This window comes from Lupinus angustifolius, unplaced genomic scaffold (genome assembly GCF_001865875.1).
Source record: "Lupinus angustifolius cultivar Tanjil unplaced genomic scaffold, LupAngTanjil_v1.0 Scaffold_26_26, whole genome shotgun sequence".
NCBI lineage: Eukaryota > Viridiplantae > Streptophyta > Magnoliopsida > Fabales > Fabaceae > Lupinus > Lupinus angustifolius.
Genome location: NW_017720393.1, coordinates 464 through 72552, shown reverse-complemented (window position 1 = coordinate 72552; position 72089 = coordinate 464). Strand labels below are relative to the sequence as shown.

General features: G+C 34.2%; 5 protein-coding genes across 15 annotated transcripts in view; 3 read left to right on the top strand and 2 right to left on the bottom strand.

Annotated features, from left to right (window-relative positions):
• The window catches only part of LOC109338461 (serine/threonine-protein kinase 4-like), a 7551-nt gene extending 1643 nt beyond the window's left edge, over positions 1-5908 (top strand). Inside the window, exons 3-19 of one of the 4 annotated variants that reach the window (XM_019575710.1) lie at positions 178-259; positions 342-410; positions 596-766; positions 852-917; positions 1663-1731; positions 1810-1878; positions 1951-2228; positions 3831-3967; positions 4076-4164; positions 4240-4278; positions 4370-4432; positions 4610-4711; positions 4806-4857; positions 4951-5006; positions 5176-5240; positions 5375-5426; positions 5601-5908. In XM_019575710.1, the coding sequence (XP_019431255.1) occupies positions 178-259; positions 342-410; positions 596-766; positions 852-917; positions 1663-1731; positions 1810-1878; positions 1951-2228; positions 3831-3967; positions 4076-4164; positions 4240-4278; positions 4370-4432; positions 4610-4711; positions 4806-4857; positions 4951-5006; positions 5176-5240; positions 5375-5426; positions 5601-5666 (1525 nt within the window). In that variant the 3' untranslated portion in view covers positions 5667-5908. Of the gene's footprint in view, positions 1-177; positions 260-341; positions 411-595; positions 767-851; positions 918-1662; positions 1732-1809; positions 1879-1950; positions 2229-3830; positions 3968-4075; positions 4171-4239; positions 4280-4369; positions 4433-4609; positions 4712-4805; positions 4858-4950; positions 5007-5175; positions 5241-5374; positions 5427-5600 lie in introns of all 4 variants that reach the window. The other 3 variants (XM_019575708.1, XM_019575711.1, XM_019575709.1) reach the window with 3 other exon arrangements.
• Positions 5909-9073: 3165 nt separating this feature from the next.
• On the top strand, positions 9074-10150 carry LOC109338462 (stellacyanin-like). Its single transcript, XM_019575712.1, has 2 exons — positions 9074-9351; positions 9640-10150. Exons 1-2 carry the CDS (start codon positions 9150-9152, stop codon positions 10032-10034), a joined length of 597 nt encoding a protein of 198 aa, XP_019431257.1. The 5' UTR covers positions 9074-9149; the 3' UTR covers positions 10035-10150.
• A 29976-nt stretch (positions 10151-40126) lies between these two features.
• LOC109338465 (peroxidase 15-like) lies at positions 40127-42751 on the top strand. The gene is made up of 5 exons (XM_019575718.1): positions 40127-40391; positions 41028-41228; positions 41652-41817; positions 42079-42619; positions 42652-42751. Exons 1-4 carry the CDS (start codon positions 40170-40172, stop codon positions 42564-42566), a joined length of 1077 nt encoding a protein of 358 aa, XP_019431263.1. The 5' UTR covers positions 40127-40169; the 3' UTR covers positions 42567-42619; positions 42652-42751.
• LOC109338464 (serine/threonine-protein phosphatase 6 regulatory subunit 3-like) lies at positions 42111-55547 on the bottom strand. 6 transcript variants are annotated; one of them, XM_019575716.1, is made up of 21 exons: positions 55509-55547; positions 53949-54052; positions 53354-53440; positions 53191-53266; positions 53035-53109; positions 52666-52719; positions 52267-52326; positions 51719-51835; positions 51019-51113; positions 50685-50887; positions 49300-49397; positions 48993-49096; positions 48751-48916; positions 48476-48598; positions 48271-48353; positions 47755-47896; positions 46369-46398; positions 44925-44995; positions 44238-44841; positions 44104-44139; positions 42111-43552 (listed from the first exon to the last, which is right to left on the bottom strand). In XM_019575716.1, exons 1-20 carry the CDS (start codon positions 55545-55547, stop codon positions 44125-44127), a joined length of 2346 nt encoding a protein of 781 aa, XP_019431261.1. In that variant the 3' UTR covers positions 42111-43552; positions 44104-44124. The 6 variants fall into 6 exon arrangements, 4 of the variants coding, with proteins under 4 accessions (XP_019431261.1, XP_019431259.1, XP_019431258.1 ...); XR_002106559.1 differs by having other exon boundaries at positions 44104-44841; XR_002106558.1 differs by lacking the exon at positions 42111-43552 and adding an exon at positions 43663-43771 and having other exon boundaries at positions 44104-44841.
• Positions 55548-57130: 1583 nt separating this feature from the next.
• On the bottom strand, positions 57131-62635 carry LOC109338466 (beta-glucosidase BoGH3B-like). Of its 3 annotated transcripts, none has more exons than XM_019575720.1 (12): positions 62543-62635; positions 61960-62208; positions 60851-61055; positions 60524-60614; positions 60279-60424; positions 59769-60012; positions 59542-59646; positions 59219-59401; positions 58544-58748; positions 57588-58080; positions 57422-57501; positions 57131-57305 (listed from the first exon to the last, which is right to left on the bottom strand). In XM_019575720.1, exons 2-12 carry the CDS (start codon positions 62189-62191, stop codon positions 57301-57303), a joined length of 1989 nt encoding a protein of 662 aa, XP_019431265.1. In that variant the 5' UTR covers positions 62192-62208; positions 62543-62635; the 3' UTR covers positions 57131-57300. The 3 variants fall into 3 exon arrangements, with proteins under 3 accessions (XP_019431265.1, XP_019431264.1, XP_019431266.1); XM_019575719.1 differs by lacking the exon at positions 62543-62635 and adding an exon at positions 62289-62400; XM_019575721.1 differs by lacking the exon at positions 62543-62635 and adding an exon at positions 62284-62383.
• Positions 62636-72089: the final 9454 nt, after the last annotated feature.

The following is a 72089-nucleotide window of genomic DNA, read 5'->3' as shown; positions in this document are numbered from 1 at the left end:
TGATTGGACCTACTAGTAAAATCTGTGTATATTTCTTGTTTTCACATGACGTCATGGCAAACAAATTAGTTGAGAGGGTCCATTTCCCCATCTGTACACTTTTTTTATGTGTGATTGGTATCATGCCTATAATTCTAATTCGAAATGACGTTTTCTTGTTGCATAAATGTTGGACAGGGCTGATATTTGGTCTTTTGGGATCACGGCACTGGAGTTAGCTCATGGTCACGCCCCCTTTTCAAAATATCCTCCGATGAAGGTTGTTTGCTTCAACAAACATGTCTAGACCAATTCAACTTCCATAATATAGGACAACAACTTACTGTTTGCTTTTTAAACAGGTTCTTTTAATGACCATCCAGAATGCTCCTCCAGGACTTGATTATGATCGTGATAGAAAGTTCTCCAAGGTATAGGCATTCTTTCTGCATAGACAATTACACAAGATACATCGTTATTATAGTTTTGAGTTTATTCGATTCATTGCTCATGATTTGTAACAGTGACTACAGATTTGGATATTGTTGCTATATTGTAACGTTTTCTTGCAGAACTAGTTGTAATATCTATCTGAAGTATTTCCAGTTGTTATCAGTCTTTTAAGGAAATGGTCGCTATGTGTCTGGTTAAAGATCAAACAAAGAGGCCTTCAGTGGACAAGTTACTGAAGCACTCCTTCTTCAAACATGCTAAGCATCCTGAGCTATCTTTGAAGAGGTTATTTGCTGACTTACCACCTCTTTGGAATCGTGTAAAATCCCTTCAGGTTGGATATCTACATGCTTTGGTGCATCTTTATAATTTCTCTTGTCCTCTTACTTTTACTTCACTTGACAAAAAGCTTTCAACAGATTAAAGATGCAGCTCAACTTGCGCTGAAGAGGATGCCTTCTGCTGAACAAGAAGCATTATCTCTGGTAAAACTGACACTATATTTGTTACATAATGTGATTATTTTAGTCAATGATTCCTAGCAGCCTTTCTCTTATATCTGATATAAACCAAGTTCATCATATTTTTTCTGTTTTCCTTCTCTTGAATGGTAATTTCGTGCTATATATGAAAGCCTAATTGTAGAGCTTGTCCAAGTGTGTTTGACTGATCCATTGCATTACTTACTTTAAGATGGTAGCAATATGGTTTATCTTAGCTCAATAAATTGATTGTATATTTTATCTAGAAGGATAAAGCTGATGATTTCTAAGCTTGTTTATAATAATAGCCAAAATTTCTTGACCATTTGTCCTTGTTGTTCTATAAAAAGCTTTATTATAGAAACATTTATGAGGTCAAAGTTACTTTTTCCTGCGTCTACCATGTTTTCTTGTAAAAGCAACAGTTTCGGGTATCTCTAGAAAAGGTTTTTGCTTTTGTTCACACTTAAAACCCTATTATTCTTTGCCCAACAACTCAAATAAATAAATAAAAGTTTTTCTTAATTAAAATACAGCTTTTGTTGTTTTCACATCACAGCCAAGTAGACTCTAATGATGGGAGGATTTTTATGTATTTGGGTCCTATCCTGAAGAAAGTCTAATGAGATAAAGCTTCGGTTAACATAGTTTATAAAGTGTACATTTTTGTTGCAATCTTGCAGAAAACAAAAACACCCCACATTTATAACCATTGCCATCTAATCCGTTTATATATTGTCCTTTCTAGAGTGAATATCAACGAGGAGTTAGTGCGTGGAACTTTGATATTGATGATTTGAAAGCTCAAGCTTCATTGGTATGAATTTTTATATTTTCAAAGTTAACTATTTTTTCTTTTTTATTTGATTTAAGTCATGTGTTCCAATTTTACCAGGTGAGGGAAGATGATGATATTGCAGTGATAGGGGAAGAATTTGAAAGCAAACTCTTCACCTGCTACAAGGTTGGTTCTTATGGTAAAAAAAATTTCCCCCTTAAAATGATCTATATTAATATATATTGTTTATCATGACAGGATACAACCACTGATTCCCAGTTTAGCAAATTCAAAATGAATTCAGATAACTTGCAACAAGATGAGTTCATGTTACAAGTAGGTGGTAATGACATACCGCAGATTGAGAAGAAAAATGGATTGATTGTCGAGACAATACCATCTATCTTAGAGAAGGATATGGGAACAAGCAAGATTAAAAGTCAACCATTGAAAATTGGTAAAACTCGAAGTGGACCGCTGATGCCAAGCATGATTCTTAGTCATTCTTTACCAGAGAGAGGGCATGCATTTGAAAGGTGCATTGTATTTTCATATTATATCTTTGGTTTTTATTCTTATATTATATTACTGTATTGCTAAATGTTTTAGAGAGAGTGAGATAGAATGGAAATGTATAAGATAAAATGGAAAGGGGAGAAAGGGGAAGATAAAGAGTTTTAGTATGAGTGCAAATGATTTCAATATTACCCCTTGTAAAGTTTTTGAACTAACTCAGATAAATGGGACTTGTTCTTAAATACAACAAAAGCTATTCCGATCATAACAAAAAAACCTAAATGGAGAGAATAAAAAATGAGTTCGATTCCTTTACATCTCCTCACCCCAATAAATTTGTGTACAAGGGAAATTATTCCTCCTATGCCCCTCATATTCCATTGTACAATCAAACTGCTAGTTGAGGAAAGGTGTGAAGTCTGGAGTGGTAGGTTTCACTGTGTTAGTGTAGAACATATATTGTTTTGTAGTATATATAGGACTCATGATCTATGAAGTACGGATACAGAAGCAGCTTATGAGGTCACTTTGAAGGAGGCTTATCCTTCACTTTTAATCTATCCATTTGGCAACCAAAAAAGTTTAAGAAAATATCTACTCTATCTAAGGCCTTTTTCCTTTTTTTGAGTTGTTGAAACTTAACATACTTTTAGTTGAAAATTTTCTGAACAGCTGTGTCATTAAAGATGGCTAGCTATTTTTGGATGTCGGCCAAGTGTTTGAGTCATTTTTTTAATTGCACACCCGATGAGAGGTGTCTAACACATATTGCACAGGTATCAGTTCTGAAACGCACTAGAACTTGGACACCTCAATAAATAGAGGTGTCCGAGCTTCCTATTTCACAAAAGAATCTTTAATTAATTTTTTCCTGGGATTTTTCATTTTGCACTGGCTTTCGATACCTGGAACCATATCATGCTTTGCTAATTTGAAAGTTCAGGGATCAGGAGAGTAATGAAACTGCTCAAACTGATTTATCAGGATGGCATCATGAAGGGCAAAATTAGCATTTAGTTGTTGTTATTTTTCAGAATACACTGATACCCTCAATTTGAATGAATATATATTCTGAAGTGAACTCCGACAGAAAATTTAGAAGTGAAATGGTCCAAAAAATATAAATCGTTATTACTAACTTGTCCTCCATTGATAGTACTTTGAGCATGTCCTTTTTTAAGATGCCTCGTGTGGGAGTGTGTAGTGCCTCTTTGTCTGCATGTTAGTGTGTGTGTTCTCCACTCGGGATTGCGGTTGATAGCATGGAACTGAAAAACTATTCATTTATCCTATTATTTATTTTTATGAATAATAATGGTGATTATTGCTATTACTTTAAAAATATATTTAGTGACAAGACCTTTAGTCGATGCAATGAATTATGTTTATTTATTTTTTTATATTGAGTTCAAGCAAGTTTAAAGTCTTTTACTTTTATAATGAGACATATTTTCAATAAAATCCTCCTTTCCTTCCCTTTTATCTTTCTTGAGTTCTGTATAGATATACAATCTAACAAGGGTGATTTGAAGTTTAAATAAATGAATCCAATGTCATGTCTATTTATTTTCAGTTTCTTATTGCATGACAGCTTAAAATAAGTAACGTTTTATTACCTTTAGGTTTGAGAATCAAAATCAGTTGTTAGGTGTGAAAAGTAATTGTGAATTGCAACAAGCTTCTAATCTGAGTGGTCCATTAATGCTTCCCAGCCGTGCTTCGGCAAATAGTTTATCTGCTCCAATAAGATCTTCTGGAGGTATTTATTATCATGTGCACCATAAGGCTTCGCGTGCAAGATCTCATATTTTTTTACCTCAGCTGTCTTTCACTTGGTTTTGATTTTGTTCACCCCCGCTCTTGGTAGGATTCAGAGATTCCTTAGACGATAAGTCAAAGGCTAATCTAGTTCAAGTTAAAGGACGATTCTCAGTGACATTGGAAAATTTAGATCAGGTGAAGGTGGGTTTTTCCTCTTATAATCAACTTGTTTCTGTCTACAACTTTAACTGACATCATATTGTTGCATAGGATCTTCCTGTAAATTCAGGTTCACGCCGAACATCACAGGTTGGTTGATGATCTAACTTATTATGACTGATATATCTATGCTCTTTATTATGCCATGTTTGATATTCTCTTCATATTACATTATATGTAGGTATCATCACCAATGAGGAAATCTGCCAGTGTTGGTGATTGGATGTCGGATCCTAAACAAATGGTTTGTACAATTCTCCTTTGCTCTAAACATACTTATCTTGCTTATCATCATTTTGAAAATATTTGGCTTCTCTGTTCAGTTGAAGAGTATCTAGGATGTTTCATTTATTATTGTATTTTATTTGATATATAAATATATAATGCTTTTCTGTCTCTCATTGTATGTATTTCTCTTCAGCCAAGTGGTCAGCCTTCCACAGATTCTGCCAATACCATTAATTCTGCATCAGTTCTCATAACTCACCTTCAGAATCTTTTCCAGCAGACATCTATTCAACAGGTGAGAGAAACTCGTGCGTGACTGTTTGACGATGGATAATCTAATTTATCTTTACCAAAAAATAGTCTTACTGGAAAGTTTTGTTTCTTTTCAGGATCTTATAATGAATTTGTTGAATAGCTTGCAGCCTGCCGAGGCAATAGATGGTGAGTGAAGGATTTTTCATTGATTATGTTTCAGGATATTATTTTTTTATGTATGGTATTGAATGACATAATGAGCACAATAAATTTTTTCAGCTTCTCAGAATGGAAAAATGCCAACTTTACCTTGCAGTCCAGAGAACAATGGAATTGTGAGTAATTTTTTATTTGATTTATTTCTTCACACATGCTTAACTATGCTGCAATGATAACTTTCTGCTAAGAACTAGTCATTTTTGTTTTTGTAATGAAGTTATTGTGAAGTATATAATAACTTTTCACCAGCTTGACGTTTGCTTCTGACACTTGAGTTACATATAGGTTGATACAGCAGCTTCAGGGAGGGAACAATTTCTGATGGCAAAAATTGCAGAACTTAAGGCTCGGTTAGTTTTACCAGTTTGTAAAATACTTACTGAGTAACCCTTTCTCTATGGTTTGACTTGAAAAAGCTTATCTGGCTCCCTCTCTTCCCCCTCTCACCCTTTACCTTTTCTTTTTCTGTGTGTTGTGTTAACAGGACAATTAGTCTGACTGATGAACTAGCTTCTGAGAAATTAAAATGCAAGCAGGTAAGTTTGTGTAGAAGCTTTTTTATTGTCATTCTTGATTGGTCTTCTTCGCCCATTTTTGGTTCCTGCTTGCCCTACATTTCTATAGCGCCAGTAACCACCCACCCCATAAGTCATATAAGCTATAAATGTTCAACTTAAACTAATCGCCTATTCGGTTATTTCTTTGAATAGTTGCAACAACAGCTAAATGCTGCCTACAGCCAGGAACAAAATGGGGAAAAAGTGGAAGCTGCATGAAAGCTGATAAGTTATGATATTCTTTAGTGAAATATATGTATATCTTGGCAAGTTATAAAGTCATACATGGAAATTCTGGTCCAACCTTCCATGTAGCTCAGCAAGTGTAGATAGGCTAAATGATAATCTATCAAGGTTAACTCATTATTTATATCATTTTAATTAAATTTGGATGTAGATGTTTCTCTGCGGTAGTTATCTTGATAAATAATAAGGTTATGGGGACACCAACCCCTGGGGAATAATAATATATTCCTACATATTTTGAACTGTTATCTTTATTACCATATAGCATTTGAGTTTGTACAGTTTATTGTATTCTACCAACTTTATAGTATGTTGTATACCAAATGAGTCAACTTGGTCAGATATTCATGCAATTTCAATTTAGCTCGTTATTTTATGGCAGCGAACCCAACAACTTAATTATGTTATTCTGTCATGTATTATACACATAGGTAATAATTTCTGTGGGTTTTGCATGGATGCAGTTCCATGATAGGATACTTGGTTATAGCTGTTATGATAAGTTTTTCTTTTTCCGGGCATGGAGGTTGGATTTATGTATTCTTGCAAATTACCCAAGCCACTCCATACTAGTCCACTTGTAGTGATAAAAATATTTGTTGAAAGGAGTCCTAGCAAGGCACCCTCTGTCACAATTCCCGTTAATACCCTCATCCATGTAGAGAACTTTCTGAAGTAACCAACCAGAAAGTAAAAGAGTGATTGGGAATGTTAGCAGCAACATCTCTCACTCTATGTTTTTCAGTTAAAAGCATATACAGCCCTCTGAAATAGTATATACCTAACCTACCATTTGCAGAGAACTTTCATCACTACCATCAAAACCACCACCTCTGAGCTTGTTTCTTATTGTCTGCATTTCCCATTTTCATCCATATTCCCACACATCTCTACCATTTAAATAGAACTCATGGATCCATTTAACGTGTTGTTCTTCTCCCGTAGAAATCCCTTTCTATAGGGTTTAAAATGCTTCATCAGTTATTTGGATTATTAGTTATTACAAGAACAATTGATTGTTTTGGATATTGGTTTTACATTCTTTGTAACCCAATGGATGGATGCATCATGCCAGGTGCTCTGCTTTTCACTTGTTAAACTAGAATTTGAATGGACAAACGTGGACCAATGAATTCTTTGCTAACATTGTTTTGAGAAATTGGAATGGAACATAGTATTGAATTCTGGTTGTAGTTATGTTGCGTTTACTAAAATTATGGTTATGTTGTTTTTACGACAAATGTAATTAAGTTATGTCTCTTTAATTTATGCCGTTTGATTTGTACCAAACTTTGGAAAAGTATAAAACTAACATACCAAAATAGAAGGTCACAAGTACCGAATCCTATGATTGAATCAATTAATTAGAGCCTAAAACGTAAATTTATATGAGAAAAATATGCTTGTACCAATAGGTGAAGAATTTTTTACACATTCAATACATAATTTACTATTGATTTTCAATAATTATTAATTCATAAATAAAATAATACAAATAAATAATATTAATACATTGACTGTATTTAAATTTTTACATGGCATATATACTACATTTATAATTTGCATATTGGAGATTATGTTTTAGGCTTTCACTATGTCTACTTAGTTAAATTGAAGACAGTGTTCACCATTGGAGAGAATTTATAATAATCCGTATATGGCCAATAATAACGGGTACAGTCCAGGAGGCAGAACCTACCATAGTGGAAGTCCACACACGTATTGTTATGCATCAATAAGACAATAACATTTTGAGTAAATCACATTGACACCCCCTGAGTTTAGTGAAATTATACAAACTACCTTTCACTTTTTTACACATATAAAAACATCCCCTAATTTTTATACTTTCCTTAACTAACCACCCCTGTATATGAAATAAGTATATAATTTTAAACAAAAAATGTGATAAACGTAATTAAGTTAAACAAAACATGATATATTGTGTAGACAAGTCTAAATAATATACAAATAAATGTATCTTTATTATTTTTGGTTCGTTACATTATATTATAAGAGCGATTTAAACAATATTTCTTTAGAATTGTCGATGCATTTGCAACCAAAAATAATAAAGATACATTTATTTGTATATTATTTAGACTTGTCTACACAATATATCATGTTTTGTTTAACTTAATTGCATTTATCACATTTTTTGTTTAAAATATTACACTTATTTCTTATATAGGGTGGTCAGTGTAATGAAAATATAAAAACTAGAGGAGGTTTGTGTAGGAGTAGAAAAGTGAGAGATGATTTGTGTAATTTCACTAAAACTCAAGGAATGTCAGTGTAATTTACTCTACCATTTATATCATTCTTGGGGTTGGGCGTTTTCAGTTAATTTGATCTACATTATTTGTATTATCAATGAAATTGATATCATGTTATTAATAGAGTAAAAAACCCTTACAACTTATATTAATTTTATTTTATTGTGCTTGATATCGGCTGCACATAATAATGTATTGTACAATCACAAACTTAAGAAAACAAAAACATGAAAAATTCCGACAGCCAGCTGGCCCATGTGCACATAATTAGCAGATACAATAGCTGTCTATTGCAAGTTTATTTTAAATCTCAACCATCTTGTTTTTTGTTTTTGCTTGGACTTGCTCATTCCAATTAAAAGAAAAGAATGTGAGTGTATTTAGATTGATTAATGAGTTATTATAGCAGGTTTAGGTTCTTAATAACGGGATAAGTGGTAACATGTAATATATGTCGATAGATAGTTAGAAGGGCTGATTTTATCATATTTAGGGAATGAGAATCGGGTCTCTCCATGGCTTAAATAATACTATCATCCAGCATAAACATATTTATCATTTAAAAAGGAATCAAAATTATGCAAAGGAAACTTTTTAAAACACCCTTAGTAAGATGTATAATTTAACCATGAAATTCAAAAATATATAAGGACCTCGAATAATTTGGGTGCCACCTTCTAAAACATTATCACTGGGTTGCAAAATGTTATGTGTAAAACGAGATTATTCATTTACTCAGAGAGTAAGAAAATCCCTTTCATTATACCAAAAAACATATATTAGGATCTTTCTTATGCAATTTTTTTAAAGTTTAAAGAATACATCATAGTGTCAAGTTCAAGAATACTTCTGAATGATGAAGAACAATTTTCATTCAATAACTAAATTAGATGATATTAAATTTAACTTGTGTGTTTTTAGATTTTTCCCATATTATGAACTCAACTCTATCTTAAACACAACTCTTAATAGGTCTTGATTATAGGACCATATATATGAAAGTTTCACTCTTGACATTATATAGGATGAGGTCATGAAGGTAAATTGACTTTTATGTGGACCCTTTTTTCTTATAGATTTAGAATCCTCCAATGTCTGCAATAATAAGTGCACCTCACATGGTCCTAGGCTCCTCCCAAATCTGTGAGGGTGATTGTGAGTACTGAGTAGAACCAAGATCATGGCCAATCTTCTAAACCATAAGTGCTTTTTGTTGTTATTGGTGTCTCTCTTGCTTATATCTGTCCAGAACAAATCCAAGGTGCAGTGCTACCAATACAAAATTGGAGATCTAGATGCTTGGGGTATACCCACCTCAGCAAATCCACTAGTCTATGCCCAATGGTCCAAATATCACAATCTCACCATTGGAGACACTCTTTGTAAGTTTATACTATTACTCTAACATTTCTCTTAGAATCTAGACTAACAAATTACAACAACAACTAAATTTTAATCCAATTAAGTGGAGTCAGATATGTAGATCGAGCGATATTATAATCTTGTCATTTATACATAGTCGGTCCTAAGCTCACATGAAATGTGAAGAAAATTGAAAACTGTGTTAGGTGATCGACAACAAATGCAAAACTTTATCCAATATATGTTATAAGGTTAACAAATTAAAGGCTTCATTTTTATGGTTGTAATTTTTTATAACCATTATGCAGTATTTCTATACCCACCAAGTCAAGATTCAGTGATTCAAGTCACAAAGGGATCTTATAAGAGCTGCAACCTTAAAGACCCTATATTGTACATGAACAACGGTAACTCTTTGTTCAACATTACATCAGAAGGACTTTTGTACTTCACAAGTGGAGAACCTGGTCATTGTCAAAGAAATCAGAAGCTTGTTATATCTGTAGGAAATGTGACTTCAAATATGGATGATGATGTTGCAGCACCTGGTCCTAGTTCATCTTCATATCCTACTGTATTTGGAAACATTCCAGTAGCTCCTTCTGCTTCATTACCCTTAACCTCAAACTCAATTCACATAGCTTCAACTTTTCATATAGTGATCATTGGATTCTTCATGTGTGGGTTGTTCTATATGCCTTAATGTATAGTTAGAAATGTTCATTGGTCTATTGATCCTTTATGTTGATTTCATTATTTTTTATGTAATATATTTAGTCATCTCATGATTTTTGAACTCGGGCTTACCCTATGCTTTTATGGTAATTCTTTCAGTAATGTAATATTGTAATGTAATACATGTGAATGGAGATTTCCATTATAATATGCATCTTCATGTAATAGAGGAACTTGGCACAAATATCGATGAACTTCAACTATAATATGTCATATTTGATTTAGATCCTTATTTGAAATTAATTCTACCCCTTAGAATCGAATTTGCAGAGTTAACTTTTAATTAAAAAATAATTTTATGGTTAATTACTGTAATTCTGTTAAAGAAAAAAATTTACAATCAAAATTCTAAAACAAGTTCAAAAAGGGAGCCTAGTAATTTGTAAAATGATTATAAATTATAGTTATTTTATTCTACAATACTCAACATATTGTAATGAAAACCCAGCTTCTAGAAGAGAATGAGTCAGGAAAGAAAGGCCAGGGTCATGTGAAACCGTTGGACAGAGAGAATAATTATGTTAGAGGTATTCCATAATTTCATGAAGCAAGGCGTGGAGAGAGTGTGTACCTCCAATGTCCGTTTGAAAGATTATGTGAGAAAATGAATATTATTTAGGGAGAGTAGGGAGTGATGAAAATGGTGTGGATTATGAGACTCCTCTTATACTTTTCTCCCAAATTCTTTTGTACTTCTTTTCCTTGTACTCTCTTACATGGTTTCACATAGATGCTGAGTCTTGCTTTTCCTTACAATAATACATTACTCTCTTGTCTTCATCACTTGCAATTTTAGTTCCAGTTCATTGGTGCTTTCATCTCACCATGGTAGAATATACAAGAAGGAAGGAGATGAGCAGTGAGATCAAACGAAATGCAGACGCCATTACATAATTCATGAGGACTTCCAAATACAAATGGAGCATTTGGAAGCCATAATAGATTCCAGATTTGAAAGAACAAAAGCATGACAACAAGGGGCAGATCTCACTTTGCATCAAATCAGTGAAGCTTTGAATCAATTGGTCTAGAAACAACCACAACAATCCTTCTATGGTGTAGGAAACTCAAGTAAGACACGTTCCAGGTCAGAAACATTAAATTGGAATTCCCGAGGTTCGATGGAAAAAATGTGTGTGACTAGATTTTGAAGGTTAAACAATTTTTTGGGTGCTATGATATACCGCATAGTGATAGATTAACAATCACTTCGGTACATTTGGATCAAGAGGTGTTACCTTGGTTTCAAATGATGTAGAGAACTCATCCATTTACCTCGTGGATGGAATTTACTAGAGAGTTGGAGTCGGATTTTGGCCCTTCTATCTATGAATGACTTAGAGTCACCTGTTTAAATTGACTTAGATTGATATTGTTAATGAATATTACGTGCAATTTACATCATTAGCCAATAGAGACTATTGGATTAGTAATGATGCGATGATCTATTGTTCATCAGTGGGTTGAAACCAGAAATACGCTAGGATGTCATGATTTATACACCAATCTCAATTGTCAAAGCAGTTTCATTAGCCAAAATTTATGAAGAAAAAAGAGACCTTGCACACTAAACCAAACAAATACCAAAACCAAATTTTACAAACTCCATATCAAAACAGGAATCCCATAAATTCCAACAAACCATAAATATACCAAAAATATAACTCACCCTTACTCAGCACTCCACCTACAAGACCAATGAATCAATTACAAAAAAACACCATCATCAAAAGAATTTCACCAGCTGAACTACTCCTAGAACACCACACCAAAATCGTGTTGTAGAGAGAAAGAATCAGTCTTTAGAAGAACTGGCTCGTATAATGTTGAATGAAACTAACCTCCCAAAATATTTCTGGGCTGATGCAGTAAGTACTGCATGTTATGTTTCAAATCGAGTTCTTATAAGACCAATTCTTAAGAAAACCCCTTATAAACTTTTCAAAGGTAGAAAATCAAACATTTCTCACTTGCATGTATTTGGTGGTAAATGCTTTGTTTTGAATAATAGTAAGGATAACTTAGGCAAATTCGATATAAAAGCTGATGAAGGCATATTCCTAGGCTACTCTCTGACGAGTAGAGTTTTTAATAAAAGAACTCTAGCCATGGAAGAATCAATTCATATATCTTTTGATGAAACCAATCCTGATATAAAGGATGAGTTAACTCCCGATGAAGAGGAATTTCCAAGTTCATCCTCAAATGAAATTTCTATTATTGAACCTACAACTGATACTGAGCATTTGAAAATGAATGATAACCTATCATCTCAAGAGGAACATATTCATAGAGATTTACCAAAAGAATGGAGAACTCATCGTGATCATCTGATTGACAACATTATTACTGAATTAAATACGGGTATCACTACCCGACGAATGCTTGATAAAGCATGTCTAAACATGGCCTTCGTCTCTCAAATAGAGCCCTCAAAAATTGATGAATCAATCGAGGATGAACACTGGATTCTTGCTATGCAAGAAGAATTAAACCAGTTTGAGTTTGAGAGAAATGAAGTTTGGGAACTTGTTCCTAGACCGAAAAACAGGCATGTTATTGGAACTTAGTGGGTATTTCGAAATAAATCTGATGAAAATAGTATTATTGTTAGAAATAAAGCTAGATTAGTAGCCTAAGGATACAATCGTGAAGAATGTATAGATTTTGATGAAACCTTCGCTTCAGTTGCTAGACTTGAAGCTATTAGGCTATTACTTGCATATGCTTGCTCTTTGAATTTTCAGTTATATAAAATGGATGTAAAGAATGTTTTCCTCAACAGCTACATTCAAGAAGAAGTGTTTGTTGAATAACCTCCTGGTTTTGAAGATTACAAACATCCTTCTTATGTGTACAAATTAAAGGAAGTTCTCTATGGCTTAAAGCAAGCTTCTCGTGCATGGTATGATCGTCTAAATAAATTTCTACTTGAAAAAGGTTTCAACAAAGGAAAGGTCGACACTACACTCTTTATAAAAAGAATAAATCAGCATACTCTACTTGTTCAAATTTATATAGATGATATTATTTTTGGTTATACTAATGAGGTTTTGTGTAGTGAATTTGACAAAATGATGCAATGAGAGTTTGAAATGTCCATGATGGGGAAGTTAAATTACTTCCTTGGACTTCAAATTAAACAACTTGATAATGGCATTTTCGTAAGCCAATCCAAGTATTGCAGAGACTTGCTAAAAAGATTTGACATGAATGGCTGCAAGCCAATAACTACTCCTATGGGATCCGATACTTACATTGATACGGATTGAAATATCAAAGTATCGAGGTATGATTGGATCTCTTTTATATTTAACTGCCAGTAGACTTGATATCATGTTTAGTGTATGTCTGTGTGCATGTTATCAATTTAAACCAAAGGAATCACATTTAATTGCCGTTAAGAGAATCATGAAATATCTTAAGGGTACATCTAACGTTGGGTTGTGGTATCCAAAAAGGAAGTATATGTGATTTGGTTGGGTATTCAGATTCAGATTTTGCTGGGTGCAAAACTGAGAGGAAAAGTACAAGTGGTACTTGCCATATTTTGGGTAATGCTTTAGTCTCTTGGTCTTTCAAGAAACAAGCATGTGTTGTCCTAAGCATTGCTGAAGCTGAATATATAGCAGGAGGTAGTTGTTGTGCCCAAGTATTGTGGCTCAAACAACAATTACGAGATTATGGCTTAGACTTAGGGTGCATTCCTTTAAAATGTGACAATACAAGTGCTATAAACCTCAAAGAATCCTGTCATGCATTCTAGAACCAAACACATTGATATAAGGCGTTACTTCCTTAGGGACCATGTCCAAAAGAAGGATGTGTCTGTAGAATTTGTTGATACTCACAACCAATTAGCAGATATATTCACTAAACCATTGGCAAAAGAACCTTTTTTTATAAAAATAGATGAGAATTAGACATTCTTGATGAAACATACTTATCTTAAATGCTTATATATGATTATATGTGTGTTTCATTATATCTATTTCAGGCCTACTTGAACTTAAATGTGTTTATGTATGTTTAAAATTTTCAATTTTTGGGTTAAAAATCATTTTCATAGCTTAGTTTTGCCTAAAATTAAGTTTTTCTGAGGTTAGTAATCGATTACACTAGAGAGTAACCGATTACAGGGTTGAAGAGCGTGTTTCAGTAACTGATTACTCAAAATGAGTAACCGATTACTCTATGTTGTTGTTTGAAAATTTTAAAAAATTTAATTTGAGTAACCGATTACTTTGTACTGTTACATATGTATTTTTTCTGCATTTTTAAACTTTTTTCAAACTCTTCTTCCTCATTTCAAACCCTTTTCGTGGCCACCTCTATCTCTCTCTAAAAACTTCGTTTTTGATCTGTTTTGAGTGATTTTTGTGTGCTTTCATATCACATTTTCACTTCTAAACACTTCTAAACCATCATTTTCATGTTTAGTGGCCTAAATTAAAAAACCCCAAATCCCCAAAACCCAAAAATCTAACTTTTCAAACACTCATTTCAATGGCTTCCTCATCTAGAACCAAGAAACAACGCATCAATGCTACTCAAAGGAACCAAGGAACTTCATCTTTGGAGTCCAACCCTCTTGACTTAACGCGACTTCTAGCAAATGATGAGCAACGTAAAATCTTTGAGGAGCACTTTCATGGTCGCATCATCTTCACTCCCAAATACGGCAATCTCGGGAACTTTGAGTTCGAAGATTTTCTATTTCCTTATCTCTTGAGACAACAAAAACTTTTCAATTTCTGATGTGAATCAAATGAAATTTATCCTGGACTGATTAGAATATTTTTACTGTAACATGAACTTTAGGAAAAATCGTCTTACATCCTACGTAAAAGGAAAAGACATTACTTTGGATTTGAAAACCATGAGTTCATTGTGCTGTAACATACCATATCAGGGAAGCATTGCAGGCTTTAGCCTTGTATGCGAATGGGAAAATTATGATCGAAAAGATTTTTATTATTCTCTATGTAGAATAACCAAAGAGGAAATAGAAACAATTAAGCAACATGGTTATGGTGAAACTATTAAAAATAGAGATATCCATCCTGTTGGACATCTCAAGCTAGAAGACCGTTTGCTTCATTATTTTCTAAGCTATGTCATCTTACCAAAATTTTCAAATCACTCTCAAATAAGTGACATAGAACTCCAGTTGATGTATGCAATGAAATTTAATATGAAAATCAATTGGACTCTGATGATAATGAGACAAATATGGTCTGTAAGATGAACCCAAAGCCTTTTTCCATATGCAATCTTCATAACAAAAATTCTTGAGTATTTAAGTGTTTCTACTGCTGGAGAAACTAAGGTCCCGTTTAACCCTCGTGAAAGTGATGTTGATGTGGATGTAATCCACAAAATGAGCTTCACATTTGATCTTCATGACCGGACCTACAAGCATAAGAAAGATAGACCTCCTGCTCCTGAACCAGAACCTACCCCTGCTAATCCTTCTGAACCTCAACCTTCTGAATTTTATGCTCAATCTTCCTCATCTTCTGTCATGCCTTCAAACCAGATGATTATGGATGAATTGATTTCTCTTCGAGGCTACATCACTAACCGGATGGATGCCTTTGATACTCAGAATCATCAAATCCATTTTGAACTTCATCGTCTCTCTTCTAAGCTGAGTAGCATGGACATTGATGAAGACAAATCTGAGCCTGAATCTTAGACTTTATCTGTTGATCAGGCTACCATCATATATTAGTGCAACATGAAGATATGCACAAAATAACATTCAGAACACGTCATGGTCGCTATGAGTGGCTAGTAATGCCATTTGAGCTTACTAATGCTCCATCCACTTTCCAAAGCTTAACGAACCAGATTTTTCTACATGCTTTAAGAAAATATGTCTTGGTATTATTTGATGACATTCTTGTCTATAGTGTGAAGAAGATCTTGCTCATGACCTTGACACGGTTTTGATGAAGACACCAACATCACCAAAAAGAAGAAAAGGAAGAATACTTATACAGACAATGAAGATTCAAGCTTCAAGATATTCAAGACTTTTAGCCTAAGTATAAATATGTACTTCTATCCTATACTCTTAATTATACAATAGTAGTAATGCTCAAAATATTTTTTAAGAAAATTGAAACACTTTAAAATACTTAAAACAATTTTCAAAAATAGTGTGTAACAAGTTACTTCATCTAAGTAACATGTTACAAGTGTGAGAAAAGAGTTATCCAACTTAAAACTGATCAGAGTAATCCATTACTGTCTTTGAGTAACAAATTACTAGTGTTATTAAAGTTGAGTAACTGATTACTCAACTTGCTGTAATCGATTACTCTAATTCGAAAATAAATGATCAGTGGACAGAACACTTGAGTAATCGATTACTTAATGTTGTAATCGATTACTGAGAGTTGTTGCATCATATTTTCAAATTCAAAGTGAATGAGTTTCAATCCAAAAGACATGTTTTCATTCCAAATCAATTCCTACCCTTTGAAAGAGACGTTTTGGCTGATTTGAAAGCCTATATAAAGGAATTGAAACTCATAATCGCAACACACAACATATACACAACTCTTATACAAATTTTAAAAGCTCTTATGCATATTCTGAAATTATTTTCTGCACTTTGTGCAACAAGTTCTTAAACTTTCAAAGTTGATTTTTTTGAAGTTGCTTAAAGTGAAATTATTTCAAGTTTACAAACTTATAAAGAGCATTATTACTAAGTATACTAAAGAGTTGTTTGGATTGCAAGTTACATCACTTTCATACTTGTAAAGGCAATTCCGCCATAGTTAAACATTCTTCATTATTATTGCAGAATACTTTCTTTCACGGGGTGTGATAAGAAGGGGGATTAGAATCACTTGGAAAGGTGTTTTCCAAAAGTGAATAAGGATTAAGGAGTGTGTAAGGTATATAAAAATCTCGGGGTGAGATATTGTAATTGCAACTCATAATCTTTAGTGGAAAAATCTCTTGTGTTGCAAGAGTACTGGATGTAGCCTTCGGTGGACAAGAAGGTGAACTAGTTGTTAAGTGCCAAAATGTTAATGAAATGTATATGATTTTTGGGCACTTTATGTTGATTTATGATGCAATTGCATACAATTTCTGATAATCTAGTAATCTTATATTCTTTAGGAATTTAATTATATGTTGTTGTTTGCAGGTTAAGAAATGATGAATAAAGGAGGAAAAAAAGAAAAGAATAAGTTTCTGAACAACACTTGCCTCGCCCAAGCGAGGTAATGATCGCTCAAGCCATAATTTAGAGGAAAATCATCAGAAAACACTGGTACCCCTCGCCCAAGCAAGGGACTATCGCCCAGGCACTATTTCAAGACCAAAAAGCTGATACTCACTGTTTCTCCCTCGTCCAAGCGAGGTGTTCAGGTGTGGAAAGTCATCTTCTCTCGCCCAGGCGAGGTGCTCAGGCATGGAAAGGCATCTTCTCTCGGTCAAGCGAGAATCTCTAGCTTGAGTGAGAGAGTAGCAGTTAGTACCTGATATAGGTAGTTCTGGAACAAAAAGGGAGTGATCGAAACACTTCTAAAGCAATTCTTGGCATGAAAAAGAGGGAGATAAGGATAGAACTCGTGGAAACGATTCTATTTCTCCATGAGCTAATCCACATATTTACTTGTATAATTTCATGATTCGAGTGTTTTAATAGCGAGAATGAGTGATTAGATCTTGCTGAGGGATTCGAAATGTAATCTTCTAACTTTTGTACTCCTGGATTCGATTCTATTGTAATAGTTATTTGATTTTGGGAAGTTCATCCCGTTATTAATGCATGGATTTAATTTGCTACTAAGTTCTTGTTCTTAGGTTCAAGTTTAATTGGGAAATTAAACTTGATAACGAACCTGGATCATCTTCCTTCATACATCATTACTCTAAGAATGGAGAATGATGCATGAATTGCTTTTACATGGAACGTATTGCTAGTTAATTGGTTAAATGTTGAAAGAATTGACATTTGAGCAATTATCTAAAGATTTTACACTCAAGGGATTGATGTGAATAATTTGAATGACATGTGCATCTAGATCAGTAACTTCATAATTCACTTGGAATTGAATCCATGGATGTCATTGGGAAAGAACGATGCATTTCGATCCCAATTTAATTTATTTATTTTTCGTTCAATTTACGATTTTTTACAACTAAACGCAAATCTTATAAAAACATCATTGTAAATATTGCTTAAACTAATTCTTGTAGGAATTAGTGTAAATCCACTCTACTCCCTGAGGACGATATCCCAGTACTTTACCGGATTATATTACTTGAACGATACAATGCGCTTGTCGTTCCATAAATATCTAACGAGTTTTTGGCGCCGTTGCTAGGGAGCAATGTGTGATTTATATTAGTTTCTGAAGACAGTTCATTGAGTAGTTGTAATTATTTTTTTTAAGTAGTTTTCATTTTTTATTACACTCTATGCTAACCCTTGTTGTAGTCTTCTCATTTATGCTCTTGAGAGGAAAGGTTAGTGAAGATCAATTGCAGTTTAACCCTGAGATTGAGCGATCAGCCAAGAGCAACAGAAAGAAAGCAAAAGACAAGAAGAAGCAGGGTACTCAGGAGGCACAGTCTAGTTCTCAACAGACAACAATCTCAGAACCTCAATCTAAAAAAATGGAGAATGCAAATGCTGCAACTGGAAATAATAAGAGACCTAATCCTCCAAGAAGGACATTAGGTGATTATACAATGTATCAAGGTCCGATGCACTACTCAAGCATTGTTATTCCACACACAGAGAGAACAATAGAAATTAAGCCAACATATCTGAATCTGGTTAGTGCACACCAATTCTCTGGGAAGGATTGCGAAGATCCTTATACACATCTAGACAATTTTTATGAATTGGTGGCAACAATGGGTTATACTGATATTAAAAGGGAAGCTGCATACATGATGTTGTTCCCATTCTCTCTGTTGGGCAAAGCTAGGGAATGACTAAAATCAAATCCAACTTAGAGCTTGACTAGTTGGAGTGATAAAATCACATCCAACTTAGAGCTTGACTAGTTTGAGTGACTTGGAGTCAAAGTTTTTGACAAGGTTCTTCCCACCAGCTCGATATGTGCATGCGAAATTTGAGATATCAACTTTCAGGAAAGGTGCAGATGAATCATTTTATGAAGCTTGGGAGCGTTTTCAGATGTTGTTGAGAAAATGCCCCAACCATGGTTTTGAAGATATAGATCAGCTTAACATATTCTGCAATGGATTGAAGCATGAGACCAAGATGATTTTAGATGCAGCAGCAGATGGAACAATGATGGATGTGGATGCTGAACAAGCTACAAGGATCATAGTTGTCTTATCTTCAACAGATAGGAAAGCACAACACAATTAGAGGTCAGTACAAAAGAGAGGAGTGCTTGATTTGAATACATCAGATGCTATCTTAGCACAAAACAAGATTCCGATTCAAAAAATTGAAGCACTTACAAAGCAAATGTCCAAGTTGCCGCAACAACTAAATGTTGTGCATCCCTCCTCGAGTCAACAATAAATGTTTAGGTGTAATTTTTGTGGAGGTGATCATTTAACTAGTCATTGTTCTATGCCAAGTGCTAATGAGGCGGAAGAAGTACAGTATGTCAACAACCAACCTAGTCAATAAAATTTCTCCAACAATCCTTCGTACAATAATCAATTTTCGCAGGGTTGGAGGGGCAATCAGAATCAGAATTATGGTTGGAGACCAGAAGTAGAGCTATCAAATAGACAACCATCATTTCAGCAACCATTCCAACAGGATCAACATCCACCAATGCATGAAAGACTAACCAAATTGGAGAATACTTTGGAAAAATTCATGCAAGTGTCAATCATAAACCAGAAAAATACTGAAGCATCTATCAGGAATCTGGAAACATAGATGGGTCAGTTGGCAAAACAGATGGCAGAGCAGCATTCAGATCACCAACATTTTTCAGCCAACACTCAGACTAATCCCAAGGAGCATTGCAAAGCTATTACTACTAGGAGCGGGAAGGTGATTGATAAGGATGTTGGTGAGAATCTGGTGGTGGAGGAAGATGTGCTGAAAGAAAAAGATATTGAGGGAGAAAAAAGTGAGTCTAGAGAGACACAAGATGATGAGAATGTAAATAGTGAGGAAGTGAATAAACAAAAAGAGGGAGAAAAGAAGAAGAGTGATCTGCCACAATTAAAGAATCTTCCTTATCCAAAGAATCCTTCCAAGAAAGACAAGGAGAGACAATATGCAAGGTTCATGGATATATTCAAGAACCTTCAAATCAATATACCTTTCATGGAGGCCATGGAACTAATGCCTACTTATGCCAAGTTCATGAAGGATCTGTTGACAAGGAAGAGGAAGTTTTATGAGGAGACAATGACACTTGAAGTTGGTTGTAGTGCTATAATTCAAAAGTCTTTACCTGAAAAGGCTAAGGATCCGGGAAGCTTCACAATACCAGTCACTATTAGAGAGTTATCTGTCAGGAAAGCACTACTGGATTTGGGTGCTAGTATTAATCTCATGCCTTTGTCTATGCTGAAGACAATTGGAGATTTAGAGATCAAACCCACGAGGATGACTCTGCAGCTTGCAGATAGGTCAATGAAATTTCCGTATGGGGTTGCAGAAGATGTCCTTGTTAAGGTAGACAAATTGGTATTTCCAGTTGACTTCGTGGTAATGGATATTGAAGAGGATGTAGAAGTTCCTCTGATTTTGGGCAGACCTTTCATAAAGACTGGTAGGGTGAATATTGATGTTGATGAGGGCAAGCTAAAAGTCAAGGGACAATACGATGAAGTGAACTTCAATGTGTTTGAAGCCATGCATCCTCCGAAGGACAAGCAACATTGTTTCATAGTAGATGTTGGTGAAGAACTATACATGAATGGCACACATATACACAAAAGCAGTCTTTTAGAGAAAGCTTTGATGGTTGCACCTGAAGGTATAAATGCAGAAGATGATAATAGTATTGAGACTTGTGTAGTAGAGCTAGGTGTATACCGAGAGGTTTCATCTCAGCAGGTCCAAACTGAGGAGGTAACCAAAAATCAAGAAATTGAAACCCAGAAGTTGGACCTGAAAATGCTACCTTCGCATTTGAAGTATGCATTTTTAGAGGATGGAGGTAATAAATTGGTTGTGATCAGCAACACTTTATCACCTGGGAAAGAACAAATATTGATTGAAGTCCTGAAGACAAATGATGGAGCGATAGAATTGCAAGTGCTGGATAATTAATGGACAAATAGTCAAACTATACTTGGGTGGTGACGTCGAGCAGCCCACCACAATCATCAACTTATCATAAGCTTAATAGAACAGGCGTCAAGCTAATGACGTTAAACAAGCGCTAACTGAAAGGCAATCCAGCTTTATTTTCTGCTTGCATTAGTATACCAAAAAAAAAAAAACAAGAACAAGAGAAAATTTCTGGGCCTCGCCCAGGCGAGGAAGGTGGCCTTTCAGTCCCAAACCCCTCGCCCAGGCGAGACATCCGTTGCTCAAGCACAATTAATTTAGGTTGCTTTCTGTTTCTCCCTCACCCAAGCGAGGGAGCCTCGCCCAAGCGAGAATGACAGACCTTTCAGTTCTGAACCCTCGCCCAAGCGAGAGATTCTCGCCTGAGCGAGAGGTTACAAACTCTTCAGTTATGAAATCTCACCTAAGCGAGAGTTCCTCGTCCAGGCGAGAGAGCACGAGTTTTGTTTTAAAAAGGGGGTTGTGAGGTTCATTCCCTCACACCCCATTGCAAAGAAACCAAAAATCTAAGCTTGTGCCCTCTCCAAAAGTTAGATCCCTTCATCATCTAGTGCACACACACCAGCAAGTACCATGAGGAGAATGTAAGTGCATTTTTCATTTCATCATATTCTCATTTGTGCATTGTATTAAGATTCAATCATTTTAGGCACATTTAGGATGGATTAGTTACTCTCGATGCTATATTGCTATTATTGCGCATTACATTGTATTATGGAACCATGGGTATCATCATAAAAAGAAATAGGGTTTCTGAATGGGAAACCCCAGTTTAGCTCATAACTGTGATATTCATGTGTGATTAAACCGTTCAATGTGTTTTACAGGAAAACAAATCTGTGGCTAACAAGAACCCCATTCCCAAGAAGTTGAGAGGAACTTCAACTTCACAGGCCTCTGAGTATGACCAGACTGTTATCAAGAAAAAAGGGAAACATGAACGATATACCCTACTCCTCAACTGGGTTTTCGTTCCTGAGAGGAGGGTACAATTGGAAACAGATGAATATCCCGCTTTTACAATACCTTTGACTGTGTTGAAATGGTGGGGAGTGGCAACCCCAAATGACAAGTTCGACCCCGATGTCGTTCGTGAATTCTATGCCAATGCTTACCCATTGGAGGGAGAATGAGTTGCATATAAATCTTGGATCCGGGGGAAGACTATCTTGTTTGACAAAGATACTGTCAATGATTTGCTGGACAACCCTTTTGAGGCACGGGAGGGGGAATTGTTCCAGTTTTATGCTGTTGAAGCTGATGGTACGTTCACTGTTAGGGACACTGCTGCGCATCTGTGTGTACATGGAAGGTCATTTAGCACCAATCCTGATGGACAACCCCTCCATATTTACCGGAAGCATATGACCGCCTTGGCCCAAGTCTGGATGATATTCTTGCTGCACAACGTGATTCTAAACAGTCATGTGTCATCATTTCCCCTTTCTGATTGTTGCATCATTTATGCAATCATGAAGGGTATGACGATTGATGTGGCTAAGATAATCGTGACGAAAATATACAAAGTAGTTGTCAAAATAAGCAAGAAGGGATCTTTGGGGTTCCCATCATTGATCACCGAACTCTGTGCTCAACAAGGGGTTCAGGTTAATAGAACTGAGAAGATAAAACCCCCGATCACAATGAAGTACATCCGTCAGAACTACAAAGAGGAGGCTGGAGTACAGCAGGGTGATAGTTCTCATCATCCACAATCACCTCCACAGCCGTCATCCCCACCTCAGCAGCCACAGATGCCTCATTCGACACCTTATAAGGGAACCACTCCGTGCAACTTCACCAACTCACATTGCATATGGAGCATATAGAGCTCCAAAATGACATCATGTGACAAGGGCAGCTGTATCAGCAGCAAGGGCTGTATGCTTTTTTCCAGCATTTGAGTCTAGGGAACCAACTATGGGGTTCCGCGGACACTTTCACCCAACAGTTTCCTTGGCCTAGGGTCATGCCTATCTTTCCAGAGGGAGCAGGACCTTCCAGAACCACTAGATATGAGATTACTGGAGATGGTACATCCGCAGAGGGTGATAATAATGAAGATGATGATATGGAGTTCATACTCTGACGAGCCTTTGGGCTAAAGCTGGTTCCTCTGTACTTGTTTTGTTATTTATGTTGTGTAATTTAGGATGTATGTTTAGGCTGTATGTTTAGGATCAATGTTTAGGATGTATGTTTAGGATCGACGTGTAGGATGTAAGTGTAGGATGCATGTTTATGAGGTAGGTGTAATTTCAGTATGTACTTTGTGTTTGGTTGTTTGCTGTTCAAGTTAAGTAACAAATGTAGTCGATGAAAATGTGTCTGGTTTAAATGTGTTTGCTGATTTCAATTGTGTAGTTGTGCTAGAGACATATGAATTGAAATGCGATATAAGACTCTATGATTGAGATTGATTGAGGTTCTGAGTTTGACTGTTTTCGGGATGTGGATGTTGATTCAGACACTGATCGAATAGGTTGAATAATGAGCAGTTAGTCAAAGGAAAAAAGCTTATAGTCAGGTGAGTGAGTGCACCCCAAACACAGATGAGTGTCTTTGTTGGATCTCACCAATGAACTTTGCCTAATTTTTTATTGCCATTAAGCATGGAATAACATAGAAATGACTAAGGCTTAGTTTAGGATAGTTGAACTACAGCCAGAAAGCCTACCCGGATAAATCATGAACCATTTTTGCTAGCCCCTTTGAGTTGAAATAATATTATTTTTGTGTGTGTAAATTATGCACCTAAGCCACATTGAAATGTATCAATCCCCATACCTTTGGAGAGAGATCATTAATGCATATGAGTCTTGGTGGAAAATGACATCTTGCGACAAGGGCAGGTGTATCAACAGCAAGGGTTGTATGTTGCTACTCCTTCTTCAACCACGAGTTTAAATGGTAAAACATGAAGCAAAGGAAAGAAAGAAACAACTCATAAATAAATCATGCAAGAAAATAGTGACTCAAAAGAAAAGAGTCGGTTGAAGAAGGAGAATTAAATGGTTGATGGAAAAGAGCATGGTACAACAAAATGGGAAAAGGAACACGGGAAGGAAAGGTACGTTTGCACTAGTGGTCTACCTCCCTTTTTGAATCCTAGAAAAACCAATATTTTTTGTAGTCAGGCCTCATTACAACCCTGATGAAGTCCTTAAGCTCCATGATTGAACTTGTGTATATGGCTTGATTGAACTGAAATGCAAAGTCAAATTGTTCTAGGTCCAACAAAGAGATAAGAGAAACACATAACCTGTGAGATTGAGAGAGTCCTTTGATAGAAATGAGTAGTTATTCTTGCTATTATGTTTGAACTTGAACTATATGAGCATTCTGTTATCAGTTGGAACTTGGTCCACTATGATTGATCATGAAACAGGTCTCTGTGAACAAGTAAGTGAATCTAGCCGATGTCATGATTGGGGGAAATTTGTTAAGTGCCAAAATGTTAATGAAATGTATATGAGTTTTGGGCACTTTATGTGGATTTATGATGTAATTGCATACAATTTCCGATAATCTAGTAATCTTGTATTCTTTAGGAATTTAATTATGTGTTGTTGTTTGCAGGTTAAGAAATGATGAATAAAGGAGGAAAAAAGAGAAGAATAAGTTTCTGAACAACACAAGCCTCGCCCAAGCGAGGTAATGGTTGCTAAAGCCATAATTCAGAGGAAAATCATCAGAAAACACAAGTACCCCTCGCCCAAGCGAGGGACTGTCGCCCATGTGCTATTTCAAGACCAAAAAGCTGATACTCAATGTTTCTCCCTCGCCCAAGTGAGGTGTTCAGGTTTGGAAAGTCATCTTCTCTCGCCCAGGTGAGGCGTTCAGGCGTGGAAAGGCATCTTCTCTCGCTCAAGTGAGAATCTCTAGCTTGAGCGAGAGAGTAGTAGTTAGTGCGTGATATAGGCAGTTCTGGAACAAAAAGGGAGTGATCAAAACACTTATGAAGCAATTCTTGGCACGGAAAATAGGGAGATTAGGATAGAACTCGTGGAAACGATTCTATTTCTCCGCGAGTTCTATTTCACATGATACCTTGTATAATTTCATGATTCAAGCAATGTAATAGCGAGAAGGAGTGATTAGTTCTTGTTGAGGGATTCGAAATGTAATCTTCTAACCTTTGTACTCCTGGATTCGATTCCATTGTAATAGTTATTTGATTTTTGGAAGTTCATCCCGTTATTAATGCATGAATTTAATTTGCTACTAATTTCTTGTTCAAGTTTAATTGAGAAATTAAACTTGATACCGAACTTGGATCATCTTCCTTCATACATCATTACTCTAGGAATGGAGAATGATGCATGAATTGCTTTTATATGGAACACAATGCTAGTTAATTGGTTAAATGTTCAAGGAATTGGCATTTGAGCAATTATCTAAGGATTTTACATTCAAGGGATTGATGTAAATGATTTGAATGACATGTACATCTGAATCAGTAACTTCATAATTCACTTGGAATTGAATCCATGGATATCATTGGGGAAAAACGATGCATTTCGATCCCAATTTAATTTATTTATTTTTCGTTCAATTTACGATTTTTCACAACTAAACGCAAATCTTATAAAAATATCATTATAAATACTGCTTAACTAATTTTTGTAGGAATTAGTGTAAATCCACTTTGCTCCTTGAGGACGATATCCCGGTACTTTACCAGATTTTATTACTTGAACGATACGGTGCGCTTGCCGTTCCATAAATATCTAACAAGTTTTTATAGCCTTCGGTGCTACAAGAGTATTGGATGTAGCCTTCGGTGGACAAGAAGGTGAACAAGTATAAAATCCTTATGTATTCTCTTCTCCCTTTAAATATTTAATTATTTACTTGTTATTTTCTGCAAATTATTTCCGCTGCTCTTAACTCTTGATTTTGCAGAAAAAGTGGCCATAATTTTTAACTCAACTAATTCACCCCCCTCTTAGTTGCAATCTCATTCTTACATATAGCACTATTTGGTATGAGCATTTATGTCATTTGGAAGTTGTTTTAAAAACTTTCCAGCAACATGTACTTTTTGCAAAACTGTCTAAATGTTTTTTTGGTGTGGAACAAATAGAATATTTAGGTCACATAGTTTTAGGACAATGAGTAACAATGGATGCCAATAAAATTCAAGCAGTGTTACAATGACCTATACTTGTTAATATGAAGCAACTAAGGGGTTTTCTAGGCTTGACTGATTACTATAGAAGATTCATTAAATCATATGCAAAGATTGTTGCACTATTAATTGATATGTTGCGAAAATATTCTTTTTGCTGGAAAAAAGACAATACATTTGCTTTTGTTAAACTAAAGGAGGCCATGACCTCAGCTCCTGTGTTAGCACTACCAAACTTTACCCAATCCTTCATATTGGAAACAAATGCCTCGGAGATTGATGTGAGGGTAGTGCTACATCAGAATGGGCACCCAATTGCATATTTTTAAAAAAAATAGCACAAAGAAATCAACAGAAATCTGTTTACTTCAGAGAAATGTTGGCCATCTCTGAAGCTATTGCTAAGTTCATACATTATCTGATAGGATATAAATTCATCATTCGTACTGACCAAAAGGGGTTGAGGAGCTTGATGGATCAATACTTGCAGATACCTGAGCAACAACAATGTCTACATAAATTCCTGGGATATGATTTTACAATAGAGTATAAACCAGGGAAGGAAAATTTAGCAGTTGATGCCTTGTCAAGGGTTCTATTGATGACATTACGTGAGAAAATGAATAATATTTAGGAAAAGTAGGGAGTGATAAAAAGGGTGTGGATTATGAGACTCCTCTTATACTTTTCTCCCAAATTCTTCTGTACTTCTTTTCCTTGCACTTTCTTACATGGTTTTATATGGACGTTGAGTCTTGCTTTTCCTTACAATAATCCATTACTCTCTTGTCTTCATCACTTGCATTTTTAGTTCCATTTCACATACGTAAGTTTGAAAGGCAATCATTTGATAATTGTATAAGGATAAACCAAAAACAAAAAGCAAAAGGTGACTATATAAAGAAGAGAAGTAGTTGTCCATTCTTCAAAATTTTAACCATAAGGAAAAATATACAGTTTTTAGGTAGGTGTGATACAATTTAGAGATTAAAATATCATAAGCTTGCTATTTTTATGAACCTTACTTTTCTATAAGCTTCATATAGCATGTTAATGAACCAACAACCACAACAGGCCAGGTTGGTTGATCATTAGAATACTTAATACCGGTTCAAGAGTTTGATTTATGTTGTAAAGGGAAAAACTTTATTAGCATAGATAGAACAGCTTTATAAATTCTGTCTTAAAAGTGATTGCTCATCAACTTTTGACTTAAAGACACCTTTGAATGGCAAGAAAATCTTGCTAATGAGATATGCAAAAAGTAACATATATGTTACTCCCTGTTTTGATTTATTTGTCTTATTTTTTACCAGCAAAAGATATATTTAAGAGGCATAATTTTGGATGTTAACCCATATACAATGGATAAACATTCAAGAGTGCATCAAACAAAATAAAGGAAAAACTATTAAAGATGTCCAAGCAAGTTAACTTAATGCCCAAACAATTAAGTTAATTGATGGGCCATAAAGGCCATCATGGGCCAACAATGACCCATGGTTCAACAAGGGCAAACAAACATGCATCAAGGATAGGCCATGGTAAGCCGAGGCCAAGTTACATGAATGCTGAATATAAGACCAATGATCCGCAATGAAGAAAAATAATAACTATAGGGGATGTAAGACAACCATTTCTTCGAATGATACAATAAATAGAGCAAAATGGATTGCATTTATATTCATGAAAAATATTACAAATAACTAAAAAACTCTACCTAATTAATTTTTTTACTAGAATCTATTCTATAAAATAGACAAACTAACTCATGTGTATAACTATATTTTACGGATTATTTTTAAATCTAGAATGATTGCTACTGAGATTATTTAAGGTAGTTTATCTTAAAGCTGATTCAATATTTTAATTGATATCAAGTCGGATCAAGGATGTGATATCAATTTGTTTTAATTTGACAATTTGCTTGAATCTGAATTTGCTAAGTATATTTCAAAGAATACCAATTTTTTTTATTACCAATAGTATTTCCTTACTGGTATAAAACTAATCATTTTAGTATTGAAATGTGAGACCCAAATTTATTTAATAATTTAAAAAAACTGTATTTAAAATTTGTATTGTTAATTTTTTTTTACTTTCATGTGTCATAATCTCCTCCTCCAGTACTGGACATCCAGGAGAGCATCCAGTTTCAACCTAAGATTGTTATAGTGAGACTATAAAAGCTTAACCACCACATTTCCCCAAAAATATCCCAGGTGTAAAGCAGTGATCTTAGTAGTTGTCTTAATCAAATTTGCTTTTGAGTTATACATGATTGTGTAATAGCACAAAAAAATTAAAATAAATTACTGGATTAAAATTAGAGGAGAGAAAATTCCCTCTTTATGGGTGAGATTTTCATATTTATTATGAGATAAAATATCAGACCTAGGCAAGTTTATCAAACCAATTGATGTGATATTAGTGTGGTTTGTTATTATATTGTTATATTATATATTAGAATATCTTAAATTATTTTATAGAAAATCTTATCACTATTATATTTTATATTTTTAAAATATCTTAAGAGATATATTATGATTAAAATTATGTTATTTTATGATTTGTTTATAATAAGAGTTAGTACTATGTGTTTTATATAAAATAAACACCACATCATAGTAATATCAGTTCACGAATCATAATATTATTAATACAATTTATGGGAAATGACAGTTGTGGAGATGATGATCTTGGAGGCCAGTTATGGCTTCAAAATGTGCTAATTTGTCTGATATATCTGCCATTGATGGAGGAGAAGATGAAATGAAGATCGGAAGAGATGCCATAGCCAGATTGAAGACGGAGGAAAGATTGTCTCTCATAATGAAGCGGTGGTGGAATTTTAAGGGATGGAATGAAAAAGGTGAGTTTTATTTATTTATTCTTATATACTAAAAAGAGAATATTGCTTTTTGTCCCTCCAAGTTAAGTTTTTAATGATATACCTATACATTTGGAGAGAGTCCGTATGTTTTACTAGAATTTTAAAAAACATAGTATAAAGATGCTTATTTAAAAAGAAAGAAAATTTTGAATTGATGTAGGTTGATTTAACTAAATGAAATTATTTATTTAAAATTTTATGGAGTCTAACCTTGATGATGTTTTGAAATTGAGTATCTTGCTAGAATTGTTGTTGTCAGGTTTCCTTAACCTGTGCTAATGATGGGTTTGAAATTGTGCTTAAAATGATTGTGGTTTCAATGCCCAATTTAGTTCATATTTTATAGATAATTTATCAATTTATTTCCTCAATCTGTTTATAAGATCTTTTTGGAATTTTGATTTTCTTCATATTTATGGTATATCATATTTAAAGGTTTTAAAAAACAATTTGTTAAAGAAAGAGAACATATTGTGAAGAATTTCAGAACAGTGCCTTAGTGCCTCTTTTCTTGCATATGATGATGCACCAACTTGCAAAAGAAACAGAATTTTTAGAATTAAAAGAGTTAAACCAAATCCAAGATCTAGTTTGAATTAGATCAATAAGGTTCACATAACTCGGCGCCTTCTCCAAGAAGATCATATCATTTCTCAAAAGCCACACAGACCAGACGACGGCAAACCAAAGCATTCTCCACAATTTTGCACATTTACCACTTCTCAGGGATTCATGATGCTTGAAAGACTCCATAATTGAAGAAGTAGTTACAACATTTGTTTGTAACCAAGAATAAAAGCCCTTCCAAACACTTAAAGCAAAGTCACAAGATATGAATAAGTGATCAATGGATTCAACATGATTATTACATAACTTGCAAACCATGTCATCCATTGTCACAATAACATTCCTTTTAAATAATTCATCCTTTGTTGGGAGCCTTCTTCTCATAAGTTTCCAAACAAAACAAGCAATATTTGAAGGAACACAATTAATCCAACAATTTTTAAGCTCTTTACCTATAGGCGATTGTTGATGATTCAATTGAGCCAAATAAGTAGTTTTAACCACATAGTCACCCGAGCTATCAAGACCCCATCTCCAAGAATCAATGACATCTCTTTTACAGGAATGATGATGAATCAAGTCATGCAGATTTCGAGCCATGGATTCCTCTCTGCCAAAAAGACTTCTCCTCCAAGAGATTTCCCAGTACCAAACATCATCCCTCCAATAGCCGTTATCCCCCACCCAAGCGTGTTGGTTTGAAGCAAGACGAAATAATCTAGGGTAGGCCATCTTAAGATTCTGATTGCCCACCCAAGTATCATGCCAGAAAAGAGTATGAAGACCAGTACCAATCTCCTTCCAAACATTTTCATCAAACCACCCACCTGTGACCCCGTTAGGAGAGCCCACTCTTTCTAAGTCCTTCCACCACGTCGAAGCAAAAGCAATTGTTGGCATAGACCAATCAAACCCATATTTTGAGTTAATAACCTTCACCCAAAAAGCATCCTTGTCTTGAAGCCTACGCCATCTCCATTTCCCCAACAAAGCATGGTTGAAATGGAAGAGGTCTTTAACCCCTAGGCCACCTAAGTCCTTAGGTGTGCAAACCACATCCCAAGCCACCCAAGCAATACATTTACCACCTGTCTTATTCCCCCAAAGAAAGCTACGTTGCAAGCTGACAATTTTCGCTAAGACCTTTTTGGGAGCTTTATAGAGAGACAACATATAAGTAGGAATGTTAGATAAAACAGAATTCAACAAGGTTAATCTACCTCCAAAAGAGATATGTTTGCATTTCCAGGATGCTAGCCGTTTTTTGATAATCTCAGTCATGTGATGCCAAGTAGCAATCCTCCTCGGATTTGCCCCAACAGGAACGCCCAGATAAGTGAAGGGAAAAGAGCCAATCTTACAGAATAAGAAGTTTGAAGCACCTGACATAACTGTTTCTGACACATTTATACCATAAAGAGAGCTCTTATTAGAATTAACCTTCAAACCTGAAGCTAACTCAAAACATCTAAGAATTGTCTTCAAGCAAAGAAGGTTTTTAGGGGAAGGTTTGCACACAATAACAGTATCATCAGCAAACTGAAGATCACAAACTTCTACACCACCTCTACCAATCTTGTAGCCCTCCAGATCACCAATTGACCTCGCCTGTCTAACCAACCCTGCAAAACCCTCTGCCACCATAAGAAATAAGAAAGGTGCCATTGGGTCTCCCTGTCGAAGACCTCTGGAGACAGAAAAGTAGCCTGCTGGACTACCATTAACCAAAACTGACATAGTGGTCGAGGATAGACAAGCAGAGATCCAACTCCTCCACTTTACCGAGAAACCAAAGCGGCTAAGCATGAAGTCAAGGAAAGTCCAATCCACAGAGTCATAAGCTTTTTCAAAATCAACTTTGAACAAAAAACAACCATCCTTATCCTTACTAGCAGAATGAATAACTTCATTAATAACCACAGGAGCATCCAGAATATATCTACCGTGAATAAAAGCCGACTGAGAAGGAGAGATTAAGGAGCCCATAACACCTTTAAGTCTAGATGCCAAAATCTTTGCAAGAATTTTGTACAAAGACCCAACTAAAGAGATCGGCCTGTAGTCCTGTATTTTGTTTGGACAATTTAATTTTGGAATTAAAGCGATGAAAGAAGAATTCAAACCTTTTGGGAGTTTACCATTAACATGGAATTCTTTGATAAAGAGAATAATGTCCTTTTTAACCACCTCCCAAAATTCCTGGAAGAATCTGAAATTAAAACCATCTGGCCCCGGACTCTTATCACCAGCACAACTCCAAACCGCCAATCTAATTTCCTCATCCGAGAAAGCAACATCTAAAGAAGACCGTTGGTTATCATTCAGCATTGGAAATTGAACACCTTCCAATTTCGGCTTCAGCAAGTTTGGAATAGAAAAAAGATTTTTGAAATAATTTGTAATCTCCCTTCTCATTACCAAATCATCCTCATACCACACCTCATTAATCCAGATACCTCTAATTTGGTTCCTCCGCCTCCTATTATTGATACAAGCATGAAAATAACTAGTGTTGGCGTCCCCCTCCTTCAACCATTTACATCTAGATTTTTGCCTCAGCAAGTTGTCCTTCATATTTGCAGTTTCCCACCAATCAGCCGTTAGCTTTTTGAGAGAGGAAAGTTGATGAAGAGACAACCTCGAATTTTCTCCAATTAAATCCAGCTCCTGAATAGCAATAGACAGTCGTCCCAACTTGGTATCTAAGCATCCAAAAGACTCCTTATTCCACGCCTTAATTCCATCCTTCAAAACTTTTAATTTCTCCTTTACAATAAAAGCTTTCCACCCACCGCACAAGACTTCACTCCAAGAATTAGAGACCACATTCGCAAAGCTAAAGAATTAGATACCACATTCGCAAAGCTTAAGCCAATAGTTGTTGAATCGGAAAGGAATCAAACCTTTCTCCACTTTTCTTTGCCTAAGGACGATCGGACAATGATCAGAAAATTCTCGATTCAAAGCCCATTGAGTTGTGTCTGGCCACTTCACAAACCACCCCGGGGATATGAGAAATCTATCAAGCCTGCTCATAGCTCCACTACCCGATTGGTACCAGGTAAAATTTCTCCCAATTAGGGGTATATCTACCAATTCCATCCCCCTAATCCAGTCATTAAACATACGGATATCCTTACTACAACTTCCAGCAACAGTTCCCCTCCTTTCAGACTCACTTCGAATAGAATTAAAGTCACCAAAACAACACCAAATAATATCTCCCAAACTATGCTTCAAATGCAAGAGATCATCCCAAAGCTGAATTTTTTGATTCAAAATACAAGGTGAATAAATATTAATCAAGCAGCAAGTTACCTGACCATCCATCCAAGTTCCCAAAGTAGCCAAAAAACCAGAGCCCACATAAGAGTCAATTTTGTGGAACTTATTTTTGTCCCAAATGCTAAGAATACCACCAGACCTCCCAACTGATGGGATAAAATCCCAGTCACAATCACTATTCCCCCAAATGCTAGCACAAAGATTCACATTGCACTCTTCAAACTTTGTTTCTTGAATACCGATAAAATCCACATCGTTATTTCTAATTAACTCCTTAACACCTCTTTTTTTTAAACTACTCCCCAACCCCCTCACATTTAAAGAGAGGCAATTCATTGATTACCTTCACGATCCCCTTGGTTAGAATTAAAAAAACCAATCCTATCCCGTTCCTCCAAGTCTTCAATTCTTTTGACAATAACCTTGTCCTCCCCTCCAAACGAAACTCCCAAGCGTTTGCCTAATTCCCATATTTTCAAAGCATTATTGTCACCATATTTGAGGTCTTCATCTTCACCCGATAGAGAATTTGGAACAATTTCAGAATCCCCAATAGGAAAATTCGGAATTTTTGAGGAATTTTTTGTCCCAATGCACACACCAAGGCCACATACGTTTTTTTCCTTCCCTTTTGGGAGCTTCCTCTTAGACTTCCTACCACATTTTGGCCTTATGGATGCAAAAAAATGATTATGCATATTTAAATTAGCCTTTGAACACTTCTTTTTTCTACTCCTTCCTTTATCATTTAAATCCAAAGTAGGCAATGGTGCAATAACCTGTCCACCTCCAGCTTCATTTAATTCAATACAAGTTGTAGAGATAGGATCACTAACAATAGGAGATAAAATAGGGAGGCCCAATCCAGAATTATCTTCAATATTTTTCGCACAAAAAAAACTTAAATGAGTGTCTACACCACCTTTACCCACGTGATGCACTAATTGTGAGCTGGCAATTTCACAAGTGTTCACGTGCTCTTCATAATTACTACAAACCTGAGTTGGGCCAAGAGGCTTCAAACAAACAAAAGAATTTTTATTTACCCCCTTAGTGGACCCAGAAGGCAATTTAGGCCCAATATCAGTTAGGTCAATGTGGAAAGAGCCTTTTCCCTTCCTACACCTTTCTCTCTCCCACACGGCTGCCTCTTCTTCTCCATTTTCTCCACTTCCAATCTCCTTTGATACTAAAACGTCACACACTTTCCCATCACCAGAGAGCCTAGTTTCCTGTTTTGTGATAGATTTTTCTTCTTCCACTGAACCCGCCGCACAAGAGTTGACGGTTTGTGGTTTTCTTCCTACCTTCATAGACTCCTTTTTACTTCCCCCAAAAGAAACAGTCTGACCCTTGTACGGATGACCCAGACCTAAAGCCACGTCATCATCATCACCAACCGATGGAGATGTCTCCAAACCACCGTTTTCACAATCCGGCCACCATTCCTCATCCTCCGAATCTGCAGAAGCCGAAGACATGATGTCTTCTATGGCCGTCCTTACTTTATTTCGTGACTGACTCGTGTCAAGGGAAACTTCTTCAAGCATTCTGATCTCCCAATCCAAATCTCCGATAAGAATTCTTTGGGTGACGTCGATGTGTTTCAAGACAGAAGTAGCCAAAAGACATCTAGCAACATCCAATCTTTCCATGTTTTTAGTATCATCGTCAATCCTAATGAGGTCACCCACATTCTGTGTACAGTTTTGAAGAAATCCTCTGACCAAGCATGCATCGGAACCCCCAGACATTTAATCCAAACCAGCCTTTCCAAGGAACGAATGGAGGGATTCCATTTATTGATTTCCTTGAAAATCGGTTTCCACCACTGTTCTTCATCACTAAAGAACTGTCGAACGTCCTCCTTTCCTTCCGATTTGAGAAGGAACAACTTTCCTCCCATATGGATGGTCTTCACAGAGAAGACACCTTCTCTGTTCAAGATTTGTTGTAAGTTGTTAACATCTTCCCACCTTACTAGTTCTCCTACCAACTGGTCATTTACAGAAGTTAAGACTTCATCTGGTACATTGTAGTGTAGAATTTTATCAGTAACTGTTGGTGTCGAATTTGTAGTTGTATTATCTTTAAGAAGAACTTGTTTCCAAGATAAGTGATTCCCATCCTTTGTAATCACTTTAGAATGAAACCCGATAGATTGCGGAATCCTTCTTGGAACAATTCCTTCCCTATAGTTTCGATCTTCCTTTCTTTTAAATCTAGGGCTGTTGATTTTGATTTTGTAATTCCCAATCCACACTTGCTCTAGTGCCTTTAGGAGTTTGTCATCCTTATCTAATTGTTTGAATCTTACAAAACCAAATCGATTCCCTCTCTTGTCTCTTTTTCTGGGGATCATCACATCTCCCACACTTCCCCATTTTGAAAACACAGCCCACATCTCTGAAATTCCATGACTATCTGGGATATTTGTGAAGAAAAAAGTGGTACAATTTGATTGGAGAGCCTTGAAGAAGCCCTTAGGATTGTAACGATTCCCGTCACCTCTGTGATCAATTCGTGAGGAATTGAAAATTTGGTGATCTCCTCTCACTCCACCACCTGCCTCACCCACTCTCACGATTCCTTTTTCTTCATTTTGTTTTATATGAAGATTAGATCCGACAGAATGGTGAGCTTTCTGCTCCATCAACTATACTTTTATATTAAATGTTAACATTACATAAATCTACATGTGAAATAATTATTTTGGACAACATTTCATTACTTCTTTCTATCACTTAATTCTCACAGTGATGATTCTTTAGAAGAGCTTATATTCAAAACCTGTGCATGACACTTTTTGTTTTGTTATAATGGATAACAGTAGCAAATAGATATTAATATGTACTCATTAGTCATTATGAAGAAAATAGCATAACTTTATTCACATTATATGATAATACAAAAATTTCTTCCTCTAGCCAGAATTACCTCTTTCATTCTTCTTATTCTTATAGCTGAGAGAAGCATCAAACTAAGAGAGTTAAAGTAGGTATGATATAAAAAAGAGAAGGCAGATCCTCCATCCCATATTCTTCTTGTCTTTCTGTCATGAATCGATCAGAGTTTGCCAATAAATAAAAAAAGACATTTCATTTTACAAAAGTAATATATAGTATTCACGTATTTAGATTTAAGTGTATACATGAGACATGGAATGATACATGAATTAAGGATAGGGGATATATATTCATCAAAAATTGTTAATTTGACTTGGGAACACAGTCAAAGTAATTTTGTCAAAGGAAATATATGAACTTTGAGGAGGGAGAGTCCTTCACAATAAGCTTGTATTCTTTCCACTTTCTAACATTGAGTTCCACACTGCAAAAAGAAGAAATTTTTTATGTTAACATTGCATACCATAAAAAGAGAGGAATTTTTTATGTTAACATTGATTTAACGTGAAAATTTGTGAGTCACGTAGTATGCATGGTTTTGATGCTTAAAATTTAGGGATATACCTATGCAATATACTTCTGTGATTGCGTGAATTTTCAAGGTCTGGTGCATCTTTGTTATGATTTCTACTCTCGAGTAGTTTTGAATGTGAACTTGCCATAAGTTGCTTATTCTATTTTTAGGACTTAAGCGATGGTTGGATTATGCATTATATTGCTTTGCCTTTATTAAGTTGTGGGTCATACTTAATTATTTTGGATTTTGTTAAACCATTGGTTTGTTGTCTCTTTGTTACGTTATATATATGGATAAGCAAATTCTTAGGTTTGAGGAATAAATAATTTGCTAAATTATGCTATGTGTTTGTTTATTGAATGAATGATTGTTTCTTTTGGTCTAAATTACATGTACTATCCATTAATTAGAGACAATCTTGCTCGAGTTGAATAAAACTACTATAGGCAGCAAAGCTTTTCATACCAAAAAGTAGTTGCATTTTCAAGGATTCAAAAATATTTGGTTAAGCTAGAACAACTTATAGCCAATTGATATCATTGCTTGTTGGTGATTATTAATTATAATTATGATGATTGAATTTTGTCACTAAGTTTAATTAATATTGTTTTTAAATAATTCTTATATATTTTAATTTACTTTATATATTTTTAGAGTTAATCTCATGGTAATTTCTTGTTTATTTTTTCGAAAATGAATAAAAGTGTTGATATGTTGCTTTTCATAATCCCAATCATCTTAATTAAAATTCACAATTTTAATATTTTTGAGTTTAGAATGAAAATTCTACAAAATATCCCTATTACTTTTCTGAAACTATACTAGTAAAAATAATCTTATGCTCACATGTTATGAAAACAAAACATATAACACCCAATTGAAAATATACATAAGTTAAACGAGAAATTTGGAATAAAAAACTCATAAGATCAACTTTAAAAAACATAAAATATTAAATTTTGGAGATGAAAATAATAATAATAATAAGATTGAATATTCACTTTCATCTTCTTTTTTTATATATACTAATTTGATTTTAAAAAGTTAAAAATTTAAATTAGTCCTTAAATATCATTAATATGGGTCAATATAATTCAAAATAGAGACAAAATGTCTCCAAAGTTGGTCATAAAAATACAAAATGACTAATTTAATACATATTTAAAATCCTTAGAGATAAGTCGAACCGAGACTCAACTAGATAAGAATTAGTTAAGGTCAAAATTTGACTCGAGTTTGATATAAATTATTTTTCCACTTAAACTCAACTCAATTGGAGTTTATGAATTATTAAATTTGACTCGTCAGTTTTCATTAGTTTAATTTGTTAAGAGTTCACAAATTATTTAACTCAATTTATTATTTAGCTTGAGTAATAATTGTTTATTTAGTATATTTAAATTTAAATATTATCTGCATGTATATCTATATGTTTAGGAATGTACACAATTGAATTAGCTAATAAACATAACCAATTGAATTATAAACTAATTTGATTGTGTTAAATGGATATAGATGCAGGTAATATCCAAATGTAGGCATATATCCATTTGAATTTAGGCGTATAATATTTAAATTTGTATATATCCAAAATCAAGTTTGTACAAGCCAATACATATTATCCATTCCTTACACAGTACTTTTGAGGTTTGTTTGTTGTGTTTCTCATGGAAATGAAAGAAAAGACATTCATTACAAATTATCTTACAAATGTATTTTATGGTTTTTCATGTATTCATTTTTTATTTATTCTCCTCCAAAATCAAACTTATAGATAGACCTTTAAATTACCATCAATTTCTAAAGAGCAAAAAAAAAAGTTATATACTAATAATATATAAGTTTTATATATTATCTTTGTACCATATACAATTCATAATTAATTATTTTTCTAAAAACTTCACACTCTGCCCATATATCACACTTTAATCTTTAAAACATTTTGTGAATACATAAAACCAATTAATTTATAACCCATATCACTTCTCACTTTTTATTATTGGTTGAAGACAAATAATTTGAGTGAATTTTTTATTAGTGATAATATATTAATAATTTAAAAATAAATAAATTTATTGATAATAATTGACATGTCCTAACTTTAAAGAGAGTGGTGGTTAAAGGTAGGTTATTTAAAACTATAAAGGTGGCAATATTGACTCCATCGTGTTCAGTTTCATGAAAGCTTTTAGTGTTTAAAGGTAGTGACACAATTGAGTGTGCACCAGAAAAGCAAGCAAGTGGAACAAATAATTAAAGAAGACCAATTGTGGTCCATGCTCAAAAATCGAAACGAATATGCAAATTAAGATTAGTTTAATTAATACATGCAACACTTATGCTTTGTTGAATATTATACTGTGAATAAGTTATCTAATTAAGATTAGTTTAATACATGGAACACTTTTGTTTTCTGGAATATTATACTACCCCACCACACTAATGTCCAATAAAGTACTATAGTTTATGATTCTTATCGTAAATCCCAATAAAGTTATGATAATAATAAGAAAAAAATCGTTGTGTCACCCATGAATATACCGAGTGTGTCACCCGTAACATCATATTCTTGATATGCAAATTCTCCGTCTATGAATACACTGAGCGTGTTACCCACTAACTTGAATACCCATGTAGTATTTTATTCCTCACAAAGGGGAGCCTCCCGCGACTCGAACCTATGACCTCAGGGATAAATAGTCATTATTCACATGAGTCGCTATTTATCATTGAGGTCGCGGATTCGGGTCCCCTTGGAAGGAAATAAAACACTACAGGGGTATGTAAGCTTAATGGGTATAGGTGACACGCTCAGTAGAGATCGCATGTCAGAACTGAGGTGTTACATATTCTCATATTATTTTATAATAATATATGAATTTCGTGGACAATTCAGTGTGGCAAATTTGCAGTCAACGATAAATATTAGCGTCTTGATTTTTCACGGGTATAAAATCACGTGATATTTTCATAACCCAGAAAGGATCTATAGTCTCATAGCCCGTCCTGCCAATTTTTAGTTTTATGAAAATAATGTGACATGGGTGGTCGGCATACACAATGCCTATGCTCATGTACGCCCTAATTTTAATGGGCATTGTGTAGACATCGGCAAGGTAGTTTTAATTGCCAATACTAATTAGGATTAAAAACAAAAAGATAATATGTTTTTTTTAAATAAATTATTAGCTTAACAAACATAATGGAATATAAAATAAAACTTATAGTGAAACTTATAAGATTTTTTTAAGTAGTAGAATATATAAAAATAAACTTTGTATAAAGTATAAACGCTGCCAAGCTCATCTTATCTGTCCAAAGATGAAAAGCAAAAATGAACATTTTTTTATGCAAATTTTTTACTATTGGAAATAAATAAAAAGAGAACATGTAAATATGAATATTAATATTAATATCAAGATCTAGTGCAGTCCATGATAATGGCCATTATCATTTGTTTCTCTATAAATAAATGGTCTCTTGCAACATTAACAACACAAAAACACAATTCTTAGAACATCAGAAACAAGAAATGGGTTTCATTCATGTGACAGTAGCAGCTCTATGCTATGTAGTAGTTGTGTTTGTAGGGTTTCCTTTGTTCTCAAATGCAGAACTTGATCCTTCTTTCTACAAAAATACTTGTCCTAATGTATCTTCCATTGTACGTGAAGTTGTAAGAAATGTTTCAAAAAAAGATCCTCGTATGCTTGCAAGTCTCATTAGACTTCACTTTCATGACTGTTTTGTTCTGGTATGTATATATATATACTTGCTTATTCATCATTTTTCAGCTCCTTTTTCTTAGGATAATGTTTTTGTACCACATTTTATTTTAACATCAATGAGATAGCATTGCACTTTTCTTTCTCATGGAAGTTAGAAATAGATATAATTTTATCTGTTATAAGAAAAGTAAATAGTATAACTTTCTTTTTATACTATTTACAATGATTTTTTCTCTTGTTCAAACGCACAAAAGTCATTCTTTTACTTTTCTATTAATCTATACAGTGTTACACTCTTACTAAATTTATTTTCTTAATATACCTTTTTTCTATGTTTGTTAATTTTTTTCGCTACTTACCTAAATCAATAAAGTATGAAATGTTAAATATTCTTGTTCCATTTAAAGTTTTGATGAAATCTTTTTTGGGTTTATAATGGGGGCACTTTGTAAGTAAAGTTATTAAAGGGAAAACATCCATATGTGCTAAATTATAGCAATTGGTCAAAAACATAAAATTTATTGAGTTTTTAATTAAGAATATTTTGTCTAGATTAATTACCACATTTTGGTTTACATCGTATGGTACAAAATGGCAATGGTATTTTTCTATGTGATATTTTGTGAACAAAAACTAAGTTGATTATGTTATGTTTGTTGCAGGGTTGTGATGCATCAGTTTTGTTGAATAACACTGATACTCCTCCTAAGATAGAAAGTGAGCAACAAGCTTTTCCAAATAACAACTCATTAAGAGGTTTGGATGTTGTGAACCAGATCAAGACAGCAGTTGAAAATGCTTGTCCAGGGATAGTTTCTTGTGCTGATATTCTTACCCTTGCAGCTGAAGTATCATCTGTTTTGGTATCTTCATCCTATTCCTATGTATCATATTAACATAACATTCTCTTTCTTTACTAATTGGTTCAGAACAAGGGAAAAATGGAAAACACACATAAATTATCTAGGGAGGATAGATGTACCTCACGGACGAAGAGATTGTTTCTAGAATTTGAAGCATGACCTATAGGTCATAAGACAAACAAACTTACTGTTGTATCGAAACTCTCTCTAAATAAAATGAATTTATGTTAGAGATTGCGTTAAAGTAACTTCAAAGATAACTAAGTTTTTTATAAAGGTAATACAAATATACTTTACCCCATGTTTCATTAAATTTAAATGATATTCTAAGGTGGGTAGTAAGTTAGTCCTTTTAAAGTTGATAGAAAAAATCATTCAGAAATAAAAGTTGTTATTCTAAAAAATACATGTTTATATTGATAGGCTGGTGGTCCTGATTGGAAAGTACCATTGGGAAGAAGAGATGGTTTAACAGCAAATAGAACCCTTGCTAATCAAAACCTACCTGCTCCTTTCTTCACCCTTACTCAACTTAAATCTGCTTTCACTGCTCAAGGCCTCAACACTACTGATCTTGTTGCACTCTCAGGTATGAAATATTTTCCAATTAACATTGTTGTGTACATGTAGCAACAACAACGATGATCATAAATTCATAATGATAATAATAATTACAAATAAATTAATAATGCATATGTTATCTTAGTTGGAAGTTGGTAAAGTCTTACTATTGAGACCAATTCATTCAAAAGTTAAAATCTTCTTAGTTAGAATTGTCAAGAATTTATCTAATAAAATTATAGAACATGTTCAAGAACTACGTGATTAATTATAAATGTTTCATTTTCAGGTGCTCATACAATAGGCAGAGCTCATTGTTCATTTATTAATAGTCGATTGTTTAACTTCAGCAACAGTGGCAAACCTGATCCAACTCTAGACACAACTTACTTGCAAACATTGCGTAATACATGTCCTAACAATGGACCTGCGACTAACCTAGTGAACTTCGACCCAACCACGCCTGACACTTTCGACAAGAATTACTACTCCAATCTTCAGGGCAAGAAAGGGTTGCTACAAAGTGATCAAGAGCTTTTCTCAACATCTGATGCGGATACAATTAGCATTGTCAACACATTTGCTAATAACCAAGATGCTTTCTATGAGAGCTTCAAGGCTTCAATGATAAAAATGGGTAACATTGGAGTTCTAACAGGAAAAAATGGAGAAATCAGAAAACAATGTAACTTCATTAACAAGAAATCTGTTGAGCTTGACCTAGCTAGTGTGGTCCCAAAAGAATCATCAGAAGAGGGTATCGTTAGCTCATTCTAAATGAATTAGGATGGTTACACTGAAAATGTGATTTGGAGGCACTAATAATTAATAAAGAAGCTATAGGCAACTTCATGCGATGTGCCTGCATCTAGGTATTAGTCTATTAGGTAATGTGTTTGAGAAATTGTGAGATCTTCTTGTACTCTGAATCAAGTAGTGTTGTTCTCATAATCAATATCTCTCTTTATGTGTCTAACTTGCTCTTTTTGATCCCTTCTTATCTAAAGTTAAACATGTATACTCAATCTTTTATATCAAGTGTTAACATTACATAAATTTACATGTGAAGTAATTATTTTGGGCTACATTTCATTACTTACTTCTATCACTTAATTCTCAGTGATGATTCCTTAGAGGTCAAAACTAAGAATAGCTTGTGTACACAAACTTTCAATTATAGAAAGGACACTAATAAACTGGTGAACCAGACCTCATACTGGTCCAAAACTACATTCGAAAAATTGATTCAAACTTGAGTAATAGATTAAAACAAGTGGTCAACAGTTCAACCGGTTGTACATGAAACATAAATTGTTAATGTTGAAAATTATATTCCCCCGCTAAAAAGCCTAAAAAACTATAAGACAGCATATAAACATGAAAGCACAAACACTTGCCTTAATGCGAAAAAATGCTGCTTACATTTTGTCAATTGTTTTAGTCATATGTATTTTTTCAAGTTTTTCTATCTTCATCTTGTCCATAACTTAACGAGCGACGTTATATTCTACACGGCTTGTTGAAGTGAATCTTCATGTTGATAGAACGTGGAAGACTTTTAAAGTCGAGCTTTCGCGAGTTTTAATATTCATTAATACTTATAACTTTCATGTCCTTTTTGGTGATATGAAATTAACTACTTTCATGTTGATAGACTTACAAGCGTTTACAACAGCTCATTAATTTATAGCTAGAAGGCTCAAATGGTTAAAATTATGTACCTGAAATTTGGAGAAGAATAAGCTTTAAATCACTGTTTATACCTGAAAAAATCAATACAAGTTCAAGAATCGGAAAGTCAAAGTATATAACTATAACAAACTTTATTCCTCTCAGAACTCAATTACAAAACATCCCCTCCCCTTCATTTTTGTTCTCTCATTTCCAGCATGCTTTCTGAAGTACAAAGCCACATCAACAATGCTAAAAAGATCAATGTAACCTGAGTTTGAGTTCAACAGTTGTGAAATGAACTTCCCTTCCTATAAAAAAAAACCATAGGGTTACAAGTAATCGAACAAGTCAGACAGTGAACTTATTTTCATACCTAAACACCTGGAACCAAAACATGTATTTGTATTGACGGTTGAACACAAGAAGGAAAAAATATGGTAGCACCTAATTGGATACGCTAAATATATGGACAGGTGAAGAATTCAGCAATAGCAACTAACAGCATGAGCTAAAGCCTCTCATTAAACAAGCTTTAGAAGTAGGTGGGAGTAAAAAATCAGTATTTATACATCAAATAAAAAGAGCTGCAGTGAAGTCCTAAATGCTCTACCCAGCCAAACTCCAGAAGGTAACCTCCCACCTGGTTAATATGTTAACATAGCTACAGAGCTACTGAGGCGAATTCACAGGAATTTACATCAGCTGCTCATTTTCGACTTCTTTTTTGGCAACTGTCGTATCCTTGATATGGTCACCTACAACTGAATCCACAGAAGTGGATGTACATGAACTTGGATTTTCATTTCCTGTGTGAGTTGGCTCAGAGGTTTCAATAGTTTTCTCAGTAAGAGATGCTGATGGTTCAGCAGTGCTCTGTTCATCCTTTGCCAATGCAACACTGGATGATGCTAATGGTCCAGCAGCTATATGTTCATCCTTTGTTAATGCAACACTGGGTGATGCTGATGGCTCAGCAGTGATCTGTTCATCCTTTGTTAATGCAGCACTGGATGATGGAGATGACAGTTCATGTGCATTGGTAGCATTATTCCCTGATCCTGTCTCAAGTTCTCCATTGGCAAGAACGCCAGAAGGGCCATTGGCATCTGAAGATTCCCTCCATTCAACCCACTCCACCGGTTTATCAGTTCCACTTTCTTCTAATTTTGGTTCTGCTTCGGGTAAAGATATTGCCGTGTCAGCCAAGTCCTCACCTTCACCAGTAACAAGATCATCATCTCCATTTGCAATGTTCGCACCCTCGTCCTCCTCAGCAATGGGTGATGGAGAAGGGAGGGAGGCAGCTGACTGTTCATTGGCTACTTGGTCTCTGTCCTCCTCAAAAGCAAACCAATTGGAATTTGTGAAAAGAGACCCACTGCAGATGTCAAGCCAAAATATAAGGTACATGAATAGAAAAGTATAAAAAACTTACAGCACACACTAGGCCGTGGCATTTACCTTTCATGGTCATCTCCCAACCGCAAAGAAGATATAACAACTTCTGCAGATTCATCATCAAAATAGACATCCTGCGGAACATGTACATATTAGGTGCTTTATTATGACCATCAGTGATAATGATAAACACGAGAAATCCCCCAAGAAAATGAAAACCATGAGTAAGTGCTGTAAATTCGGACTACTCGGGTGAAAGCACCATCTAGCCACAGGTTGTGGCTCAAGTTAGCAATCTAAGCTTCATGCAGGTAATGTTAGGCAAGGATTCAGCAGAATCCATTTGATCTTATTGGCTATAAATGTATATAATTGATTTCCTATTATTAGTTATATAAATTAGGAGATCATATATTCACATATTCATTGTATTTATTTAGGTTTCCTGATATTCAGACTACGAAATAGGAAATGCAATAATCATGTAATTATTAGTTGTAAATGGGAAAGATTCCCATTAAAGAATGATGTACTATATATATGAGGGAGGAATAAGAGAAAAAGGCATCAAGCCAATTTTGTGATATGGTATCAGAGCATGTTGTGGCCAGAGCCACGCCCTCAGACACAAAAAACTGGGCTAGTGTGAGACCAAAAATATAAAAAATCTATTAATCAATAATCAAAAGAAGGGGTTGCACATAACCCATAAACTATGCTTGGTGATATAACATTCAAGAGAATCAAGCAGACAAATAGTTCCTGTTGCAAAACTTGTACTGAGTACACATCACAGATGAGTTTGATAAAGGCAAAATATCTCTGGGAACCTGGGACAAAATATATTGTCTCCTGCTCCTGTGCTGATGAACAGCAGCTATATACTCAATTTCACTTCACTCCAAATTAAAAGGTTAATTCTATAGTAGTATATCATTCTTTTCCTTAATTTATCATATTCCTTAAACAACAGTTCAATTAGTACTTCTCTTCTTCCTATTCCCTTTCTGATTTAGAATATCCACTTTCATTATGAATATCTCAACAGCTAATTCAAGCAAAATGAGTGAAAACAACAGGAAAATGAATTTCTTAGAAGAAGGTATTCCACCAAAGGAGTTGACTATGGGAATAAGGCTTTAAATTCCCCTAACTCACTTGAGAAAAGGTCTATCAAATGCTAAACAATAATTCAAGAACCGCTCCCAAAAGTTTATAAGCATTAGAAAGGACAGTCGGTCTTAGTTGATGTCACAGGATATGGAGACTGAGATCACAAATCAAAGCCAACGTATTGCAAATATTATGTACCAGTGAGGTGAACCTATCTGATATACAATTGAGACAAATATTGTATGTGTATGTGATCAGATTACCTTTACCATTTCAGTCAAATTTGTATACAGGAAAAAATTTATCCAAGAATGAACTTCCACATTCAATTATAAATTCATCTCATCCAATTCCAAGACTCCACATTGACATTAAAAGGAATATAAAAGTATACCTCGTCATCTCGTTCAAGGGAGCCGTGAACCTGAAACATAAGATATACAGGTCAGAAATTGTGAACCAATGACAAACCGTAAAATGGCAATCTTGGCTAGCTAGAGCAAAACTGGCCGCCTCGGCCATCAGAAATTTATCTTTCTATAATAAAATATGTAAAAGTTATGAAGTGATGAGGAAAATAATAATCAACCAATAAGAACATGGTTCCTAAGCTCCGGTAGTAAAATGTGTAAAAAACAGAATTTGGTTATTCGTTGGTAAAAATTGTATTCTGTATTAAAATACAGAATAGTTATGAAATGATAAGGAACTGAAGATTGTAATACCCAATGAATAAGAAAGTGGTTACCAAACTCCGCAAGTAAAATGTGCAAAAAACCCAAATTGTTTATTTGTTGGACAAACTGTGCATAGCAATTTGACAGAAAAAGTAGCAGCTGAAGTTATTGAGTTCGAGAATTTGTATAGAGGTGTTAAGATAGTCCCATATTGGATGGGAATATGCTTATAAGGTTTAGGCAACCCGCAAACTATGAGTTAGATTTTGGGGTTGAGTTAGGCCTAGCATGCACAATTCTAATAGTAGACAAGCAACATAGTTCCTATAAAGTACCTGAAAGCCAAGCAAAATTAAAAAACCCAGGCATAACTAAATGTTTTCACTCTACACTTATTTGTTTAGCATGGCAAAGATATGACATTTGCAAATCGCTTTCTGGTAGGGTACGTGTCTTTACTACCTAACAAAAAAGACTTGAGATACTACTTTCCTAAGTCTTCTTTAACCCAGAACAGAGCCATCCATTTGAAGTTAAACATTCTGATGCTAGAAACGCCCATACATTTCATTTTTGTCAGTATTTCACATACTTCTTTTGAGTTCATGATATAGGATAAAATGAGAAAGTGCTAGAAAGTTAAGGAAAGTGAGAACAGAAAGCAGAGAGGGGAGAGATTTGGAATTCAGAGAACTAAAAACTCACATAACTGACTGAATCAGAGAATCAGATCTGGTTCAGATATATAAAGCTTTGTCTAGAGCATCTAAGATCATGTATAACCTAGCATACTAATTGACTAGCTATGAGCTGGTGACATCTGTGTGTTGATACATTGACAAACCTGAATAATCTGATGTATTACTGCACTCTAATAGTTTCTGGTCATTTTGAAGAAATCTACCTTAAAAGCCTTACGCGGGCTAACAAGTGAACAACACACATCAAGTGTCAATTACAATTGAGGTTTGATAAAATAAACCTTCAACAAGTCTCAATGGAAACTCCAGATTTCTCTCTTTATGATAAGAGCTATAGAAAACGAGACAATGAAATGCATGTTAACATGCAGAACGACAGGTGCTCCTTAAAAATGAATGTACCTCTTCAATATCTTCATTATTGAAAATGCCATAACGGAAGGCCTGGCTTAAGTTATTTGCTAAGGCTGCAACATCATAGTCCCGATCCTGATAATCATCATCATCACTGTCCCTATTCCTGTCATGCAATGCTGTCGGTCTCCTGCAAAACAATTAATTTAAAGTCATCAGGTGAGTCTCTTAAAGCATACACAATCATATGATGCGACCTATACTGAAGCTGTCCATGAAGACATATAACCCAAATTGAACTAATGAAGCTGCCACAGAATATCATAACCCCAACAATGACAAGATTTTTGCAGCAACAGATCAGGATTATGGTCAAGTTCAAGCCTCAGACACAATGTTGCTGCTTCAAAAATGTATTACATGTGACAAACTGGCAAGCATACAATTCACCCACAAGAACTTTCTAATTCTAAAATGTACAGTTTCATTCAGAAGGAATTGCAAAGTGGTAATTTTTCAGGTCTCACGTGGCAGCGCGAATGCTAGTTAATAAACAAAACATACCCACACGCCCATTCATAGACATTTTCCACAGCATTTCGCTTTGATAGAACATCTGCATACCAATCTGTCCAATCAATGTTTCCCTGTAAATTTAAAAGGTTTAAAAATGAAGAGAAATGATCAATAGATGCCAAACAATAAGCAATAGAAGTTTAACCACTCAAAAAGTCCTACCACAAAAATTGCTAGAGATATAGTGACAGACCTGCAGATGTTCCTGAATCACACTGTTGTTATTCCCTAACTGGCCAAGTTTGTTAGAAATACGGGTTAAGTGCCCTATGTTTCCTATGCGAGGAGGCGACTTTCCCTCAACGGGTATTGTTGGCTGCATAAAAAATTCCAAACACAAGTTGGACAACTAAAATATTCATTCATCCTAAAAAATACTTTGTAACACACTAATATCATCAAAAGTTAAAGACATGAAAAAACAAATAAATTCATGCTGGTATAAATTTAAAAAAAAATATTGTGTACCTTTTTTGCATCAGCTTCCAATGTGAAATGTTTTTCTGCTTGAATGATTTTCCCAACAAAATCACAATCACGGAGAAGATGCTCCACAAGAGAAGAATTCTTGCTCTCCAAAAATGACAATATAATATTTTCTACATGGTGATGGAGAAAGTTATTGTATGGATACCTACAACATTGAAACAGTACATTAGGGCATGGGATGAAATGACTCTAGCACAAGATAACAGAATTGCAAAACTTACTCAAAGAACAAATCTATAATTCTTTGTACTGCTCCAAGATCAATCAATTTCTTCTCAGCAGATTCACTACCAACAGTTACTAACACCAATATAAACTCTATAATCTGAAAGAACATTTGTTACGTTCATGTTAAAGCCAAACTGCAATATTACTTTTAACAGTTTACAAAATCATGAATAATAAATATAATAAATAAAATGGCATTGTCAAGGTGTTATGACAAAAATGTCAAAAACTCTAGTACCAGTTACAGAATTACCAACAGACTGAAATAGATAAATGCAGTAAATACAAATAATTATTTACCTTCAAACGATGTTTTCCCAGAGGTGGTAGTAACTTGCCAAAAGTAGTTAACAACAGATTTTCAGCAGAAGAAACATCTAAAAGCTTCAGTAGATCACCTGCAGAGTAAGAGCATGATGAGTGTTTATTTTCTCCAGTAGAAACAACCACAACAAAATTACAAAACATCAACAAGCATGCATGCCCAAACACACATGAATCAAAATACAACATAACATAAAGGACGAGTCTAGCTAACAGAATTGAACCCACCAGTTCCAAGGTGGAACGGAACTCGCTATTCAGTATAATAAGAATTTACAAGTTAGATGTAAGTGTAAACATTTATTGGCATGGTTTACTGTCTAATTGAAACCAACGAAATTTGTTTTTCTTTTGAAAAAAGATATATGGAACAGAGGAAAGGAGGCAAGAAAAGAACCACCAGCAGAAGAATTTAAAAAGAGATTAAACCAATATAAAAATGCACATGAAGATGCAAGTTAAATTTGCATTTTGTGCATGCACTTACCCTAAAACATGCTGCCAAACCATACAGATATTTATCCATTGATCAGCCATCATCTACATAGTAGAATCAACTATGACCCTAGAAGACATATTATAATAAAATATAGTCTAAGCAGCCATCCGTCATTGACAATACTGCTTTGGCTATTATCTTTTGCACTCTGCTCCACTCTAAGATTTCTTTGAATTTTTTCAAGTGATAAAATTACCAAAAATTTCAAAATAGACCTAAACAGGACTAACTACATCTTAGCCTTTGCCCATTTCAGCTCTGGTAGCACCATATCACCATCCCAACATGACCATTGTGGCCACCTGTTATGCACCCAAGAATAGAACTGAGACATTGAGAAAGAAAAGAGCATACTTTATCAAGTGATTGAATAGAGAGTGAACAGAACAAGGAGAAATCTCCTACAAGGGTTTCCCTTCACAAAGGATTTCCTCATTCACACAAACTACAATCTTTTGAATGCCTTAACTCTACCCCTTGCTGCCTATTTATCTAATCATTCCCCTCTAACTAGGCTAACTTTCCTGTCCCAACTGTATTCTAATAGCAAATCGAACTGCCATGCTACAATTACCCATTTTATGCTACAATTACCCAATCTGCCCTTCCCCTGCTATATCCTAAGTTCCTAACACCACCATGGCGATTGCAGCTAGCATGAGGAAGCTACCACACCATGGCATCAATGGCAGTTTCTAGAAATCTGGCACTACTATCAACCATGATGGCACTACGGCACCTATTTAACATTAAATACAGCTCATATATTATAATACTATTTCTCACAAGTTGGTGAAAGTTTCTATTTAATTTGAGAACCAGCAGTTTTTTTTAAAGTCATGGTCGAAGGAGGAAGTCTTACCCAGGCTTTCAAGCATGCCCTCAACTGTCTCAGGATTTGCAGCTACCGTGGATCCATTAGTCATTTGGCGGTTATATGTATGATAGGCTCCAAAAGTATGTCTCTTAGGGTCTAGTAAAGATATGCATACACATAAAGAATTGACAAGAACAGATTTTGGGCGAGAATCTTCCAGAGCGTGCCGAAATAATCTTCCTACAAAACTGTAAATAGCATATGATATTAGTCAAAGAAGAAAAGGATTCACCAACTTTAGGTCATGAAAAACTAATGAAGGATTGCACACACCCCACTCCCCCAATTCACGCGTGCACAAAGAAAGGGAAAAATCTACCTGGGGCTGGAGATTTTGGCAGAAAGCCCTGCAGGAGCAAATCGTGTAATGGCACACAGAGTTTCTGCTGCATTAGCATGAACTTCTGGTGAATCCTGTAAAAGTCACACCAAAGTAATAAATAGTCAATGTGAATGTATTTGCTGGCCTAATCTTCTTCTCTTAATAAAGAGAATATGGTTATATACATTATCCTTGCACCATTCTTTTATTCATGTTTTCAAAGAGAATATCAAAATTTAAAACTGCCTAAAATGTGTACATTTTCTTTATACGTTTGCGGGCTTTAAAGGAGAAATTTTATTGAAGGAAGTTGGCGGTGGTGGTACAAACTATTCTTAAAATATGAGCATTCCAATCCAACCAAATACATCAATTAGAACACACAACAAAAGGGACTGTCAAAGCCATAAAGATCTAGTCTTTACTACAGTTAAAACCACTGAAACTAATCAATGAGAACATCCCCAAACTTTAAAAACAAACACTCCCAATTCCTATGTCCTCTGTATACGAGGCTTTTTAGACATATCACAATTATGATTTATGATTTCCTTCTGAATGATAGCTTGCTCCCAATATGATTTATGATTTCATTCCTACTAACAAAATATCCTTACATTTAACCAATCAAAATCCATTAATACATTTTTAAATTTACAAATACTACAAAATCTTTGAGTTTCCAAATGATACTTACTGAAGAACTGAACTTGTCCACAATCATTTCAAGCACATCAGTCTCTTCAATCCACTGCATTGCATCCACATGATTTACGTACATATGCTCATCGGGAGCAATCAGGCGTATCAAAACCTGGTTAAGAACAGGAGCAATTAAAAAAGGGCGGCCCAATGCAAGAGCTCCCACCTAGTGAGGTCTAGGAATGGTAGATGTACTCAGCCTTACCCTCGCAAGCGAATAGGCTGTTTCCAAGATTTGAACCCATGACCTCCAGGTCACAAGGCAAGCAACCTTACCGTTGTGCTGAAACTCACCTTCTTCTAGAACATAAGCAGTTTCTACTAAAATTACAAATACACAAACAACATTTAACAGAAATTCTGTCAAAAATGAGACTATATGATTTTAAAGATTTAAAAAATTTCATAGCAAAGCACGTGTATCATCAACAAACTGACAAATACAAATAAAATAAAATATTACAAACATGAGGCAAACAAGAGAGAAAGCCTAACCAATGGGTACACATTTAAAATATGAACTACATTTTGTCAAAAACCAACCTCCATGATAGATGTGATTCCAATCAACTCAACAAGTTTCCTCATAATTTCCTGGTGAGCCTGGACAGAAAAAAATAAGAAAATATCAGCAAATTGATAATTACAACTCAATGGAGGCATAGCACAACATGGAAAGTTAATACCTTAACATTTTAAAAACAATGTCAAATAGTTTGTAGTTTTCATTATATAATAATATGATACATTCATAAAATAGGTCAGTAAGAAAAACTTCTAGTTTTCAGACCCACTAGATAGCACTATTAAATGAAAATGCATCTTGTTCTGAAATAATCATTTGCAGTTTTGCACAGTATAGTTCAATGAAATAACCATATGCCAGCCATGGTAAGAAAGATATTTCTGAAATAATAACTTGAAAAGTACTTGTGGGCTTACTTGAACATATTGCATGAAAGGAACTGTCTTGCGTAACAGCAGGCATATAACTACCTAGCACCATAAGAACTTGGAAGTTAGAAGGGCTGAACATACTTATTAATGGAACTAAAAAATGAATATTATTGCTTAAAAAGAGAAGGAACGAAAATTATACAGAATGCTAAGTTCTTGTTAGTTGTTACAAAGTGTAAGTATTGACAAACTTAATCAGAATTAGTTCAGAAGTCAAATAATTTTGGAGTCAGAAAGCATAAGTAGCTCAAGTCATGGGGTTCATTTCTGGGAAAGCTCAACCCTTCTCAAAACAAAGGCAATTCTACAGCATAACCAAACATCAAGTGAGCTTGAAACTCAATAAATCAGTACCTTGCTAAAGTATCCAGCTAGTAAGTTACTATGGGAATGAGTTGGGTCCAGAAAGGAGAACAACAAATTCATCAACTGCCAAGAAGGAATGCAGTCAGCTCTTATAAAAAAATAGTACAACTAAAAAGGGTTGTGTTAAAAGTTCTGGTGTCTTACTTCCTCATCCTCTACAAGAGTTTTGAGTATGGTATCAACTTCACAGGTAAATACCTCACAAGCTAGAAAAGGAAACCTGTTACAGAATAATAGAACTAACATGTATCACTGTAAACATCCAGCAAAATAGGAACTTAATCAACCCCCAATTTAAGCAACCTACTTGAAAGTTCGCTTCTTTTCAGAATCCTCAGGAGCTTCTTCAACAATGTACCGTATCAATTGTTCAACCTGTGGTCTTCCAGACAAACTGCAACATGCAACATCAAACTCCACTCAATGCCAAATGAATTAAGACAGGTACAGTTATCAAATACCAGGTTGAAAAAATAATAAGGGAAGAATTTATCCCCAACAAAAATAAGCAACTAGTACCCACGCAAAAGAGATATATAATTAAATCTTTGGAGCAAAAAAATATATTCTAGTATTTACTTGATAAAAACAAAATTTCCACAAAGTTTCTACTTCAATCAGGGGGAACTGTCCACTTAAGAATCCATAAAACCCTGCCTGCTATGCTTTGTTTCAAAGCTATACATAGCCGGTCCTAAACTCGGATAGCAAGTTTCTGTTATAAATACTAATTCAAAATTATAGGATCGGTTATAAATTAGTCTGATGAGTATTATTATAATTCATCTCCGTAGGGATAATTTCTACATAACAAAAACAGAACAGGTAAAGCAACTAGAAAATATGGCTTAATAATTTTTTATAAGAAATACATCTTGTTAGTCAAAATGATAGAGCATTACAAGTTTATAAGGCGGCTATTAAGAGCTTTGCACTCTTGAATAATTTCATCGTCATCAAGTAGTTCGTCCAAAGTAAAATTCTCCCTATCCAAAATGGTCTCCACCTGCAACATAATACATCAAATAAACATTAAAATCACTCAAATACGAGGAATCTAAATTTCATTTTAGAAGTTAAATCAAATAAATGTAACACTATTCTAGACCCAAAAGAAACAGTCAATTAATGTATTTCAAATTTACACTCTAGAATTTCAAGCTTTAAAATAAAGGTTCCATGCAATGCACTTGCATATAAAAATACAAATATACTAATTTGGTATCTTATTCTCATACACAACAAAGAAACATAATCCATAATATCCTACAACATGATTTCCAGTCCTTCTCCATTCAGAATAGCCGTAAAACACTAAGGAGATCCCCTTCTCACCCCACCATATGAACACAAGTATTGTTCACATGCATCCATTTGAAATAGTTTGAAACTTGGAACAGTGAGACAGATTATCATATTTCACTTGCATATAGAATTGATTCCACCATCAGTCAATTCATAGAAGTCCTAACTTAGATTCTACTCATACTTCATGTATTCAATTATCCATCTCTGTTTCTACTCTGCATTTTTGACACTGACAACTATAAGAAACTTAGCAAATGATGTCCAAAATAATTATAAATTAAACAATATACATGTCCTACTCTAATGAAACCTAATCTCCCTTCATGAACAAGGATAAAACCTAGCTTCTAGTCCATTGGACCATTACGAGGGAATGCTCACATGTTTATGTAGAAGAGTTGAGCAACGTATTTTTTTATTTTCTTCTTTAATGTGCTGCTCTTTTCTATGGATGAGAAATCCTCCTAACTAGAAATTTAATATTAAAAAATGGAGCCAAGATGACTTTAAAAATAAGCCATAAAAATGAACACAACACCCTTAAAAATGTGGGCATTTATCTACAACCAAATACACAATACAACTGCAGGGACATAGCAATGCCATTTTGAACATAAATTTTTATCCTATTTTTACACCACTAAAAACCATGACGACCAACATGCATCAAATAAAAATTAGTACCACTCATCTACCATCTACCATGACACAAACAAGACAAACAGTGTGGTCTCAACACTACTCCAACTATCATTTCCATACCCGAAGTGCCGAACATTGCCCTTGATGAAGCATTTTTTAAATCATTCAAAACAAATATCAACCAACAACAATCTCATACTATTAGTTCATTAGAATATCAAGGATTTCTAAACTTCTAATTACTAAACATTGACCAGAACATCAAAATCCAATCAGGACCAATTAAAACCATGAGAATCTAGAATAGTATAAAAAATATTATTTATCACAAATGTATCACAAAAATTTCAACAGCTGCAACTTCTTGTAAGTTCCTATAAGTTCAATTCTCAGAATAGTAACAGAAACACAATCCAATAATTTATTCAAAACAATGAACACAAAATGATGACCGAGGAGTGAATTAAAAGGAAAATCAAATCAGAAACAAGAATGATAGTTTGAAAACTCACCGGAGAGACTGTAGACAATCCAGCCATGCGCCAAAACATGATGAATTTCTTGAAGAAGCAGAAAACCGAAGACGAATCTGATAACGCAGAAAACCTAACAGGGTTGGCCACAAATAAAATTGGAAGAATCGCGGGAAATGGAAGAGAAACACTAGAAGAAGAATCGGTGAAGATGAGAGTGAGATCAAATCGAGAGAAAAAGAAGATAGAAATCAGAACCAAAACCACTTTCAAGGTTCATCATTTTATCCCATCTTCACTTATCTAAGACTCTCAATTATTTAAATTAATAAATAGCTTCTGCCATAATTTATTTTCTCATTTTTTACACAAATCCAGATAAAATAAAGATTCTTTTTCAAATCATATGATTATATGTTATGTTGATAATTTATTATTTATTTAAAGCAAAATAAGTAAAAAAAATTGACAGAATTTCAAATTTGTAATGACATGCTACATTGGAATACTCTTATGGCATCACTCTCACGACATTTATTGCTAACAATAAATTGATTGACTTTTATTACTAAAATATACATTATTTAATTAAATATGTTCAAATATCAACCTTTCAAATAAAAATCTATTTTGGAATTTTGACTATTTGGTTGGCTATAACCAAATGTATGTTTGGTATAATTTATTGCTATAAATTTATTGACTTTTTATATTAAATATGTTCAAAATATCAACGTTTCAAATAAATTTCTATTTTGGAACTTTGAACATGTTATTTTATTCAATAAAGTCTTATTGGATCCACATGAGTTTGATTTTTGAAAATGATATTAGTTGAAAGGAGTAATCATGATCTCAAAAGGATTAGTTTTTAGTTTGCCGTATTGAAATTGTTGTTGTTGGGTATTGTTACTGGTATAGTTGAAAAAATTAAATTATAATTGTTTATGTATGAGAATGAGTTAAATATGTTTAAATTGGAGTATGTTTGCAAAAGCATGATTTTAAAAGATGCTTCTAGTTTGACTTGTACAAATAATTGTTTTTTATATTAATAAATTTGGCCTCTAATCATTTTTATATATTAAATAATTAAAATAGGTATAAAGTTGTTTGTATAAATTAATAGTGTTTATTAAATAGATAGATAAATTGAAAGGCCTCTGATGGGAAGAAAAAAATGTAAAATGAAAAAAAATATAGGAAAAAAATAATGGTAAGCTCCAAAAGGAAGCTTGTGAAAAATAATAATAATTAAGTATTTTATAATTTTTATTTAGAAAATTGAAGAAATTATTTTTTGAAAGATATCAAACATATATAAAGTTGGATACGAATTTTGAAATGAAAATAAGTTACTTATGTGAGAAAATAAGTTTTAGTGAACATGCTATATGAACTTTTTTATACACATTCCTTTCGATTTAATGTGTAGGTACACTAGAAAGTGGCTTAATGTATCTAATAAAATTTGTTTGAGGAAAGATAGAGAGACACATTGATGAAGAAAGGTTCTGCATTCATTTTATAAGTTTTTGTTGGGATAAATCTCACATAACATCACTAACTAACTCTGTCTCACCTTAAAAACCAAAAGAAATTAACTGAAAACAGAAAATAAGTTTTAGGGAAAAAAATTATTTCTACTTTCTATAATCTGATTTCCCTTTAAAAAAGTATGGTTAAGAAGCAGAAAAAATGAGCTCAAATAAATAAGTTCCCATTAAAATGTTCTAATACAATGAATCATACTAATAAATAAGACTAAGCTAGGAAGTGTCCCAACTTAATTCTCTAGCCACCAGCTTCCATGAGCTCCAATAAATTGTGCTTAACCTATCAATATGAATAAATAATCATTCATTTGTATTTCTACATAGATATTCTGTTTCTGACACTTGAACAAAATAATCAACTTCATTTTCTCACTAATTTCATGATCACAAACATACCTGTTAAATATAAGCACGCGATTAGCGTCAGCATAATGCTAAATATGCAAGCCCTTACACCAACAGCAGCTGAGGTTGATCTGCATATAAACATTGATAGCTTCATTAGTATGATAGACCGATTCGATTAACACGACAAAACTTCCATAACGTAAACAGAACTTACTTTTCTACAAGGTCCTTGACAGATTCAGTTGTCAGTCCAAAATCAAAAGGATAAAGTGGATCATAGTGAGGATCCCCGACATTCATTGGGAGTTGATCTACCGACTTGAACCATGTCCTCGCAAGCTTACCGGTGAAACCATAGTCACCAAAAAGGACATCTGTCACACCCTGGCCCTCGGTGCCCGGTAACCATGCTGCCACTAATGCATCTATAGAGGAAACATATGGTTCAATCACAATAGGCCTGCCAGAAATGACGATAACCACACACTTGATAGTCCCACAGACGGTATTGATGATATTTGGGCCAGGATCCGCCAATGTAAGTGCTGTGCTGTCACCGGCAGTCTCAGCATAAGGAGGCTCGCCAACAACAACAATGGCATAATCAAATTTATTGGAACTAACATATTCACTGCCAGGGTTGCCTTGAAAGACAATTTGTGTGCTTGGATCAACCGCCGATTTTATGGCACTGAGAATGGTTGTTCCTGTCCATGGAAAAGAAAGCCCATCAATTCATTTCTATAATAGCTTATTCCTTTTCTTGAAGCAGAATCTTACTCTTGTCTTTGTATATGCCTATGATGCACTTTATAAACTTTATATTATTAAAATGTTCTCTTTTTCTTTCGACACTTTGTCCTCAAACAAGTAGAGAAAAGTTTCAAAAACTGAAATATTTACTGCCAATGTGATATGAAAATGTATCGGGTTCAAGTAACTGAGAAATAATCAAAGCAACTTCAAGGATTTAAGCACAGCTGCTTCTGAAATACATGCTAGTATTTATTTGAAAATATACATCAAAAGCATAGTGCATATTATTACAATGACTAGCATCTAGAGACTGCTGGTGTTGCCGATGAATCCTTTGGTACATCTCGAGACCAGAATCTCATGTTGCCATAGGTCAATACCTTCGCTTGCTATGAATGTCTAAAATTCACTTACCACTTGTGTCAGTGTTGCCGGTGAATCCTTGCCATTTGATTGTCCACCCACCACATTGGTAACCCAAATTATCAGCATGAGTACCAGCAACTAGGATTTTTGAGGTTTTCTTTGGAAGAGGCAGAAGTGGAGCACTTCCATTTTTCCCATTCTTAAGCAGCACTAGAGATTTTCTCACAGCTTCCCTCGCTAGGTTCCTGTTTTCCTAGTTAAACAACATAATCTTCTATGACTCTCAATATCTCAATTATGCAATGATATTTTCTAAAATACCGGTAAGAAGGAACGCCACTAAAGTTGCATATGACTTTTGTCCTTAACACACTTGTTACATGCTACAGATATGGTCAACACAGAAAGGTATATATCTTTTTAGTTAATGCAAAAAAAGGGAGGTATTCAGTTCATAGCAATTGGAAATGGTTATCTCATTGGTGGATTTGGCAGCAAGAGAGATGGATTACTCATTCATGGTATGCAATATTGCAATGTGGCTCAGGATCTATCATAATATGCAAAACGACTTCAATTGTCGAGAAAGCATTTCCATCAGATATGTTGTTTTTATCAAATGAAACATAATGTGATAATATGTTATTTTGATTGAACTAAATAGTGAATCAAGTTCTGGACTGAAAATACAATGTTAAGGTTAGGATGGTTTGAATGACTCACCTGGCTTCCAAGCTCGTTGACTAAACTTGAATCTGCTAGAGGATTCTCAAAGAGACCCATGGTGAACTTAACAAACAAAATTCTCTCAACAGCATCATCAATACGATCCATTGGAATAATCTTGTTCTTGACCAAGAGTGTAAGATCCTGAATGAACTCTTTGAATATGAATGGGACCATCACCTGTAATAAGAGTCAACAGAAAGACATTTGTATTATAATCGTACACTTCAGTGAGCATAACATTTTTCCATGAATTAAACTGAGCAGAAATTTATTCACTCCAGTCTTGCTACAAATTTCAGCATAGAGAACAGACTAACCATATCGACACCGGCTTCAATGGAAGCCTGGACAGAGTATGAGTAGTTTGAACCGGGTGGTGCTGTGATTTTGTCAATACCTTGCCAATCTGAGATGACAAATCCCTGACGAAGATCAATGTTAAAAAGCATTTGGTAAGCATCTTTCCATTGCATAGAACAACTGTACTATCAACATTTATTATGCAGTTAAGTATGAATAAGAAGAATAAGAAGTAGCCGATCACCTTAAACTTAAGGGTATTCTTGAGGAAGCCGGTGACTAGATCACGATTTGCATGCATCTTTATTCCATTCCAACTGGAGTACGATACCATGACCGTAGAAACCCCTTTAAGGATGGAATCATAATAGGCAGGCATGTGAATGCCCAACAATCCATGCCAGTCAATCAATGTGTTGTCCTCATTAACTCCCCTGTTTGTACCACCATCTCCAACAAAGTGCTTAGCACAAGCTGCTACCTTTGTCCTACCACAAATTTATAAACCCGATAAAGGATAGGCGGATAAAACGAACTTTCGATACATAGGTAATCAGTAACAACATAAAAAATATAAGTCAATTATGTAATTCAGATTATTTTTTCTTATTCATTTATTGTTGTGATTTAATAATAGCAATTGATATCAATAATAATAATAACATTTATAAAGTGTGTAGATAAAGAACCTCAATTATAGTGATGATAGTAATAATAATCATAAAATGCAGTTCTACTATCATTAAATTCATACTTGTCACCAACATATGGTAACCCCTTCTTGTAATCGGCTGGTACGTCTCCTTGTAGACCAGTTATGATCTCTGTCATTTCTTGAACAATTTTATGATCCTCGCTATAGCTTTCATAACACCGACCCCATCTTGGATCTCTACAAACCTGTAAACAATGTTTGGGGAGTAATCAGTAAAATTCTAAAGAAAAAAAACAGTACACATTTGACTGTCTCAAATTGTGTAACAACTTCATCTTATTTACCGCAATGCATGGAGCAAAAACATAAGGAATCCCAGTAGCTCTGACTTCAAGAGCAGTTGCAGCACCTATCCGTTGTACCAGTTCAGGATCCCTGTTCGTTAAAGGGTAAAGGAAACCAAAAGTACCGATAAAACATCAATAAGATTAACATAATCTGAGTTTTAAACCTACAGAATACTCCATACAACAACTACCTCTCACTCTAGTATAATCATTCAAGTGAAAAAACGCGGGGTACATAAATTACCAAATATTATCACATTTGACGATTGTGTACCAAAAATGTTTTCCATACACCGACAAACAGGAGTAGAAATCTCAACTTGCCTGGTACATCCAAGCCCGACATTATGGGGAAATATGGTAGCATTATAGACATTATTGTGTCCATGAACAGCATCAATCCCATACATCATTGGTATGCCCAATCGACTTGCCAAAGATCCTTTCTGAAATTCATTTATCATATTAATCCAATCTTGAGCAGTAGCCTTTGGAAGTGGTTCGCTACCACCACCACTCAATACACTCCCTGCACGCAATTGAAAGAACCAACGTGATTGTTTCATCTAACACGTTTTTTCCCGCAAAAACTCATTTCTAGGAAATATCATCTTTAAAACAAAAAAAGATACAAAAATCTACTAGCCATTAAAAAGGAGAAACATACTCAAACATGAACAAAGAGGAAGACAAGTGGACATTGGAGTATGAGAAGAAGCTCAAATTGAAGCACCAAGAAAATAGCACAAAAAGTGGCAAATTCCCCATTTTCTAAAGTTCCCTTTCGTGCCACTATGAACATTATATCCCCGTGCTTTAGAGTCTAGCATTTAGTTTCCATATTTAGAATATATAAACACATTAAGTACAAATTAAATGTAGATTGCATTGAATTACCATTAACATATAGTAAAATGAATGAAGAAACATTCTATTTGATGAATGAAATCTTGAAAGGGAATATGTAGTAAAGAGAACTCTCACAAGGTAACCAACATCTGATCAAAATTCTGTCTAGAGAATCAGAGATAATAAAATGAAAGGATGATTTATGTGTGCAAGGTAAAATTACACAAAAGAAATTCCCTTAACATAAGTGAACAGAAACATGACAAGGAAAGGATGTATTGAATTTGAAAGATTAAGAGATTCATTACCACATCAATGAAACATTGAAATGCAAAGTAGGTCCACACACAAAATAAATAGAACAGAAAGCTAGCAATAAATTGGTTATAGCTTAGAACCTTACACAATGAAAATAAAAAATACCAAAAATAATTGAAAGACATAGATGGAAAGTATCTAAAAATTACAAAAGTATATTGGTAAAGACAACCATTTTGAAGTAACCATGTTCATAGATTCAAACACTATTAACTAAGAGAAAAGGGAAACTTATACAGTTATAGAAAGGGGCTCTTAGTTCTTACCAATGAAGTTAGTTTTCATAACCTCAGCATTGGCAACACTCCTATCAATTTGAACCATTTGACCAATCTTCTCTTCCAGGGTCATTCTATCAAGCAAGTCCTTAACACGAGTTGCAACAGGTTGCTTTGGATCTTTGTATTTCAGATACTCAACTTGAGCATCTACATTTGATGCTAACAATAACCAACATAACCACAAAATACCAAACAAACCAACCAATGCTCTAGACATGATGAATTTCTCAACACCTGCAGGATTGAACAAAAGATAAACAAAACACACCTAATAATAAAGATTTAGTTTTTTTGGATTTAGAGTTATACCCCACTTGGATTGATTCTACGGAAAATGAAAAGGCATGAAAAGAAAAGCATATCAATGAAAAAGGGGTAACCAAGTTACTTGAATCAGAAACTTTTTTATTTATTAAAATAATGAAAATGTGAAAAGTAGTACAAAGCATATAAATATCAAAGAACAAAGATCAAGCATTTTTTTTATTTTTTCAGTAGACAACAACTTTTGAAAGCAACCAAAACAAAAAGTGATGTTAAGGAAACAAAACAAGAAGTAATAACATACTTCAACTCAAGTTTGTGTCTGTGTCAGAGAGAGAAATAGAGAGAGAGAAGACTAGTAAAAATGAGATTTTGATAGAAAAGATTGAAACTTTGAATGGAATGAAGAAATGGGGTGGTGATAGAAATAGTGAAAATGGGTAAAAATAAATGGAAGATATTTGAGAGAGTGGCGTTACTTAAGGGATAGTAGTGGGAGACACTTGCCACTGTTTTCGTTTGAGTTGGACGGTTTTGCCTCTTTTTGTGAAATGTTAATAAAATGTGAAGTTTGCCTATGACTTTGGTGAGTGTGAAGTGTAACATAAAGTTATAAAATTCCAAGAAAAAAGTTACTACCTTTGGCATACTTTAATAGAAAATTATTAGTTAAATTAGTCCTTCCAATTCCTATTAATATTTGATAGAGCATCCCAATATATGAACATTTATATTTTAGGAAACTCGAGTTGCTTTAATATTATTTCATTATCTCAACATCTATATATAGTAATGAATTATTACAAACTATATTTTAGTATGTAAATTTTTGATAATATTTTCATTAACAAGTAGTCACTCTTTACTTAAATTAATACAATACACATTATTATTCGTGTGAATTTACGGGTCTTCTCCTACTAGTATTGAAAAGAAATTGAAGAGTGGTTGAGGGATGGATAGTGAGTAATGGAAGAAGGATTTGATGTGCCAAAAAATTTATATCTTCATATCCCAAACTAATCAAATTACACCAAATAATATAACAAAATTATTTTCTATTTTTATGATTTTTTTTAATTAGATAACAAGTTTTAATTGAATTAAAACATAAATGAAACACAAAAATGGATATGTTCAATAGTTTAGTTTCAGGTGGATCTATTTTGTAGGTTCTCCCAAAAAGTATGTTCATACTGGCATCAATTACAACTAGGGGCATGTCCTAATTTATATAATTGTGTATTTCTCATCAATATATATTCAACACATTATAGTTCATTCATTCAAACAGTTTTTCTCTTTTTATTTCATAATGAATTAGCCAATATGATTTGGATGAGGTGAGGAATTGTTTACAAAAAATTTCTTCAATCAATTTCATGTTGGTGTAATAAATTTAAACCTTCATCTTCTCTCTAAAAGCCAATTCTTTATCTAATTATCTAATTGTGAAGGGTGTGTTGGTAGAAAACTTGGTTGCCAATTGTAATGATTATTTATTGTTGGTGGTGGTTTACAACCTAAACTTCACTGTTACTAATTATGATTTTAAATAGGTTAAAAATTTAACTATATCCAAATTATTGATTATACATAAACTCGTATACTTTTAATTTATCAATATATTATTGATACTTAGTTTAAATCTATTTTGGATATTGGAGCATTCATTTTTCTTGTGGCTTACATGGGTGGTAAGAAAAGTTGATTCCTTTCATCAATTCATAAGAAAACAAAATGGGAAAAGGTAGATCCTTATGCAAAAGTCATATTTTGCCAAAATAATATATATTTTTTCCTCTAAAAATAGCACAACAAAGAATGACTGATTAATGAAAAATTAATAGATATATTTTGTGACATAAGAGAATCGACTTTTGTATTCTTCATATTTGATCTAGATTTCTTCACTTTGTTCAATGAATATATATCAAATATTGACTAGTATGTGTTTGTTTGATTAGGATTGTTTTTTCTTATTTTTTCTTTGTTAGTTTTTTATAAACTAAACTTGGATTAACCAAGAAAATGAAGCAAAAAACAACATGCTTGATTTATTTTTCACTTTATCTATACTATTAATAAAGGGAAAACACAAAATAACCATTCATTATGATGTAATTTGTGTTTTCCTATTTTTCCCTCAATATCTTTTTATTTCTACAAAAAAAATATATATATATATATATATATATATATATATATATATATATATATATATATATATATATATATATATATATATATATATATATATATATATATATATATATATATATATATATATATATATATATATATATATATATATATATATATATATATATATATATATATATATATATATATATAACATATCATAAATGTCCAGTACACTTACTTCAGACCACACAATAATTTTTCGTGCTACTCTTTGATCATAGTTTTCACTTTTGATTGGTAAATAATAAGAAATTAAACAATTTAAAGAGTGATCAAGTGGAATCAAAATGATGTATTTATTGTTTGGTAGAAATTGGAAAACTCAAAGAGTCATCAACTAGAATCAAAATGAGATATTTATAGTTTGTTAGAAATAAATGGAACTGAACAAAGATACAACTTATATGATCTACATACTGAATCAAAAAAGGAAAAATTAATATTATGCACGTGTTAAATATGTGACTTTTCTTTTCTCTAAGAAACAAAATAAAGGGACAGTGTTTAGACTTTAGAGAAATATCTTTCTCTAAATCTAAAATCTAAATTAATGGCCGTTGCTATAATAGGTGATTTCACCACAAAAACAGTTGCCATTTAGGACAACCTTCAGTTCATGAAAGTGCAAGAAAGGATATAAGAGAATACACTACTCGAAAGGGGAGTTATTGAGTTTACATATAAAAACCAAATATGTTACATTATATAATTTTTTATGTATTTTTCTTTGATCCCAAACTATAAGATGATAGTGTATAATGTGGTCTAATTATATTTTTTTGGCTGCATTAATGACCTACTTGTCTTGAGAGAAGCTTTGCCATCTATATCTCTTTTCTTCTTAGTAATTTCCTTTTTTTCCCTCAAAAGTAAGAGAAATATATGATCTTTTCAGCCGACTAGCTAGATTTGTACCTCAAAACACTTTTCCTTCTCTTGGTAAGAAAATAGTACTTTTCATATCCTCTCAGTTGAATTTTCGAAGAAAATAAATAGAAAAAGAAAAAATTTATAATCATTAAATACATTTGTGAAATGATTATAAATTATAGAATTTTTTCTTTTCTTTTCTATCTGAAACTCAAATTTGGAAAGGGACTTTTGACACTAAATTATTAAATTACTTTCCCTTTCTCAAAACTCCTAGTTGATGCTCAAAGTTCATGATCGACCAAATCATGCAAATTGCAGAATTCAACCTTTAAAATATCATTATCAGCACATGGGTTTATAATGTCAAACAAATAAAGAAGCAAATGGGTGCAATTCTTTTGTGATACATATCCAAATTTAGAATGGAACATATTAAAATATAATATTACTGTATAATACCACACCAATATGGTATGTTATGCTTAATAAAGTATTGGCTGCCATGCAGCATCTTAACTCTTAAGCAACCTAATGAAATCCAACAATAAGGAAAGGGTACTTGTTATATCATTTTTTTTTAAAGTCCCTAAAAATTTATGCCTTTTGTATACAAAATGTTTTAATAAATTTAGGGTCCATTTTTTACACATTGTCTCATATATGTCGGTAGGTGGTGTGTTTATGAAAGTGAAACAAAAATCTAACAAATAAGATGTTTGTTTGGATGATCAAACACATGTACGAGTGCCATGTTGAGATGTGAGATTGCAGTAAAGATGAGTTTGAGTATCAAGGTAAACAATGATTAAATAAAAATGATAGATTATATAATGATAATATATAAATATTATATATTTTTTGTGTATATTTTTTCCTTGTAACTAAGTAAGATATGATGTGTAGATATTACTTGTATGTAGATTGTTGGGTTTGGGCTCTCTTCTTATATGGAGAAAGACCTAGTTGGGCAAAGTCCACTTGTGTCACTTAATCTAATAGATAGGGGTCAGATGTAGCAAGACAATCAAGGTAATTTATGCAAAAAGAGGCAATTGAAAAGTGTGAGAGAAGATAAGAAAACTCAACCCGCAGGAACTCCGAGCAGCCGTGGGAAACTTGTGACTGCATCTTCGTTCACCGTTGGATTGGACTGAAATTTGGACAGGAGGTTCACAATTTATAGTACTTCATTCTGAACGGTTGGATCGGTGAGACGACGTCCGATGTGGTAGAAAACGAGCTGTTACAGCAGCTGTTTTTCTGGTTTTTCTTGTTCTCATTTTCAAGCTTGTTGCAGTGTTGTATGCCGTATTGTTGAGTACATTTTGTGTTGTATTTTAGAGACACTCTTGTATTCTTATTTTGATTATAGTGGAGCTTGATTAACTAGCATGTGCCCGTGGTTTTTACTTCTCACTTTGGGAAGATTTTTCACGTTAAAATTCTAGTGTCTCTCGTGTGTTACTACATTATTTGATACTGCCCCTCATAGATTCTAGCTAGTTGGGGAAATTATTATCCGCTGTATATACTCTGTTAGAGTTTACATTGTTATTGTGTTGAATTTCCCATCAGAGTGGTGTTAGAGCTCTTTGGGGTTTGAGGTTATTTGACTTGCTTGAATGATGCAGACAAATACACATAAAATGATATGTTTGAATGATACCAAATATCACTTGTGAAAATGAAAAATGAAAGATTTATTATTTGTGAAGAATTTGCATATTCTTGTGTTTGCTACTGAGAAGCCAGAGCCCAAGTCCGATGAAGATTGGAGTTTTCAACATCAACAAGTTTGTGGTTTCATTCAATATTATGTAGAAGACAATGTCTACAATCACATTGCTAATGAGGAAAATGCAAAATCTCTATGGAAGAAAATTGAATCTTTATATGCTTCTAAATCAGGGAATAATAAATTATACTTATTGATTTCCTTGATGAATTTGAGGTACAAGGAGGAGCTTCTATTTCAGATCACTTGAATGATTTTCGAGGGGTCCTTGATCAATTATCAGGAATGAGTATGAAGTTTAATGATGAAGTGTTGGGACTATGGCTACTGAATACTTTATAAGATTCTCGGGAAACATTTCGAGTTTCAATAACAAATTCAGCCAATGATGATATTGCCTCTATGGAGAGTATAAAAGGAAGTATTCTTAATGGGGAGATGAGAAGGAAGGCACATGGTACTTCATCTCATTATGAGGTGTTTGTCAGTGAACACATGGGGATAAGTCTTAGAAAGGAACTGAAAGGTGATATAGAAAAGGGAAGAAGTAAGTCCAAGTCTAGATACAAGAATATGGAGTGTCACTATTGTCACAAAGTAGCTCACATACAGAAGAATTGTTTTCAATGGAAAATGGAGAACAAAGACAAGAAGGGCAAGCAGAACGAGAAGAATCATGGTGATGATGATCGTGTTACTATTGCCACTTGTGATGATCTTATTATTCTTCACGATCGTGATTCGGTTAATCTTGTATCAGATGAGAGTATGTGGATAATGATGGTGTGTCAAAGGTAATTGGTATTGGTGATATTTGTTTGCATACCAACATGGGAGTGCAGTTGTTGCTGAGAGAAGTTAAACATGCTCCAAATGTTCGTTTCAATTTGATATTTGTGCATATGCTTGATGATGGTGGTTATGATAATCACTTTGGTTCTGGAAAATGGAAACTCACTAGAGGTAACTTGGTTGTGGCCAGAGTGGAGAAAATTTCTAAACAATATTGGACAAAAGCTTTGGTTGCTAAAGAAAGTGTGAATACCATGGATATGGAGGCTTCTTTATGGCACCGCAGACTTAGTCATATTAGTGGGAAAATGGTTGAATTGTTTAGCCAAAAAAATGTACTTCTAGGATTAAAGACTGCAGAATTGGAGAAATGTTCTCATTGCATGGCTGGTAAGCAGACCAGATTATCCTTTAAGAAGCATCCTCCCTCAAGGAAGTCAGAGTTACTTGAATTGGTGCATTTTGATGTTTGTGGTCCATTGAAGGTAAATTCATTTGGTGGTGCACTTTACTTTGTTAATTTTATTGATGATTGTTAAAGGAAGCTTTGGGTCTATGCTTTGAAGATAAAGAACCAAGTGCTTGAAAAGTTCAAACAAATCCATGTTTTGATTGAGATACATTCTGGCAAGAAGCTGAAATGCATTCATACTGACAATGGTGGTGAGTATTGTGGACCGTTTGATATTTACTGCAAGCAGCAAAGTATTAGACATGAAAAGGCTCTTCCTAAGACTCCTCAGCTTAATGGCTTAGTGGAGAGGATGAACATAACTTTGGTTGAAAGAATTAGGTGCATGCTTTCTGAAGCAAAATTACCTAAACTTTTCTAGGGTGAGGCTTTGTACACGATAGTGCATGTTATTAATCTTAGTCCTGCAGTTGCTCTGAATGCTGAGGTGCCAGACAAGATTTGGTTTGACAAGAATGTCATGTATGATCATTTGTGAGTCTTCGGTTGCAAGACATTTGTGCATGTTCCAAAGGATGAAAGGTCCAAGTTGGATGCGAAGACAAGGCAATGCATCTTTATCGGTTATGGTGAAGATGAATTTGGCTACAAGTTATATGATCATGTTGAGAAAAAGGTTGTTAGAAGCCGTGATGTGAAGTTCATGGAAGATCAAACCATTGAAGACATTGAGAAGATGAAGAAGACTACACCTGAGGAAGATAGTAGATTGTCTGATATTGATCCATTCTGGACGCCTATACATGATTTGGATACAGTTGAGAATAACGTTCAAAATGGTGAGCAACATGATTATAATTATGTTGGTGATCAACAACTTGAAGATGAGTTAGATTTTTCCATTGATATTGGTGAATATGAACATGAGATGTCACAATATGAGAATGTTGGTGATGCTTCTGAACCATCTCAAGTTCAACTTCGGATGTCTAATAGGCAGAGGAAACCATCTACCAGATACCCTTCTCATGATTATGTTGTTGTAACAGACGGAGGAGAACCTAAATATTATCATGAGGCCATGGAAAATGAAGAAAAAAAGAAGTGGTTGGATGCAATGCAAGAGGAAATGAAGTCCGTGGATAATAATCACACTTTTGATTTGGTCAAATTGCCAAAAAGGAATAAGGTTTTGGAAAACAAGTGGATCTACAGGGTGAAGCAAGAAAGTAATTCTACATCTCTAAGGTATAAAGCCAGATTGGTGGTTAAAGGTTTCAGACCGAAAAAGGGTGTCGATTTCAGTGAGATTTTTTCTCCTATGGTGAAGATGTCATACATTAGAATTGTATTGAGTTTGGCTGCTACTCTTGATTTGGAGGTAGAGCAAATGAATGTAAAAACTTTTTTCCTTCATGGTGATTTGGAGGAAGAGATTTATATGAAACAACCTGATACTTTTCTTATTGAAGGGAAATAAGACTATGTGTGTAGGCTGAGAAAGAGATTATACGGTTTGAAACAGACTCCATGACAATGGTACAAGAAGTTTGAGTGTGTTATGTGTGAGCAAAGCTACAAGAAAACTACTTCTGATCATTGTGTCTTCATTAGAAAGTTTGTTGATGATGATTTTATCATCCTGTTATTATATGTTGATGACATGCTTATTGTTGGGAAAAATATTTCCATGATTGATAGGTTAAAGAAACAACTAGACAAGTCATTTGCCATGAAAGACATGAGAGTTGCTAAGCAGATTCTTGGTATAAGAATCATGCGAGATAGGCAAGAAAAGAAACTTTGCCTGTCACACGAACACTATATTAAGAGAGTGTTACAGAAGTTCCAGATGAAAAATGCTAAGGCGGTAAGCACTCCTCTTGCTACTCATTTTAAGTTGAGTGTTAAACATTGTCCTTCAAATGAAACTGAAAAATCAGATATACAACGGGTTCCTTATACATCTTTTGTGAGAAGTTTGATGTATGCAATGGTGTGTACAAGACCAGATATTGTATATGTTGTTGGTACAGTTAGTAAATTTCTGTCAAATCCACGTAGTGAGCATTGGAATGTTGTGAAATGGATTTTGAGGTATCTTTGTGGTACTACTAGTTTGAGTCTTTGTTTTGGAGGTGATAAACCTACTCTTGTGGGCTATACTGATTCTGATATGGCTGGAGACATTGATTCCAGAAAGTGCAATTCAGGTTACTTGATTAAGTTTGCAGGGGGAGCTGTAGCATGGCAATACAGGTTGCAAAAGTGTGTTGCATTGTCCACTACTGAGACATAGTTCATTGCCATTACAGAAGCATGTAAATAGTTGCTTTGGGTGAAGAAATTCTTGCAGGAGCTTGTTTTTGTCCAAGACAAATACTTGTTATTATGTGATAGTCAAAGTGCCATTCATCTTGGGAAGAATTCAACTTTTCATTCTAGGTCCAAACACATTGATGTGAGGTATCATTGGATACGTGATGTTTTGGATGCTAGGTTGTTGGAATTGGCTAAGGTTCATACAAATGATAATGGTGCTGATATGATGACTAAGGCCTTATCAAGGTGGAAGTTTGAAGCTTGTTGTGAGATTGTCAGTTTGGCGATTCTCTCCACATAGTTGTGAATGAAAGATTTATTGGGTTTGGGCTCCCTTCCTATATGGAGAAAGATTCAGTTGTACAAAGCTCACTTGTCTCACTTAATCTAACAGATAGGGGTCAGATGTGGCAAGCCAATCAAGGTAATTTATGCAAAAAGAGGCAATTGAAAAGTGTGAGAGAACATAAGAAAACTCAACTCTTAGGAACTCCGAGCAGTCGTGGGAAACTCGCGACTGTGTCTTCATTCACCGTAGGATCGGGCTGAAATTTGGACAGCAGGTTCACAGCTTATAGTACTCCATTCTGAACAGTTGGATTGGTGAGACGACGTCGGAGGTGGTAGAAAACGAGCTATTATAGCAGCTATTTTCTGGTTTTTTCTTGTTTTTCTTGTTCTCATTTTCAAGCTTGTTGCTTTGTTGTATATCATATTGTTGAACATGTTTTGTGCTGTATTTTGGAGACACTCTTGTATTATTATTTTGATTATAGTGGAGCTTGATTGACTGGCTTGTGTGTAACACCGCGAATTTTACGATTTCGAATTATAAGATTTTATTAATATTGTTTTTAATTATATTTTCGAAAATGAATTTCTGGAAATTTTAGGTAAAGAATTAGACGAAACTCTAGTTGAGTTTTAGTCTTGTAATTCTATGTCCAATTTGGTGGTAAAGTTTCATGATTTTCGGAGACAGTCGGTTTCGGACAGCTGTCGGGACCGAATCTCATCCGGTACGGCTCAAAAAGTGGTTCTTGAGTTCCGTAACTCGGAATCGAATTCCGATCATGCCGTTGGCTTCGTAATTTCATTTCGAGCCAATATAGACCATGAGTACACCCATACCTATTTTCTAAATATTTTTCAGTCGGAATGCCGAAATCCGAAATTATAATCAAATATTAAAATCGGGCGATTTATAATACCCGATCGAGTATTGGCTGATAATACTCGGACATGTTTATTGCACGTATCCGCGAAGTAGTCATTTCATGTTGGGATGTGAAATTTGTTTTTCCATAAAGCAAACTTCACATCACTTTCTCAAATATCTCATGAGCTCATCATTAGCAACCCTAGGAGATTTTTGATGATTGCCTAGAGGGAAATCTGATTTCCCTTCTCTCCTTAAACCCTCACACTTCACACTTCACTCTCACACTCTTTCATTTGCAAAATTTTCAAAGAGAAGGTAAATCCTCTCTTCATTCTCACACTCTTCATTTG

What these genes read in the sequence shown, in the direction of transcription:
- LOC109338466 (XM_019575719.1), bottom strand. Translation starts at nt 62,334, where the DNA reads ATGCTTTTCTTTTCATGCCTTTTCATTTTCCGTAGAATCAATCCAA. An exon ending in TTACCATATGTTGGTGACAA is followed by an intron (nt 60,013 to 60,278) that starts GTATGAATTTAA and finishes AATTTGTGGTAG; the next exon opens with GACAAAGGTAGCAGCTTGTG. An exon ending in TTGAAGCCGGTGTCGATATG is followed by an intron (nt 59,402 to 59,541) that starts GTTAGTCTGTTC and finishes CTCTTATTACAG; the next exon opens with GTGATGGTCCCATTCATATT.
- LOC109338462 (XM_019575712.1), top strand. Translation starts at nt 9,150, where the DNA reads ATGGCCAATCTTCTAAACCATAAGTGCTTTTTGTTGTTATTGGTGTCT. An exon ending in CACCATTGGAGACACTCTTT is followed by an intron (nt 9,352 to 9,639) that starts GTAAGTTTATAC and finishes ACCATTATGCAG; the next exon opens with TATTTCTATACCCACCAAGT.
- LOC109338464 (XM_019575713.1), bottom strand. Translation starts at nt 55,547, where the DNA reads ATGTTTTGGCGCATGGCTGGATTGTCTACAGTCTCTCCG. An exon ending in CTCTTGTAGAGGATGAGGAA is followed by an intron (nt 53,110 to 53,190) that starts GTAAGACACCAG and finishes CCTTCTTGGCAG; the next exon opens with TTGATGAATTTGTTGTTCTC. An exon ending in CTTTCATGCAATATGTTCAA is followed by an intron (nt 52,327 to 52,665) that starts GTAAGCCCACAA and finishes TTTTCTGTCCAG; the next exon opens with GCTCACCAGGAAATTATGAG.
- LOC109338465 (XM_019575718.1), top strand. Translation starts at nt 40,170, where the DNA reads ATGGGTTTCATTCATGTGACAGTAGCAGCTCTATGCTATGTAGTAGTT. An exon ending in CTGAAGTATCATCTGTTTTG is followed by an intron (nt 41,229 to 41,651) that starts GTATCTTCATCC and finishes TTATATTGATAG; the next exon opens with GCTGGTGGTCCTGATTGGAA. An exon ending in TGATCTTGTTGCACTCTCAG is followed by an intron (nt 41,818 to 42,078) that starts GTATGAAATATT and finishes TTTCATTTTCAG; the next exon opens with GTGCTCATACAATAGGCAGA.